Consider the following 72,089-nt stretch of genomic DNA (forward strand, 5'->3'; position numbering starts at 1 on the left):
GGTCAACATAATTTAACATATTGCATGTGTTTTTAAGTTATAGCCATTACTATGTACATATCTAATTCTACAATTAGTTTTTAAAAAAAATTAAGCTCGGCAAAAGAAAACCATAATATAATTTGCAAGTGCTTATCAACCTGCATGCCGTAGAACGTGTCATCACATGTTCTAGATTTGTTTTTTAAATCACGGTTGGCATTTGATTTATAAATGAAATTGTGAATTTATTCTAAACAAATAATAATTTAGGTATATTGGTTTTTAATAGTTTCAACTAGTGTCTTTTTGGTCACTGCTAGTCTCAATTAATAAATTGGCTACTGATGGTCCCAGCTTTTAAAGTATTTGTTCCTAATCGTCCGCGACTAACAGAATCCTAACGCCGTTAGTTTCAGGTCGTCGGGAAAACGTTTTTGCTGGAAAATTCAAATTTGTTGCCGGAAAACACCACCTGAACACCGCAACCACCGCCAATTGACTTACCGCTAACTAACTACCATCACTTGAGCACCATCAATCGATTCCGACGATGGTTCTAAGGTTTCTGACGACCTCAATAATTGGGGTTTTTACTAGAAAAGAAGGTTCCTAAAGGTCCGATACGAAGTTACCAAGATGCTTGGAACGAAAATGTTGAGTTTTTGGGGAAAAAATTGAGTCTTTTTCGGCCAAAAACCGTTTTTTCCGGTGACCTGAAACTAACGACGTTAGGATTCTGTTAGTCGCGGATCATTAGTAACAAATACTTTTAAAACTTGAGACCATTAGTAGCTAATTTATTAGTTGGGACCAGCAGTGACCAAAACGCAATAGTTGGGATCATTAAAAAACCCAATATATCCTATAATTTATTGCACTTTTTAGTTTAAAAGTATTGGTCAAATAGCCTCCTAAATTTGTTCATCTGTATCTAACAACTTTGGGTTTTTTGGTTGTAGATCAAGGCTTTTGTAGCAAATCTTGGGTGTTTGCTTATAGATCTAAGATTGTATAATATAGAATCTAGTCATCTACGGTGGTAGTGGTGGGTAGTGCATGGTGATCGATGATGACAAACAGTTTGCAGGGGGCGACCTATGACTTGGGTTTGGGGCAATGGCGAAACTTAGACGAAAATGTGGGGTCCAAAATTTTTGGACGAAAGCGAGTTATTTACATTATGTACAAAATTTTTCGGGCGTGAAATCAGCGCACATCACAAGGGGCATGTGTGTAATAACTCAAAAAGAAAAGTTCTATTTAAAAAAAATAAAAAAATATTAGTGTGGGCTTTGGTGAGTAAGGGGGCTTTCCGGGCTTCTGGTTTTCAATTATTCTTTTTTCTCTCTCTTTTTTTTAAAGAAAAACATTCTATTAATGACTAGATAATAAACATCATAAAAAATTAATTTTCTTAGATAACGGTTTGGTGTACTCTCTTCTTTCTGTCATTTCTGGTTTTTGATGAGATTTTGGGCATTTTTCTGCTTTCTATTGCTTTATTGAAAATCATTATCATTTGGAATTTCTCATATATTAAATTTACAAATAAATTAGGTTTTTGAATTTCAAAATGGATAATTGTAATTGACAGTTCTTCTAACACTATTCCTGGCTATATGATCATCGTTTTTTTGTTCTATTCTATGTTTCAAAAATTTGCTAAAAAAAACACCATACGGAGTTCTTGTTGTACAGTACTAAGCTTTATTCCGATTGAGTATTTTGAAGAACCACCCAGTAATTTCAATTCTGAAAGTGCTATACGACTCTTAATTTATTATCCAAGTGTTGTAAATTCAAATCCCCAACATATTATTTTATAGCAAAGAGGGGCCAACGAGGAGTTGGAAATCACAAACATCCAAAGTTAAAACGATTACATCTCTTAACATTAAAATCACAACATTAACACAATTTAAAGCATGAAACTTTTATCTATTCTGCATGTGTTTATATACCTCTAAAGAAATTACTTGTTTTGATGGTATTTTACTAAGTATTAAGAAGTTTGACATTTGACTCCATATTCAAATATTTATATTTTTTACCCGACCTTAACATTTTTATGGTATTCTTTGTCCAACCAATTTATTAGTAACCAACTGAATTTAAGTCAACACAATATAAATAAGAATTCCTCACACTAGACCAATAGGGCCGGATCCAGTCAATTATATTGTTAAGGTTGGGTAAAAATAAGTGATTAAATGTAAAACCTAATTCCATAAATGTGATATAACTATTATTGCATTCTTTTCTTTTGGTAGAACTATGTATTAGGCTCAAGTTTTTAACACTATAACAAAGTATCTGATTAGGCATATTTCTCTCTCTCGCATAACCCGTTTTTAAATGTGTTTACACATTAATTGCTCGTCCTTCCTCTCTCCTCCACTTCCGCTGTGTTCCCGAGTTCATTTATGAAAAGAAAGAAAAGAAAAAGAAAATTTTCTCTTCTTATCTTTTTTTTAGCATTATCTTTTTCATTTTAATTTTCTTTCCTTCATAATCTTTCCAATTGAAAATATACAATTTTTCTTATTTTCTCTTCCCTCTCTTTCTTTTCTTTCCTTTAATGAAACTCGGGAACATCCTTTTTTATATTTTCCTTTCCTTTCTTTTCTTAAATGAAACTCGAGAACACAACAAACTTTTTCTATTCCTTATTTTTCTTTCTTTTCCACCCTTAAATGAAACTCAGGAACACAGTGGTCATGCTCCGTCTAAAAAGAGCTCCAGTTTTGATATATATATATATATATTTGAATATATTAATCCCACTTTTAGTGAAATTTCCAAGAAATTGTTGAAATGGAAAAAAACGACCCCTTTCATGCATTTTAATTTTTATTATGTGGAAAATAGATACTTAACATAACACACACATGATAGTCAAGTCGTTGCTGCATCCCAAATTTGACGCACCCTATCTCCACCGCACAACCACACGACGAAGCACCAAACCATGGCTGTCGGAAAGGACACGGCGGAGGAGGTGGTGGTGGTGGTGGAGATGATCAAGCCTCGCAACGATACCAGACACTACAAACGAATTATCCTTCCTAACTCTCTCCAAGTCCTTCTCATCAGTGATCCTGATACAGATAAGGTATTCACTCACGCCGATTACCGATCCTAGGGTTTATTATTTATTTATTATCGCCTTTATCATCAGCAGTTTACTTGTTTTAATAAATCGCGTATTCATTTCGGTTTTTGTGTGATTGTCAGTCTGCAGCGTCGATGAATGTTGGCGTTGGTGCGTTTAGCGATCCGGAAGGTCTCGAAGGCCTTGCGCATTTCCTCGGTGAGGCTTACTCGTCTTCTCGTTTTAATTAACCGTCACTTCTGTTGATTATTATTGTTGTTGTTGCAGATAAATAGATAATGTTTGCATGTGATTGAAAATGAATTAATATTAAGCAGTTGCATACTTGCACATTGTAGCTTTAGGTTTAATTGATTGATGTATAACTTCTGAACTGATTGTTGAAATTGTTAACAAGTTATTGTAATCAATTAAAGGCTTATAAGCTAGTTTTTATTTTGTTTACTTTTAATTGCAGAGCATATGCTGTTCTATGCAAGTGAGAAGTATCCTTTGGAGGATAGTTATTCTACATACATATCAGAGGTACTATTTGCAGAACACATGTTTATTTGTTATTTTAGATGCTTTACAGCTATGTGTCAAGTATATGGTCTGATATTTGTTGCTGTCTTTTCATATTTTGTTATTTTATTAGCATGGAGGTCGTACGAACGCCTACACATCATCTGAGCACACTAACTATTACTTTGATGTTAATGCTGACTGTTTTGATGAGGCTTTGGATAGGTACATATTATTCTTTTATGGCAATTGCATAATTACTTTGTGGCGGTTAAATATGGGCCTATGCTAATTTAACACGCCTTTTTATTAATTTCTTGTATAGATTTGCACAGTTCTTTATCAAACCACTGATGTCATCTGATGCAACTACGAGGGAAATAAAAGCTGTTGACTCAGGTTAGCATCAATTTAATGGGTTACGTGTTCCGTCACTGAATATTTTAGTTGATAGTTTTAGTCACACATTCCTTCCACTTGTTTTATACAGAGAATCAGAAGAATTTACTTTCTGATGCATGGAGAATAAACCAGGTAATGTTGTTTCCGCATATCAATGTTATGTCATAAGTTATATGTGAAGAGAAATCTGAAACTTTAACTCTTTGGCTTAACCATATTTTGCAGCTGCAAAAACATCTTAGTGCAGAAGGTCACCCATACCACAAGTTCAGTACAGGTTGGCATTTCAAGTTCCTTATGCATGAATCTGTAGAAAATTATTATCAGTATATCTTTTGTGCCACCTTAAGCCACATTGTATAATGAAAACTTTAACACAATCACAATCCTTCCATACTGCTTTCTGCATTTGATATGTGTGTGGAATTGAGCTTTCCTGTCAAATTTTGTGGTATTTGAATTTGCTTCTTTACCTATTTAAACTACTAAGAGTGTTTTTCTAATTCATAAAGATTTTTATCTAGTTTTTTCTCTCTTATTTTCCTAGAAAACCCGGGGTGGTTTTTATCTCTCAAAAACTACTGAAAATTTGGAAAAAGCGTTCAAATGGTCTTGCATTTTTCAAATTAAAAAGTTGGAAAACATGCTCAGATGCAGCTGTTTTCCAGATAACTATATGCACGATATATGGAAGTGTTAACCCACTTATTATTATAGAATATACAAGTACACCTGATATGGGATATGGCTATTTAAAACGGCTACCAATACACTTGATACATAGCTAAAATTACATCTCAATGATCACATGAGTATTTGAAAGTTGAAATTACAGTTAGTACAGGCAGGACATTAAAATTTCAGTTGGCTGAAACTTTAACTTCATTGAAACTAACACTACTTCAACAAAACAAGTGAAATGAGTTGAATTTACAACTAATATGACCATAAAAGAATAAACAATAAAAAAAAAACCCAATAAATAGGGTTGTAAACAAATTGAACATTTATCGAACAGTTTGCTAACCGTTTTTTAACACCCCCCTAGATAACAGTTATATTGTATTTCATGTCATGAATAGGGAACTGGGATACACTTGAGGTAAAACCAAAGGCACAGGGGGTAGATACAAGGGATGAACTCCTCAAGTTCTACAAAGAAAATTACTCAGCCAACATCATGAATCTAGTTGTGTATGCAAAAGGTATGCGTACATCAAAATTTAATGTCTTATTGCAGTAATTCATGAGCTCATGCCATTAACCTGTTGTTTTTTATATTAATATCTTCAGAAAGCCTGGATAAAATTGAAAGCAGTGTACTTAGCAAATTCCAAGAAATAAGAAATATTAACCGCAATCAGCTTAGTTTCCCTGGTCAACCCTGCTCTGAACATCTTCAGGTATTTAGAAAAAGATGCTTGTTTTTTAGCTTGTATGACAATTTTTCTTATAACGTCTAATTTGTGGTGGTTCTTCTCTTATTTTATTTGTTTCTTAGGTTATTGTTAAAACTGTCCCTATAAAACGTGGTCACAAGCTGAGAGTTACATGGCCGATTACACCTGGTATTCATCATTACATGGAAGGACCAAGCAGGTATCTTGGTCACTTGATTGGTCACGAAGCAGAAGGATCCCTCTTCTATATCTTGAAAAAGTTGGGTGAGTTTTCACTTACTTTCAAAGTATCTAACGTCTCTTTTCATCTTGTGTATGCCTATACATACATACATACATGTGCAATACAGTTATCAACAAGTTTTTTTGGTTAAAACGAGTCTTTTTTGGTTAATCAGAACTTAATGAAGTCTTATTTAAGTGGTATCTGCATAAATATTATTATTATTATTGTTGTTGTTGTTGTTGTTGTTATTATAATCATCATTTAGCTCCCAGGTGAGTAATGACATGAAATTGATTGCAGGTTGGGCAAATAGTTTATCTGCTGGTGAATCTGACTGGACTAAGGATTTCTCTTTCTTTAAAGTGGTTATTGATTTAACTGATGCTGGCCATGGTCAGTGTTTGTTTCTAGTCCCTTCTGTGTCTGTGTGTGGATGCTTATTCTTTCATTTATGTTATATAAGTTATCTGTTGAGACATCGTTTATGCTTTATTGCATGTTTGTTGGATTCTAACATCAATTACTACGTATCCTAACATCTGTTGTTTTTTTTTCTATTGAAAACACCAGAAAATGTTCAACACATCATTGGACTTCTATTCAAATACATTTCGCTCTTGCAACAGTCCGGTGTTTGTAAGTGGATCTTTGATGAGGTACACTGCTATTTATCCTTGTCTTCAATAATCATTTATCTGATGTAAACCACAGCCTAATTGTTCTTATGCTGGTTTGATTGTTAAATACTTTTAAGGCTGTCATATTTAGCATGTTTCTTCAGTTTTAGGTGTTTTATTTTGTATTGGCTCCTATTTGATTATAATGTTATGTGGCATACCTTTTTGACGTCCTAACAATGCTGCTTAATATGTTTTGTAAAGCTTTCAGCAATCTGCGAGATGACTTTCCATTATCAGGACAAAACTCCTCCAATTGATTATGTGGTTAAATGTTCATCAAATATGCAGGTATATATTTGCCACTATATGTGAGTTATTGCTGACTTTAATATCATAAGAAAGTATTCTGCTGTTTGCTTATTTAAATACTAATTTTGAGTGTGATAGTTATATCCCTATAAAGATTGGCTAGTTGGGTCATCTTTACCTTCAAACTTCAACCCAGACGTTATTCAATCTATGCTAAATGAGCTCACACCAAACAATGTCAGGTAACTTATCAATGAGTTTGTATGCATATCAGTTTTCTTATATAACTCGATATCAAAACCACCAATAAATTGAATTTATATGCTTTCTTAGAATTTTTTGGGAGTCGACAAACTTTGAAGGACATACTGACCGGACCGAGCCATGGTATGGAACTGCGTATTCTGTTGAAAAAATCAACAGTTCCATCGTTCAGGTTTGAATCTATGCACATTTATGATGTTATTTGAAATTTAATTAATCACACTATTTAATATTATATGGGGTTATTACAGGAATGGATGGATAAAGCTCCTGAAGAACACCTACATTTGCCAAGCCCTAATGTGTTTATACCTACTGATTTGTCAATTAAGAATGTTCAAGAGAAGGTGTGATTGGTGTTATAATTAAATTCAAATCTTGAATTTGAATTTTGACTCATGGTTTTTGAATTTCTAAACAGGTGAATCTACCAGTTATGTTGAGGAAATCATTATATTCAAGGTTATGGTATAAGCCCGATACAACATTTTCCACACCTAAAGCTTATGTAAAGCTAGACTTCTACTGTCCATTTAGTGGCAGCTCCCCTGAAGCAAATGTTCTTACTGACATTTCAACACGGTTATTAATGGATTACTTAAATGAATATGGTTAGTCACAAAGCTTAATTTAATTTTGATCTCGTATATAACACATCTATTTTAGTTTATTTTATTTGTGCATTTCAGCTTATGATGCTCAGGTTGCTGGTCTTTATTATGCGATTTCTCATACAGATACTGGTTTTCAGGTAAATAATTTCTCATTTTGTTTTTATATCACTGATTGTTGCTTTCTGTTTAATAATGGTTATTTCTTTTCAGTTTTAATTTGTAATAACATCTTTTCACTCAACACTTACCCTTTATTTGTAAGCTTATTGTTTCTTTTAACACTTTCAGGTGACTTTGACTGGATATAGTCACAAGTTGAAGATCTTACTTGAGACAGTTATTGAGAAAATTACAACTTTTGAAGTAAAACCTGACAGGTTCTATGTGATCAAGGTATCTTTGACTTGATTACTTTTGTAGTTGACTATCCATGTTCTCATATCCCATTTGTAAATTGTGATTTTACCTCTATTTGCAGGAATCGGTCGCAAAACAATATGAAAATTTCAAGTTTCAACAACCATATCAACAGGCGATGTATTATTGCTCGTTACTTCTAAAAGATCATTCATGGCCTTGGAATGATGAGCTGGAAGTTCTTTCTGTTCTCCAACCCGAAGATTTATCAAGACTTTATCCTCAAATTTTGTCTAGGACTTTCATAGAGGGCTATGCAGCAGGGAATATTGAACCAAATGAAGCCGAATTAATGATTCAACATGTTGAAAATGTACTTTTTAAAGGTTCCAAGCCTTTATCTCAAGCTCTCTTCCCATCACAACACCTGGCAAATCGAATCGTTAATCTTGAAAAGGGCGTCAAGTATTGTTATACCAAAGAAGGTCTAAATCCAAGCGATGATAATTCAGCTCTTCTTCACTACATTCAGGTACAGTTTAGAGATCATAAAGTATAGGCTTATATACTGTGTTCGTTTGTTTAATATTTTTAACCGGACAAACGAAGGAACACTTGACACTTAAACAAAGGATTTTCATGTTCATGTTGGTTTCTTAAGAAATTGAACGTGTTCGTGTTCATTTATGTTTGTTTGGTAATATTTTAAACGAATGGCTCACGAACAGACCTATTAATGAGGTGTATGTATGCATGTACAGGTACATCAAGATGATTTTAAGTTGAATATTAAACTTCAGCTTGTGGCTCTTATTGCTAAGCAGCCAGCTTTCCACCAACTTAGATCAGTTGAGCAACTTGGTTACATCACCGTGCTTATGCAGAGGTATATGAAGTGCTTATATATTTATATATGAGCCTAATTTCATTTTTTATTTAAAAAATATTATTATGTATAAAAAATGTTAATATATAATGAATTGGATACTGTAGGAACGACTCTGGCATCCGTGGAGTACAGTTTATCATACAATCAACAGTGAAGGTACCCACTTTTTATTTTTATGTTTTGAACTTTTTTATGATTACAATGTATGAGCATATGACTTAACTAACTAATCTTGTTTCTTGGACTTAACAGGGACCTAAACACATCGAGTCAAGGGTTCAAGCGTTTCTTAAGATGTTTGAGAGTAAACTATATGAGATGCCTGATGATGAATTCAAGGTTGGACTTTTCTTTTTCTTTCTTTTTAACTTTTATATTTTTTGCCTTAGTGGATATGAAAAGATGTATAGCTTTATTGATTTATACATTTATGATCTGAATGTGCAGAGTAATGTTAATGCATTGATCGAGATGAAGCTCGAGAAACACAAGAACTTGAGAGAAGAATCTGGATACTTTTGGCGGGAAATCCAGGATGGCACCCTCAAGTTTGATAGGAAAGATCATGAGGTATGTAACTTATAAAAAGAAAGGTTATTTTAATTTTAAACGGGTCAGAAATTGCCACCGGTGTTAATGTGTTATTAACCCGGTTAATTGCTGTGCTGAAACAGGTTGCTGCATTAAAGCAGCTGACAAAGGCAGAATTGATAGAATTTTTTGATGAACATGTAAAAGCGGGGGCCCCACAGAAGAAGGCATTAAGCGTGCAAGTATATGCAACTGCACATTCTAGTGAGAATGCATCAGGCGAGGGTGATGGCAACATGGTTAATATTGAAGATGTTTTCAGTTTCAGGAGATCGAGACCTCTCTACGGGTCGTTTAAAGGAGGAATTGGCCCTGTGAAGCTGTGAGGTATTTACAAAAGAACTTGCTGTTTAAACCGTCCTTTTTAACTTTTTTGGATTATTTATTTTTGCTGGTCGTCTGTGTTAAATTATTTATGTACATTTGTATTTGACATGGAAGAAAACTATAGTTGTTGGGGTGTATCCGCATACATGGAACTTTGCAACTTGTTAGACCATTGCGCCGGTTCATTCATGATGTGTTTGTGGATGTTGCGTACTTTGGTTCGCAGCACTGAATCACTGATGCCCCTTTTAAATTTTCGTTTCCTTTTTCTTGGTTTTTTTTTCCTATATAATGAGTTATGTTTATTTTCTTAATTGTCAACTTTTTTAAAGTTTTGCAAAAATGTAATGATTTTTATAAGAATTTTTATGACATAAATTTGTGAACACAGAAGTATACAAAATTACCTGCAAAACCATGCTGTTTTCACAATATTAGTGTTTATTTTATTATGCTATAATCAAACAAATACACAACTCGTATACCTTACACCCGCTACTCGAAAACAGTTGATGCCTGGTGTACATTTTCCACCAAAATTTCAAAAAAGAATTGGCATCAAGCCAATGCCTTAAGGCTCCTAACATCTTGTATTAGCAATGTCAAGTTATTATAAGAAGAACCACCTTCAACCGCTTTCTTTGCCACTATCCCGAGTGCTTTCACTTTCTTCCTCCTCTCATTTCCTTCGGGCCCCACATCCATCACTCTTTCGATACCCATCTTCACCTGCCCGCTCTTCACAGTAACCCCAAACTTATCCTCCTCACCCCAATGCACGACAACCGGGGCACCAACACTCACACCAATTCCCAAAACTTCAACTATTAACTTCTCATTCAAAAACTGTTCAGCAAACTGAGGCCAAGTAATCATTGGAACACCAGCAGCCACTCCTTCCAAGATCGAGTTCCAACTGCAGTGTGTCAAAAACCCGCCAACCGAAGGGTGTGATAAGATCAGAACGTGTGGGGCCCAGTCTCTTATTATTAGCCCTCTATTGTTTATTCTGTTTTCAAACCCGGTTTCTGATAACCAATCTTCAACTTCTTTAGCTCTGTTACCGGCTCTAATCAACCACATGAATGGAGATTTGGATGCTTCTAGGGCTAACCCGAGCTCGATGAGCTGTGGAGGGGTAATCCGACTACTGCTACCGAAGCAGGCGTACACAACCGATCCAGGTTCCTTCGAATCAAGCCATTTCAATAACGCTGATCATCGATACCACTCGGATTATCATTATTAGATAGCGATAACGGTCCTAGACACCAAACTTTACCCCCTTTTAGTTTCTTAAACTCCTTAGCATATTCTTGTTCCAACTCTTCAAAACTATTGATCACCATGCCATAAGCTCGTGACTCGGATTCTCTCACTCGATCAAGCTGCTCACGCGTTGCTAACTGAGTATAAACTCGGGTGGAAGCTGAGCTCGGGTTATCTCAATCCGATCAGGTAACCCTGGGAGAACAAACGGTTCCGACTCAGACATTTCATATTCTAACACCTTGGATGCATACAAATGATAAGTAGCCAACTGCTTAAAACAACTCATTCCATCAAATACAATCCTGGAAAATTTAAACTTAGCAGCCGTATCATCACTCCATAGCATGTACTTATCAGATAATATACAGCTTGGCCTAGGGTTCTGTTAGGATTAAACGCACACACGAAACTGAACACACACACGAAAGCAGTAAACGAACACGAGGATTTAACGTGGTTCGGTCTAAACTGACCTACGTCCACGGGTGGCAACTAGGTATATCTTTATTGAGTGACAAATATTACAAGTACATAATGTTGTTTATATAGAGACTGAACTTGGGTTAGTAAATTATTATGCAAGAAATCTAAACCGGGCCGGGCTTGGGCCCGACCGCCCACACCCGTCTCCTCTTTTGACTTCATATAATAAACCGGGCCAACAAGGCCTACGAACCCAACAATCTCCCACTCGGAGGCCTTGAGTACTCTCGTCTGCACTCCTGATTGTACTTCTGTAATCTGAACATTAAACTTCTTCTAGTTGCCACCGCCTTCTCATCAATTAACCTGAAGGCCCGTTGAAGCTCCCCGGAGCTCCAACACGTCAGTCATGGCTGAAACTGCCCCTGACCCGTTCTCTGTCCCTACCGGCTCCCACTGTAACGAACTACCGGATCCTGAGATAACCTGAGAACAAACACTCTCCATATTCAGCAAGTAATTCATTGGAGAGACTTTTACAGCTGGAATACTGGTTTTCTTAATCCACTGTCGACCTGGAACTGTAACTGAAACACGACCTGTGCTCCCACTGTCACGATGTCCCCCAACTGATTTAACCTTCCTAGCTCGTTCATCCTGAATCTTCACTTTGGCTCTGGGTTTGTTACTTGCAAAACGAACCTTCTTCTGCCCACGAGATTCTGTGAACCGGATTTTGTCTTTCACCAAAACTGGATCCACTCCTTTCGATGACATGCCGACCATATACAATGAACCAATTTTATTTCCACGAGCAACAACGAGATTCCCTTTGACTACTTTCCACTGCCCATTCCCGAACTTAACATCGTGCCCTTGGTCATCCAACTGCCCAATTGAAATCAAACGTTTCTTCAAACTTGGAATAACCCTCACGTCTTTCAAAGTCCAAGAACTACCGGCTGAAGTTATCAAATCAACGTCTCCCATACCTGTAACCTCTAAAATATCATCATTCGCTAGTCGAACCTTTCCAAAATCCCCAAATTTAAGATTCTTCATCGTTTCACTACAGTGAGTGGCATGAAACGATGCACCAGAATCCATCACCCAAGCATCAACGCTACTCTCAACACTACAAACCAAAGCCTCATCACTACTGACCCCGTCATCTGTGTCGTCTTCTGTAACGTTCACCTCTTTCTTACCATTCGGACACTGATTCCTGAAGTGTCATTTCTCTTTACAACCCCAACATTCAATATCCTTACGAGTCTTAGACTGACTCCTCTTCCTGCTCCCACTGCCTCGCTGTTTTCCCCTACATCTACCTTCTGTGACTAGCATATTGCCTGATGATTCACCTGAACTTCTGCTTCTTGAATCTTCTCCCAGAATCAGATCTCGAATCCCATCGAAAGTAATATTTGTAGACGAACTACAAACTGCAGTCACTGTTTGCGACCAACTGTCGGGCAAAGAGGATAATAACAAGAGGCCTTGAACTTCATCATCAAACTTAATGTCAACTGACACTAAGCGGGACAAGATCGAATTAAGATTATTGATATGAGTTGTAACTGACCCACCCTCTTTCATTCGAGTTGTCACTAGCTCTCTGATAAGATAGACCTTATTCGTTGCCGAAGGCTTCTCATACATGTTGGATAGCGCCTCCATCATACCACGTGCTGTGGTTTCTTTCATGATGTTAAACGCCACATCTTCCGACAACGACAAAGTAATACAAGCCCTAGCTTTCTTGTCTAACTTCTTCCAATCTGCTTCTGACAACTTTTCTGGTTTTTCATCCTCAAGCACTACATCTAAGTCTTTCTGACAAAGTAGTGCCTCAATCTGCATCTTCCACCAACCGAACTTCTGTCCGTCAAACTTCTGTATCGAAACCTTTCCGTCTTCTGCCATAACAATGACTAAAACGAAAAACTGGATAAAAACAGAGATAGACACAGCAATGGCACGGGCCTGAACTTAACGACTGTTCTACTGAACTCTGTTAAACAATCAACCTATTTAACGTGCAGCGGAATAACGAACTGTAAATCAGAAACCGAAACTTTAAACTGAAACGATAAACCTGACAAACGCGGTTGGCACTGGTTCTAAGTTTCTTTAAATTTCTTCTGACTTGAAACTGTTCTTCAACGAAAATAGGATCTTGATTCGCTGTTATTGACTCGTACTTTGCAAAGTAGGATCTCGACTCGCAAAACTTCTGCCTTCTTTTCAACCTTCCGGTCGATCGCTGGATACGTCGGCTAGCTGCCAACACCGAAAACCTAGATCGACAACCTGAATCTGACCTGTGGCAACTGGTGGCAGCGAAACCCTAGCAGCAGTTAGCGGTAACGCGGCGGAACCCTAGCCCCGATCACTAGTGCGGCGGCGACACGCGGAACTGGTTCACCGTGTTCTTCGTGTGATCCGAACCTAAGCTCTGATACCACTTGTTAGGATTAAACGCACACACGAAACTGAACACACACACGAAAGCAGTAAACGAACACGAGGATTTAACGTGGTTCGGTCTAAACTGACCTACGTCCACGGGTGGCAACTAGGTATATCTTTATTGAGTGACAAATATTACAAGTATGTTTATATAGAGACTGAACTAGGGTTAGTAAATTATTATGCAAGAAATCTAAACCGGGCCGGGCTTGGGCCCGACCGCCCACACCCGTCTCCTCTTTTGACTTCATATAATAAACCGGGCCAACAAGGCCTACGAACCCAACAGGTTCAACAACTCAAACCGTTGTTCGAGTTGTTCTTGCAACATGTCAATTGCTTTCGAAAAATTTGGAAGTAATTGCAAACCAGGTAGAGTGTCTGCGCTTTCGCAGCCCTCTGGTAGTCCGTTTTCGACCCCTGGAAACGGGAGTTGGAGGAAACGGACGGGGAGGCCGGAGGTGATGTGGTGTTGGAGTTTAGGGGCGTATCGAATGGCGTTTTTGGGTGTAGTGACGATGGTGGTTGTGGTGTTTGGTTGGTGTGTGAGTAGTATGGCTATGTCGATCATGGGGATGGTGTGGCCGGGAGCGAGTAAGGGGATCAAGAGGAAGTGAAGCTGGTTGGGTGGTTCTGGAGCTATTGGTGATGAGTGAATTAAGGTTATGAAGTTGAATTCGTTGTATTTATAGAGAAGAAATGAAGAATCATGATTGCAACAATATTAGTGTTGGAAGAAATTTCAGGTGTTTGAAAAGTAAGTGCATGCATGCATGCATGAGGAAGTTGGTCTCACACGGAAGTGTAAATTCTAGATAGATTTGTTTTTATTTGAAAAAGTGTACCTGAATAAGCGAGGTAATTATACGACAATTCAATGTTTTAAAAACTGAATCAAAACCGAACCGATTATTTCCCAAGTGCTGCAGACCTATGTTGTAGAGGAGGTTCATGGGCAATGTTTTCATAACCGGATCGGACACTGAACCGGTCGGGTTACTGGTTCAACGGTCGGACCAGCCGAACTAAAAACTATGAAAAAAATGTTAAATCAAAAAATATATGAAAATTCCATAATAAACCGGTTGAACCGGTCTGGTTCACTGGTCCGACCGGTTGAACCGGTCAGGTTTTACGGTAGGACAGGCCGGTTTTCCCACGGTTAAGATTGTGTATGTTGTGTTGGAAGCACAGTACCAGTCGTCGCTGTCGGCTGCGGTTAGGACCTTGAACAAGACCAATAAGTTTGCTTCCTATGAAGTTGTGGGGTATCTGGTTGAAGAGCTCAGAGATGAGAACAACTACAAGAGCTTCTGTATGGACCTTGAAGACGCCAATATCTTCATCGGGTCGTTGATATTCGTGGAGGAACTGGCGTTGAAAGTGAAGGCGGCCGTTGAGAAGCAAAGGGACAGAATGGATGCAGTGTTGGTGTTCCCTTCAATGCCTGAGGTTATGAGGCTCAACAAATTGGGGTCATTTAGTATGTCTCAGCTTGGCCAGTCCAAAAGCCCGTTCTTCCAGCTCTTCAAGAATAAGAAGAAGTCGTCTGCGGGTTTTTCTGATCAGATGTTGAAGCTGGTCAGGACCTTACCAAAGGTGCTGAAGTATCTGCCGAGTGATAAGGCGCAGGATGCTCGCCTTTACATTCTCAGTTTGCAGTTTTGGCTCGGTGGGTCTCCGGATAATCTGGTGAATTTTGTGAAGAAGATTTCCGGGTCGTACGTTCCGGCTTTGAAAGGGGTGGATATCACGTATTCGGATCCGGTTGTGTTCTTGGATAATGGAATATGGCACCCGTTGGCTCCGTGTATGTATGATGATGTGAAGGAGTATTTGAATTGGTATGATACCAGAAGAGACACCAATGAGCAGTTAAAGAGTCCAAATGCTCCAGTTGTTGGCTTGGTTTTGCAAAGGAGTCATATTGTGACAGGTGATGACGGTCATTACGTGGCTGTGATTATGGAACTGGAGGCGAGAGGCGCTAAAGTGATACCGATTTTCGCGGGTGGGCTTGACTTTTCGGGTCCGATTGAGAAGTATTTGACCGACCCGATCACGAAGAGGCCGTTTGTGAACTCTGTGGTGTCGCTGACAGTCTTATTGGAAACATCCCGAATGTTTATTATTACGCAGCTAACAACCCTTCAGAAGCCACCATTGCCAAGAGAAGAAGTTATGCCAACACCATCAGTTACCTGACTCCACCTGCTGAAAATGCTGGTCTTTACAAGGGTTTGAAGCAGTTGAGTGAGTTGATTTCATCTTACCAGTCTCTCAAAGACACGGGCCATGGTCAACAGATTGTGAGCTCAATCATTAGTACAGCAAGACAATGCAATCTTGACAAAGATGTAGACCTGCCTGATGAAGGTGAAGAGATTTCAAGCGAGGAACGTGATCTCGTTGTGGGAAAGGTCTACTCCAAGATCATGGAGATTGAGTCCAGACTGCTGCCTTGTGGACTTCATGTTATCGGTGAGCCACCGTCAGCCATGGAGGCTGTGGCCACCTTGGTCAACATTGCCGCCTTGGACCGCCCGGAAGATGGCATCTGGTCTCTTCCATCAATACTGGCTGAGACAGTTGGCAGACAGATTGAAGATGTTTACAGAGGCAGTGATAAGGGTATCTTGAAGGACGTGGAGCTATTGAAGCAAATCACGGATGCATCCCGTGGAGCTGTTTCAGCTTTTGTGCAGAGAAGCACCAACAGCAAGGGTCAAGTGGTTGATGTGTCTGGTAAACTGACTTCAATCCTCGGGTTCGGTATAAACGAGCCATGGGTTCAGTATTTGGCTGACACCAAGTTCTACAGAGCGGATAGGGAGAAGCTTAGGGTTTTGTTCCAGTTCTTGAGTGAATGCTTGAAGCTCGTTGTAATGGACAACGAGTTGGGCAGTTTGAAACAAGCTTTGGAAGGAAAGTATGTAGAGCCCGGTCCAGGAGGTGACCCAATCAGGAACCCAAAAGTTTTACCAACCGGAAAGAACATTCACGCGTTGGACCCACAAGCAATCCCTACCACAGCAGCGATGCAAAGTGCAATGGTGGTGGTGGACCGGCTGCTCGAGAGACAGAAGGCTGATAATGGAGGGAAGTACCCGGAGACGGTTGCATTGGTCTTGTGGGGAACTGATAACATCAAGACATATGGTGAGTCCCTTGGACAGGTTCTATGGATGATCGGTTGTAGACCGGTTGCAGACTCGCTGGGACGAGTCAACCGGGTCGAGCCCGTCAGTCTCGAAGAGCTCGGAAGGCCTAGAATTGATGTGGTTGTCAACTGCTCTGGAGTCTTCAGGGATCTCTTCATCAATCAGGTACCATTTTTAATGCACTTCGAATCCATTTTCAAGTTTTCATTTTCCAGATGTCTCTAATGCTATGTATATTTATTATATGTAATATGTTCTCACAGATGAACCTACTAGACAGGGCAGTGAAGATGGTGGATGAGCTGGACGAGCCATTGGAGCAAAACTACGTGAGAAAGCACGCACTTGAGCAGGCCGAGACTCTCGGTGTTGATGTTAGAGAAGCTGCAACCCGTATCTTCTCCAATGCATCCGGCTCCTACTCATCAAACGTAAACCTTGCAGTCGAAAACTCAACATGGAACGATGAGAAGCAGCTTCAAGACATGTATTTAAGCAGAAAGTCATTTGCATTCGACAGCAACACTCCTGGTGCCGGAATGAGCGAGAAACGAAAAGTGTTCGAGATGGCTTTAAGCACAGCCGAAGCCACATTCCAAAACCTCGACTCGTCAGAAATTTCGTTAACCGACGTGAGCCATTACTTCGATTCCGACCCGACTAACCTTGTCGGAAGCCTAAGGAAGGACGGGAAGAAGCGAAACCGTACATAGCCGACACAACCACCGCTAACGCCCAGGTCCGTACCCTCTCAGAAACAGTCCGTCTAGACGCGCACACAAAGTTACTAAACCCGAAATGGTACGAAGGGATGTTGTCAAGCGGTTACGAGGGTGTTCGTGAGATTGAGAAGCGGTTAACCAACACCGTCGGGTGGAGTGCGACTTCCAAGCAAGTCGACAACTGGGCGTATGAAGAGGCTAACACAACATTCATTAAAGATTAGGAGATGTTAAACCGGCTCATGAAAACGAACCCGAACTCCTTCCGGAAGCTGGTGCAGACGTTCTTGGAGGCCAATGGGCGAGGGTATTGGGATACAACCGAAGATAAGATCGAAAAGTTAAGGCAGCTGTATTCTGAAGTTGAAGACAAGATCGAGGTCATCGATCGATAAACGATAATCATGTTACATGATGTATAACCTACTCATTTTGTAATCTTTTTTGTTCATAATGAGGATTCTCATTGTATTCTGCAATCTTGCAAGACTGATTGAATAAAACTCAAATGTAAAGGTGATAAACTGTAAAACAAGAATTTTACTTAGCTTGTATTGATTGATTGATACCAATGTACAATCTGTACTACATTCACCAAATAAATGAAAAGCAAGAATTTTCACTTCTGTTTTCTCCTTAAACCCTATAAATTTTACACAAAAACAAAAACGAACCCAAACCCGCGTTTAAACTAACTCCATCAACAAAGGGTCACCTGCAGCCATGATTCTGATAAGCTTTATAAACTCCTGCTCACTCGACACACTCCAAGGATGAACCGCGGGTGCTTCGGGAGAATATAAACTCAAACTACTGTTTGAAGGCGGTTTTTTCTTGTACACCATCGTGTTAAACACGGAGTCGAAGTTGTCAGTTGAATCCATTGCTAAAAAGAACATGGGAATGGCTACCTTTTGATGGATATCAAGATTTCCCACGAGGTAAACGAGGTCTTTGAAGTCGTCTACGAGCCTTCTGGGAATATAGAACACCTCTGAGCTGCAAATTGTGAGGATTGAATCTTGGGTAGTTATGTGTTTCTTGTAACTGACTTGGAAATCAACCGGCATAGAGCTCACTACTTGCTTCACCATTTCTCCTTGTTTTCCATACCAATCGTTGTTCCCGGTTAACGAGACGGTGGTCCAAGATTTTGACACCTACAATGTTGAGGTAAAAATCACAAATTTTATTTCATATGTAACGGGTCAAAATGTCTAATGGTCGGTTGTTAGATTAAGAGTGTCGTGTGAATTGTGAAACAAGCACTTGTTAGATTTCGTTTTCGAAAAAATAAGATATTTTATAAATGTACCTTGTTTGGTATCCAGAGCTTAGTTTTATCCGCTTGGACCAGGTTCCAGTAATTAAGAACCGTATCGTCCTGAAGAAACAAAAATCCTTCTGCACTTGAAAACCTATTGAACAATTTCGGAAGATGCCTGCAATCAAAAATAATAATTTATAACCATCGAACCGATTTTGGGTGATTCAAAACCGAACCAAATTCAGGTAGACCAAAAACCAAATTTGAATTTGGTGTGGTTTCGACTGAATAAATATTCGATATTTTTGTTACTGTGATTGAGTTAGGCTAAATAAGTTTGAGCTAAAATTGTAATTAGATTTGACCAAATGACAAACTTAAGTAACCATTATTTGCTATTCGGTTTGAACTGTATTCTGTTTTTGGAACAAAAACTCAACTTGATTTTGGTTTCAAACAGTTTCGTTTCGCTTTTCGGTTTAATTTAAACCACATGGGTATTTCAAGTTTTCAACTGTTGTATGTCAAAAGTGGATCGGGTTGTTGTGTTTTGTAGCTAACGGGTCAAATGAGTGAATTAACATTTTAGCTTTAGAAGGAAAAGGATCAAAGTGATCAAATGATTAAAGAAATCCTCAAAAGCATTATTCAAAAGAATCTAATAATAGTTTTTGTATTCAAATACTAAAAAACAAATATTTATAGAAGTAAAAGGAGAACAGTGGTTGGCAGGTCAACCCAACCCGCCCAAACCCATACCGACCCGTTACCCACCTGCCGATTTCGCCACATGTTAATTATTTTTATTAAGAACAAGAATATTAACTGTCTGATTAATAATTTGGGAAACAGATGGTTCAACAAATTTTTTGATTTAGCTACAGATACACCATCACAATCACTTTAAACTGGATACTGATATCACACCTACCAATAATATATCACCAACAACTGATTACTTCAAGTCAAAGGAACTAAACCTCTGTTTGTTTTAATCATTCATTTTTCGTTCACAATTTTGTAATGTAAAACAATGTTGAAATTTTATTTTTTAAAAAAACTTACAAAAGAAGCAGAGTGCTAGTTCTTTTTCTGTTAACCAAATATCATAAAAAGCAAAAACATTCAAATGACGTTTACGATTATAATGGTTTTTAAACTGGTTTTCTTCCTTTATGATAAACTAAACGTTTGTCAAACACATTTTTATCTAATTTGAACTTTTTAAAAGGCACTTTCAAAACAAAGAGTACCCAAATGAGGCTAAATGTTTTAATTGATGTATTAACTGTTGGTACATGCATCGGGAACTAAAATGAGCCAGGATTCAAATTTTGAAGATCAAAAGGACCATTTTCCAGATCATAATTTCTGTGTGGAGTATACCGTTCTTAAATTGATATAATAAACTCATTCCAGTCCTGCATGACACCCATATATGATAATGAAACATAATGGCCCATTCCATTATTTCATTAAGACATCAATGCCATTCAACCAAAATCACATAAAAATAGTTACTATGCAAGAAAAACACACAAAGTAATAAAATCAATTATAAAGGTATAAAAAAAATAAAATTTGAGTCAAAGAATCACGTACTTGTATAGATGATCCAAATGGCCTTCTTCAACAGCAAGCTCACCATTCTTCTTTTCAGACAAAATAACAACCGCCTTAAATATCCGTCCATACAACAACCTCCATTCAAGAGCCGTACGTTCAACGGGCCCGTTACAAAACATAATAAGCACAACATTCCCAAAATTCTTTCTCCATTTAATTAAATTCCCAATTTCATAATTAACTGTTCCCGTTTCCTCAACTCCAAGATGAACAGACGGTAACTTTTGAGGCACAAAATCCTTTCTATCCCCGTGACCAATAGTAGCTCTCGGTCTATGAAGTTCTAATGTCATCAACCGAGGCTGCAAATAACCGACCCCAATCAAATCTTGGACCCACGCAGCGGTAAATTTCAAATCTTTTTCAGTCCAAAACCCTTCTTCCGCCATCGCATAACTCAATTCCATTAATATTTCGAATAATCTATGTTTATCAGATTTCCAAGAAACCAAGAACTTAATCAAACGACCCACATTAACATGAAGATCCTTCTCTTCTGCAAATGGGTACGCTTCGATTCGATCATATCTATGTACAGTAGGCGGGTAAACCACAACATACCCGCCAATTTCCCATAATAACCTTTGAGCCCAATAGCCTCTAATCACATCAGAAGCCATCGAACTTACAGAAACCGGAAGCATTAGCCCCCAAAATGCAGAATAATGATGCAACGCATTAATAGAATTAGTGGGTACCATCGTTCCTTGAGGAAACGCAACTTTAGGCGCATGATCATCAAACCGAATATCAAAAGGTTCAAGATTTGGCTTTCTCGTAAAGTAAAAAACCGAATCCACATCCGGTAACCCGTTAGAAATCCCCTGTTGGATAAACTGCTTCCCACCAAACACTTCCGTGTAATACTCTTCATGCTCAATCTGACCCACATTTTCCAACGGCAGCCCCCTCGGCCAAACCGACCGTTGACCAAAATGAATATACAGGTTGACCACAGTCCGATTCGGATTCTCATGAGTGTACTGCAAGATAACTTCTTGCCTAGCACTCTCACCTACCAACTCAACATCAAAATGCTTACCAATATTATTATCAATCACCTCCCCCCTATCATCAGCATCGAATATCTTCTTGGCACCGTGCTGGATCGCGAACAAATACCCGACATTCTTTCTAACATACGAATCATAAGGCAACAAATCAACAACCCTAAACCCTAACTTAGCCTGATCTTCAAGTGACAAAAAGATAGCACCTTTCACATTCCAATCACTCGGGGTCTTCGAGTTCCCGACCGCAAGAACCTGCCAGCCCTTAATCTTGACCAGCTTCTTAAACGAATCGGTCGGGTAATCTGACACCGAAACCACGATCCATTGCTCTGATCTGAAACTGGCAAAAGGGGTGGTCTTGTCAACAATAGGTGGGATCAAATTGAAATGAATTTGGGGGAAATGGATGGTTTCGAGTTCTCGGGTCTGCGATTGGAAGCACAGCAAGGCTGCCGAGTCGCCGACGTTGCGGAGGAAGAATACGGCGGCGACGGTGGCGATTAAGACGGCGATTGTGACGATTTTGTAAAGATTATCGGAAACCCATGTGGAGAAATCAAGGGATTTGGATGGGGAGAAGCGATTTGGTCGAAGGGTGGTTGTGGGTAAAGATAAAGAAGATGATTTGGGGTTTGGGTTTTGGGGTTTTGAATTGGAATCACGTTCTTGCTGGACCAACATTGGATTGAATTCGACACCCATACAATACAAATCTTGAATCTTGAATCCTGAATCGATCAAGATTTGAGCTTGAAGGGGGTATTGTAAGCTACCGACAGTTGATTGGTTTATTGTTGTTTAATGTAACTTGAAGTTAACGGGTGGTGGATGCTGGTGGATTTGGTGGCGGTGGGGTCACTCTATACTCTATATACTACCCCCGGAGATCGCTAATGCTGTCTATAAATAAATTGTTTTGGATTATTATTAAATAATTATAAAGTGTGTGATTACACTAAATTTTATGTGATTTAAAATTATTTGAAGCATATGTTCGAACATCCGTACAACCTATATTGATAATGATTGACGGTGGGAAATGCTATAGTGGTTTACTAGGTTAAATTCCGTGTTACACACAGACAGAAAATATATAAAACTTCATCATAATCGTACTCAGTAAATCTCACCAATAGCAATGCTATTGTAGGGTTTGAGAAGGGTAGGATGTAGAATTGTAGACAGTCTTACCTCTACCCAATAGAAATAGAGAGGCTACTTCCAGTGAGACCATATATATGCGTGTGTGTGCGTGCTCGTTTTATATACATTTTTTATGAATTGTTATAAGGTAGCATATTGTTATTTTAATTAAAAGAAAACCAACATACAAAGACAAATAGAAAAAAAATTACAATTTAAAACATTATTTCAAGTTATGTCACATATTTCTAACTTATACTATGAAACAAAAAAGACATATTAGTTAAAACTTCATCATTTACTGAAGTCATATGTTCCGAACTATGAAGCGTAAATATGTAGATATTGTAACATAAGCTCTGTGTTACAAAAACTATTTTTATTGAAATTATAAAGTATTTAAGTACACAACATAAGAAATGCTAAATATATGAATATAACAATAAGATGTAATTATAATTTTTAATAAAGCAACAATATAATCCAAGCCTCGTGACTTAAACCACCATTTCAATCCAAACATTCATACATCCAGTCCAAACATTCATAAATAATTTTTCAAAATCCAAAATAAAATAAACTAACGAAGTCTCAAAATTAGAAAAAATATAACAATGAAAACAATTAATTGTCTTTATTACTCAATAAATGATAATTAACAACAATTTATTTTGAAACTTTCTTCAACTTATAAGTTAATGTTTAAAATTAATGTTCAAATTAGCATGTGAAAATTATATAAATGGAAAATTAATGAGTTGAAAGCCTATGTGGACATGCTAGTTGAAATACCATGTGAAAACATTGTATTCCTTTAATAGTATAGTAAGATAAGGTAGCACGCTGTTATTTTAATTAAAAGAACCCAACATAAAAAGACTAATAGAGAAAAATTAAAATTTAAAACATTATTCTAAGTTATGCAACATATTTCTAACTTACCATGAAATAAAAAAAAACATATTAGTTAAAACTTCATCATTTACTAAAGTCATATGTTCTAAACTATGAAGCATAAACATGTAGATGTTGTAACATAAATTATGTATTACAAAAACTATTTTTATTGAATTTATAAAGTATTTAAGTACACAACATAAAAAATGCTAAAAATATGAATATAACAATAAGATGTAATTATAATTTTTATTAAACCGCGCGTTTAATAAAGCAACAATATAATCCAAACCTCGTGACTTAAACCACCATTTCAATCCAAACATTCATACATCCAGTCCAAACATTCATCAATAATTTTTCAAAATCCAAAATAAAATAAAATAACGAAGTCTCAAAATTAGAAAAAAATATAATAATGAAAACAATTAATTGTCTTGATTACTCAATAAATGATAATTAATAACAATTTATTTTGAAACTTTCTTCAACTTTGACGTTTAAAAATAATGTTCAAATTAACATTTGAAAATTATATAAATGGAAAATTGATGAGTTAGAAGCCTATGTGAACATGCTAGTTGAATGTCATGTGAAAATCTTGTATTGTTTTAATAGTATAGTAAGATTATGAAGGGGTTTGATACGGATTCATTTCATGATTCACGAAACCTATAAGATCTAGTTTAATCTAAAAACTGGATCAGATCCGTTTGCTATTTTGGTATGTCTACGTGGTGAAATAGTACAACTTGATAAAAGGAATGTTTTGTTCAGGAAAATAGAATTAAAGAAGTCACTGTTAAATCGATTACACCTGAATAGGAAACTATACCATGTATTAATGATGTAAAAGTTTAAGTCTCTTTACGTAGAAGTATGTCACTATGAGCTAATTCATTCATTCACTCATAGTCTTATTTAACAATTATTTTCTATCAAATAAATAATACTTATCCTTACGCCTAAGAGTGGTCATATGGAGAATTTTGATAGACATAAATCAAACCTGGTTATAGTGTTTAAACTATCCAAAATAGTTTTCAAAGGTTTTGATAAAGTTATAAACTAACATTTCTTCATGTTTAAGAAACTTCTTCAAAAAAGAGAGGTATATTAAGACAATTGAACAAATTGTTCAACCGTTCTATGGCTCATGTAAAGGAGGAATTGAATAGTTTCTTAAAAAGGTTTCGAACCCATTAAATAAACTCAATGTTTTAAGCAAGGTTTGAACTTTCATTCAGGCTCTTATTTTGGGGGCGTATATGATACTTGGGCTCCGGGAGGAGGAGATGTAAGAAAAATCACCAACTTGACGCTTAGCCCAAGTATCATATTTGGTTATGTAAAGGTTATGAAGTTGGATCCTACGATGATCTGATAATTTATACAAACCTATGACGTAGCTAGGTAAAGAGCATATTTAGTTTCCAACCAAGATTTCATCTTTCAAGATATTTACGAAGTGAACACATTAAAACCCTTTTAACAGTGAATATGTTTGTTCACTTTCAAAAGTCTAAAAAGGTCCATATTTCAAAAGGGTTTTAATAATGCTAAAATCATTTGATACATAAGATAACTGATTTGCACAACACTCGGCTACAATTATACATATAATTGTATCTAATCGTACATGTGTTACAGATGATACTGTAACCATGTTAGAAATAACGCAATTATAGGCATACGTAAAACCCGTGTTGGATGGTCTAACGTGTGCAAATTGCTATACATTTAGGGTCATGTAGTCCTATCGAGATGTTGAACCATTAGGAAAATATTTGATTATTTATTCCCAGCCATAAAACTAATTTGACTTCGTTAGCATCATTTACCAACACGCACTAATGTATTTTCAAAAATATTTTTCTAGTAATCAAGAGTTGATGGTTGACAAGGATAGTATGTCGAATAATTGGGAACTCTCTAGGATGTAAAGAGAATCTGTTAGCTCTGTATTTTGGAAAATTAAGTGTTTTAACGGAATACTGTAATACTTAAACGATGTTTTGTAACCAACAAAGGGTGTTTTTTGTAACACCCACAAAATTTTTTGTTCAAATTTGACAAGTTTATAAAGATAAAAGACCAAAAATATTTATGGGATAAGTAATGGGAAAAGTAAGATAAAGAAAAGAAAGAATTTTTATGTTAATGAAATAAGTAAGGAAACTTCATCCCACATGGAAAGTGGGAAAGAAATGGAAACACTTTATAAGGAATGAGTTCTCCATGGTAATGTTCGTGTATGGCTAACCACTCCCACTAGTCCTAGCGGAGGGTGCGAAGCACCCGACGCGCATGGACTCGGACTCGGGCGATGGGCGTAATGTGACGTTTTTGGTGGCGTACTTCGCCGCGAGCCGCATAAGGGCCGCTTTAGCATTTTTGAACTGACGTGACAAGTTAACAAAGTCCAAAGACTGAAAATTAAATTTTGGTTTTCTAGACCCATCGCACTACGCGACGGGTAGAACATATTGATCATCGCGCTACGCGATGGTGTTTCCCAGGAATTTAGAAAAAGGGGCGTCGCGCTACGCGATGGTCCAGGCGGAAGGGGGTATCGCGCTACGCGATGACCCGGTTAAGTAACCGGATCAACCACGTGTCAACACGTAGCAAGATCTTGTGAATTGCGGCGTCACGCTACTCGATGGCCTATGGAGAAGCCCATCGCGCTACGCGACAGTAGGCAAAACTTTGCCTATAAAAGGGGGCTATAGGTTTGATGCATTTTCATCCCAAATTCACACTCACTTTCACACACATAACCTTGGGAGGCGTGCCCGACCATTGTGAGATTCCGAGGCTCTGATTTTTCGTAATTCGTGCAAGAACTGGAGTTTTAACGATCCGTAGATGTGTTAAGCGAGCTGGAAGCGAGGTCCTGATGATTTAAGTTTCAATAAGTGATAAGGGAGTAGAAGTGTTGCCGGTGCAAAGCTTAGGCAATTAAAATACCCGCATGAGGTAGGGCAACTGCTTAAGTTATTATTTTATTATTATTATTATAATGATTTAGACTATAGTCGGGAGTATAGCCCGAACCTTGATTACTAATAAGCATAACATACCTTTTCATAAGTAAAGGTCATAGTAAAGTATTGTTTCTTAATGATTAAGAAACGTAAGGAATAAAATAATATTTCTTTGTGATTAAGAAATGTATGCAAAGGTTATAATTAGATTAAAGTTTCTTCTTGAAGAAGAAACCCAATATAGACGTTTCTTCCTGAAGAAGAAGCATAGTATATGATTAAAGAATAGACAAATGGACTAAAGATCCAAATGTTTTATAGAAAGAAATGAATTGTCAAGGTTAAGCTATACAAAACAGACTATAGGTCTGAAGCTAGATTGTTGAGCTAAGATACTTATACAAAGGTTGTTCTCGTACTATAGGTCCGAGATAGAAAGAATGCATAAATCAGAAAGATACACTGATTAAGGATAAAGGTGAATACGTCCAACCTTTTTATATGTTTTATGACGTGAATACGTCTATGTGCTGTTAAAAGATTTACTATGGAAGGTTATCCTTAGATAAAGAGTCAGAAAAGATTTTTATGAGGATTGGTACGAATCCTCTATGTTTATGAAATGTTTACTCTTATAAACTATGGACTGTTATCCATATGTAAAGAGTTATGAAAGTATTTGCATGAGGGTTGGTTTAAATCCTCTAAAAACGTTTTGATACAAGGTAGTAGTAAACACTCAGGCTAAAATACATGTGTCTGGATCCATTCATATATGATATGTAGTAGGCCACTACAATCATACTGACCATGAGGCAAATGACTGTCTCTAGGGCGAGTGAAGTCCGATTATGTGGTCTATTGGTATTTTTAGTTCTGATGAGATGGGATGAGGCCCACTGAGTCGTTGAACACTATTGGTGTTGTATCATAACGAAGGTGATTTTGTATATGATTATATTATGATGAATTATGAAAATCTTTTATTGAGTCAGCGTTATTCACCAGCACATAGCTGACGTATTTTTCCCCCACATTTAAGGGAAACAGTAAAGGTAGAACAGACAAGCAAGCCAGATTAGAAGATTGGGGACATAGTCATTAGAGGTGATCTGATGGCTCATATGTTTTAATTAAAATATTGTGAAAAATCATATTTTAAAGTGGCAGGTATTTGAAATATCAAAACGGGTATTAAATTCCCGAGATTTCATTATAATAATATTTTATGACTTCCGCTAAAAGAACGTAACTCTGATATATTTGCAAAACAGGTACCAACTATTGGTCATACGCCTAGGCCCTAGGCTGGGGTGTGACATTTTTTTTGTCCATTATGATACAAAAGTAATATTTTAATCAAATATTAAATTGTTTTATAAAGAAATAATTTCCATTGCGTAATAACTCAAAACATGTACTGCTGATGGTCATACCTCCATGCCCCCAAACATCGGGTGTGACAGTTTGTTATCACAGCCACGCGTTTTAGTGAATTAGGTTGATAAGTATGAAGGCTTTAACCGAAAAAAATTTTAGACATCTACTGATAAGATAGGAGATTACAAGTTTACAACTATTTGTATTAAATAATCCTATGTAGGATGTCTAGCGATGACAGTTGCTTCATTGATTCTTTAGACGAGGCCAACTGATGGTCAGCCGTTCAAGCCAAGTGAAGTATATGCTAGGATCCCAAAATATGCCAATAGAATTACCATAATTTGACAAAATATGTCATAGAAACAAACGATGACAACTTTGTAAAATATGTACCAAGTTTCAAGTTTGTTCCAATTAAGTCACTAATATTTTATTATGTCTCAATAATGTCAAACAACTTTTAATTTTGTCTCAATTTGATTACTCAACTTTCAGTGTGTCTCAATTAGGTCACTCAACTTTCAATTTTAGCTCAATCACCCAACTTTCAATAAATGTTCGAAAACTATCTTTTTAACATTCACACTATATGTTCATAAATAATTGAACATCATTAAAACCAACATTTTTTTATCGGTAAATATATCACTTACGATAATTAGTTGTCTCTCTCGTTTTAGAATACAAATTAAAAGTTAAGTGACCTAATTGAGACAAATTGAAAGTTGAGTGACTTAATTGAGACAAAACAAAATATGAGTGACTTAATTGGAACAAACTTGAAACTTGGTTACTATTCTATAGTGTTTTCCCGAACAAATAAAATAAAAATAACTAAGCTACCTCCTCCCCTGAGTCCGGAGCCAACTCATGAGAATTATAGCGCCAAACATGCTCCACCAAATCCGCACAACAGGCGTCATGATGGACTAGAGAACATATTTTTGACCGATTTCGAAGCATCTGCCCCGTTGCTTATCGTACAAGGAGGCAGTGGAACGTCACCTTCATAACTTTGTCATATCACCTTATCTTCATCCTCCAAAATCATATTATGTAGAATCAAACATGCATACATGACATCGCTTATTTTTTTCTTTTGCTCACATACGTGTTGGATTGAAAATGATTGCCCAAGGCTTTTTTAGAACCCCAAATGCATGTTCGCTATCTTTTATTGCGGACTCTTGTTTTTTTGTGAAAAGTTTTCTTTTTTTGTCGTGTGGGTATGAATAAGCTTTGACAATAGTGTCACACTCTGGATAAATACTATCAGGCAAAGAATATCCATACTTGTACTTTTGATCGTTAACAATGAAGACTTGCCCAAGGGCAATTTCATCAACGATATCGTTGAAATCGGGTCCAAAATATTGTTTTTGTTTGGTTGTTCCCTACATAACGAAACTTAAATATAAGTTATTCTTTTAAATGATTAGTCACCCAAGCTCATGCTGATGTGCATTCTTCCTCTATTGTCCAACGCTTAGCCCTTCGTTGTGGGGATACCGATGACTCGTCGATTTGTTTATTTCTTGTGTGAGAATTTTTTTGGTTGTGGATTGGGTTCGTCTTGAGGTTGGGTAAATGGAAACAACGATTGTAGCGGGGATTATGTATTGGGTACCCATGTCATTTGTGAATCGGGGAAATCGCAGCCGCCTACCCTGTATTGTTCGTATGTGTTGAACTCAAACACAGGTTGGTAATCATCACATTAATCCATATTTTTTTTATAAAGTATGAAGATGAATATACAAAATTTTGAGAGAAGAATAGTATTTTGAAGTGACGAGGTTTGAATTATAAAATGTGGAGTTTGGAATATTGTTTATTATTATTATTATTATTATTATTATTATTATTATTATTATCGTTGTTTTTGTTGTTATTTGGTTTTTTTTACACCATGCAATCGTTCGAATTAATTATTTTTTTCCTTTCAACTCAATCGAATGACTCGCATTTAAAGATATTCATTAAAGGACTCAGATGGCCCACCCTCAAAGGACTCACATTTATTTGCCCCGCGCCACTTTCGGTGCCGTGTGTAATGGTGTGGTTGGGCGCTGCTTGCTGATGTGGATGCCTTTCCACACCTGAGGCGTGATGATACCATGTGGTCTTAAGGTTGTCTGTTGCTGGCATTAAACCCACATCGTCGCCGATTAAGTGAGCGGGTGCTAAACCGATAAGGGGCGTTAAGGGTGCAGGCTAACAATCGAGGGGGCGACCAAAACAACCTAACTATAGTACTAATATACTAATCTAATCTAACTATACTATTAAAACAACATAGGTTATCCACATGGCATTTAACTAGGCACTCCACATAGGATGCCAAGTAAATGTCATGTCACTATTTCCTATTATATTATGACCCATGACCCGTTTTTCTATTGTAACCCATGACCAGTAAGGCTTTATAAAATTTAGAAAAATATATTATTGTGTGATACGAGTTTCAAACCAATAGATCATGTTTCAAACCAAATGTGCTTACCAACTCCACTAAAATGGTAATTGTGTTTGATTTCTTGACTTAACATATATAAATGTGATTTCGTTCCAAGTATAAAATCAAAATTATATTTAATTGTTAACATTTTCATAATTCACAATATGACATTGTCTTCTCATATCTCTTTAACACAACAATTTAAGATTGTTCATCGTTTCTCTTTTTATTTTACAACAAGACCTTAGTTTTGTAAAATAAGTTTTTAAATTTGTGACAACATTTTGTTATAAATATTAATTTTTTACACACGATATTTAATATAACAATATCGGAATGAATAATTTATTTGAAATAAATCAAAAATCAAGATTTGGGTTCTAACTTAAAATTAGAGTGCATAATATATCAAAAACTTAATAAAAAAATTCATAAATAAAAAATTATTATATGAAACGTATTACATATAATAGTTATATATTTTTATTATATTTTTCATTTCATCCGTGGGCTATAACATAACCTAGTAGTCTAGTATGAATTTAAAAGTTACAAGGCAAATAGTAATCCCGCTTGAACAATGCCAATCGCTACACTCCGAGATTGACTGACAAACCCTAATTGACGGATGCAGTGATAAGAATGCCTCCGGAGAATACGTATCGTAACCCTTCACTTTCATGGTAATCATCTGATATGATCTTCTACTATCAACACTAGCATGCTATGAGATTAATAATTCATTTCTGTGCATTTAGAATTCAATTACAATTCCTGCCTGCTAACATCAATTAATTACTACTTCTAGGGTTTTAATGCATAACAAAGGATTACGTGACTAACAAAATATGTATAAGCTAGCTCAATAATTAATCAAATCCATCCAATCCCCAAATCTTAAGATTCTTCTGATTGTAGGATTATTATTGTATGTATAACCTAAATAAATAAATAAATACCAGATGCTAATTATCAATGCTGAATACTTTTCTTTTGCTATGTTATGTTGGAATGAATTCTAGCTGCATAGACTACATTGCTAACAAAGCTCTAAATGACCTACAAGCCAAATACTGTTACTAAGATTAAGCATGAATTTCTTGAACCTCATGATATCACAAGTGCTTACACCCTTAATTAATCTTAAGTTTATTGAATTTACATTAAATCAGAGTCTTCTTGCAAACTTACACAATACAATGACAATTCCCATCTATTAACAAAAAAAGAATACAGTTTGGGAATTGGGAAACAAATCATAAGGTTATTACATCGCATCACATTATTATTAATTCACCGATCGATGCCTTCGATCTTGTCTTCAACCTCAGAATACAGCTGCCTTAACTTCTCAATGTTATCTTCAGTTGTATCCCAGTACCCTCGCCCGTTGGCTTCCAAGAACGTCTGCACCAACTTCCTGAACGAGTTCGGGTTTGTGTTCATGAGCCGCTTTAACATCTCCTCATCTTTAATGAATGTTGTGTTAGCCTCTTCATAAACCCAGTTGTCAACTTGCCCTGAGGTTGCACTCCACCCGACCGTGTTGGTTAACCGCTTCTCAATCTCACGAACACCCTCGTAACCGCTTGACAACATCCCTTCGTACCATTTCGGGTTTAGTAACTTTGTGCGTGCGTCTAGACGGACAGTTTCCGAGAGGGTACGGACCTGGGCGTTAGCGGTGGTTGTGTCGGCTATGTACGCGTTTGGCTTCTTCCCGTCCTTCCTTAGGCTTCTGACAAGGTTAGTTGGGTCGGAATCGAAGTAATGACTCACGTCGGTTAATGAAATTTCTGACGAGTCGAGGTTTTGGAATGTGGCTTCGGCTGTGCTTAAAGCCATCTCGAACACTTTTCGTTTCTCGCTCATTCCGGCACCGGGAGTGTCGCTGTCGAATGCAAATGACTTTCTGCTTAAATACATGTCTTGAAGCTGCTTCTCATCGTTCCATGTTGAGTTTTCAACTGCAAGGTTTACATTTGATGAGTAGGATCCGGATGCATTGGAGAAGATACGGGTCGCAGCTTCTCTAACATCGACACCAAGAGTCTCGGCCTGCTCAAGTGCGTGCTTTCTCACGTAGTTTTGCTCCAATGGTTCGTCCAGCTCAGCCACCATCTTCACTGCCCGGTCTAGTAGGTTCATCTGTGAGAACATATAATAAATATACATAGCATTAGAGAAATCTGAAAAATGAAAACTTTAAAATGGATTTGAAGTGCATTAAAAGTGGATTGAACCTGATTGATGAAGAGATCCCTGAAGACTCCAGAGCAGTTGACAACCACATCAATTCTAGGCCTTCCGAGCTCTTCGAGACTGACGGGCTCGACCCGGTTGACTCGTCCCAGCGAGTCTGCAACCGGTCTACAACCGATCATCCATAGAACCTGTCCAAGGGACTCACCATATGTCTTGATGTTATCAGTTCCCCACAAGACCAATGCAACCGTCTCCGGGTACTTCCCTCCATTATCAGCCTTCTGTCTCTCGAGCAGCCGGTCCACCACCACCATTGCACTTTGCATCGCTGCTGTGGTAGGGATTGCTTGTGGGTCCAACGCGTGAATGTTCTTTCCGGTTGGTAAAACTTTTGGGTTCCTGATTGGGTCACCTCCTGGACCGGGCTCTACATACTTTCCTTCCAAAGCTTGTTTCAAACTGCCCAACTCGTTGTCCATTACAACGAGCTTCAAGCATTCACTCAAGAACTGGAACAAAACCCTAAGCTTCTCCCTATCCGCTCTGTAGAACTTGGTGTCAGCCAAATACTGAACCCATGGCTCGTTTATACCGAACCCGAGGATTGAAGTCAGTTTACCAGACACATCAACCACTTGACCCTTGCTGTTGGTGCTTCTCTGCACAAAAGCTGAAACAGCTCCACGGGATGCATCCGTGATTTGCTTCAATAGCTCCACGTCCTTCAAGATACCCTTATCACTGCCTCTGTAAACATCTTCAATCTGTCTGCCAACTGTCTCAGCCAGTATTGATGGAAGAGACCAGATGCCATCTTCCGGGCGGTCCAAGGCGGCAATGTTGACCAAGGTGGCCACAGCCTCCATGGCTGACGGTGGCTCACCGATAACATGAAGTCCACAAGGCAGCAGTCTGGACTCAATCTCCATGATCTTGGAGTAGACCTTTCCCACAACGAGATCACGTTCCTTGCTTGAAATCTCTTCACCTTCATCAGGCAGGTCTACATCTTTGTCAAGATTGCATTTTCTTGCTGTACTAATGATTGAGCTCACAATCTGTTGACCACGGCCCGTGTCTTTGAGAGACTGGTAAGATGAAATCAACTCACTCAACTGCTTCAAACCCTTGTAAAGACCAGCATTTTCAGCAGGTGGAGTCAGGTAACTGATGGTGTTGGCATAACTTCTTCTCTTGGCAATGGTGGCTTCTGAAGGGTTGTTAGCTGCGTAATAATAAACATTCGGGATGTTTCCAATAAGACTGTCGGGAAAACAAGCGTCACTCATCCCGACCTGTTTCCCAGGCATGAACTCTAACGACCCGTGGGTCCCGAAGTGAAGAACCGCATCGGCTTTGAAGATTTTTTCAACGTAGGAGTAGTAAGCTGCAAAGCCGTGATGTGGACTGGCAGATTTAGAGAAAAGCAGCCTCATGGGATCACCCTCGTACCCAAAAGTGGGCTGGACACCAATGAACACGTTTCCATATTGTTTCCCGTAGACCAAAAGGTTCTCACCATCCGAGTTCAGGTTCCCTGGTGGCTTTCCCCAGTTCTCTTCGAGTGCTGTGGCGTATGGGGTTAACTGTTGGTACTCTCTCACTCCCATCTTGTAAGCAATGTTGAGATTCGGACTGCTGAATTGAGCTTCTTTGTCGTGAAGAACGTCTTCAATCAACTCTGCAGAAGTTGCTGGAAGTCCTTCCACGTTGTAACCGTCTCTTTTGAGGTCTTGTAAGACAGAGAAAATGGATGCAAACACGTTCAGATAAGCAGCCGTTCCAACATTGCCTTTGTCTGGTGGGAAACTGAACACGGTAATTGCCACCCTCTTCTCAGTCTGCAAGTTTTCATCACATTAAATCATTACTTTCATAGAAGTTGAGAACTTGATGATTTGAAAGTGAATATTATATGCAATATAATAGGTAAAGTACCTTTGTTTTCCTCTTCAATTCTGCCCATTTAATTGCTCTAGTACACAACTGCTCTACTCTCTTGTGAAGAGCATGTGATTTTCCTGCAAAATTGAATGTAATAAGCTACTTGTCCTACAACATGTACTTTCTGAAATGCTTTTTACATAACCACAGGTAGTTAATTACAGTAGCATAGCTTTAAATCATCGTGATCTTTGAATATTAAGAGTTACATAAAAGTGTAAAACATGTAGCTATTTACCTGTTCTTGGATCACGCCCTGCAAACACGATAGGCTCCATGCCTCCATCAAGCTCTGGAAGTGCAACCTGTAAAGCAACCTGAATAGGGTGAAGCCCCAAAGTGCTGTTGAGCCACTCTTCGGTTGTCTGGAACACCAAAGGCAGTGCCACAATATAAGGTACATCAAGCTTCATCAGCGCCTCAACCGCCCTCGGGTGATCTTGCTTTGCGGGCCCTCCCACCAGTGCAAACCCAGTCAGCGACACCACAGAGTTCACAAACGGCCTCTTCATGATCGGGTCGGTCAAATACTTCTCAATCGGACCCGAAAAGTCAAGCCCACCCGCGAAAATCGGTATCACTTTAGCGCCTCTCGCCTCCAGTTCCATAATCACAGCCACGTAATGACCGTCATCACCTGTCACAATATGACTCCTTTGCAAAACCAAGCCAACAACTGGAGCATTTGGACTCTTTAACTGCTCATTGGTGTCTCTTCTGGTATCATACCAATTCAAATACTCCTTCACATCATCATACATACACGGAGCCAACGGGTGCCATATTCCATTATCCAAGAACACAACCGGATCCGAATACGTGATATCCACCCCTTTCAAAGCCGGAACGTACGACCCGGAAATCATCTTCACAAAATTCACCAGATTATCCGGAGACCCACCGAGCCAAAACTGCAAACTGAGAATGTAAAGGCGAGCATCCTGCGCCTTATCACTCGGCAGATACTTCAGCACCTTTGGTAAGGTCCTGACCAGCTTCAACATCTGATCAGAAAAACCCGCAGACGACTTCTTCTTATTCTTGAAGAGCTGGAAGAACGGGCTTTTGGACTGGCCAAGCTGAGACATACTAAATGACCCCAATTTGTTGAGCCTCATAACCTCAGGCATTGAAGGGAACACCAACACTGCATCCATTCTGTCCCTTTGCTTCTCAACGGCCGCCTTCACTTTCAACGCCAGTTCCTCCACGAATATCAACGACCCGATGAAGATATTGGCGTCTTCAAGGTCCATACAGAAGCTCTTGTAGTTGTTCTCATCTCTGAGCTCTTCAACCAGATACCCCACAACTTCATAGGAAGCAAACTTATTGGTCTTGTTCAAGGTCCTAACCGCAGCCGACAGCGACGACTGGTACTGTGCTTCCAACACAACATACACAATCTTAACCGTGGGAAGACCTTGGTTGTTTTCAGGAACAATCCTTCTGACTTCTTGTGTTGTTTGGGTGAAAAGACCGTTGCCCACAACGGCGCATTTGACACCGAACCCGGGTGTTGGGTTATTGGGGGCTTTCTTTGGTAGGAATGAGTGGAGGAAGTAGTGTTTTTGAGAGAGTGAAGATAATTGATCAACTTTGGTTGTGGTTAATCTAAAGGGTGTTGACACCAAGGATGCCATTGGTATACTAAAAATCTACACTTTGAAAATAAAACAGACAATAAAGAGGGTTGTTTGTGTAATTTCACCTCAGCAACAATGGCGGAAACTTTAAGGCCTAAGTGATAGATAGAAATGTTGTATGAAGTTTAGTTGATGTTCTTGTGGCCTTCACTCTGTTATTAGTTGAAGGTTTTAGAAAGATATATAAGAAAGGAGAGTTGCAGAGATGAATGGTGTGAGAGATGGATGGTTTTTGGAGAGTTTTGATTGGTGGGTTTGGATTTTCAAAGCCAAGGTTACGAGGAGGATGTGGGTGTCTGGGGAGTGTGGATGATAATGGGTGAAAGTGTGGCGACAGGAGGATTTTACGTCATTTTTCTTTGTGGTTGAAAGCTATTAATTAAATTATATTATAATTAAATACGGATTCTTAAAACAAAAGAATTTTACATAATTTAACAATTGCTTGTTAAAATTAAAGCTGGTAAACCTTGTCTTGCTATTCTTTTAAACATTAATACGCCCATGTTTAATAAGCGGGTTACACGTTTAACATGATTAAAAGTAACAAGTTCGAAAAAGTGAATGACAGTATACCATCTTTTAACAAAGTTAAATATTGGTAGCTTTAATAACATGAATGACACATCACATTTAAAACATTTAATATGATATTGATATGATCACTAAAGATGATTAATAAATAATAAGACGCCTTTAATGTGATGGAATAAGAAAACAAATACGATCAACATTTAATTTTAATTTATTTAAATGCTATAAAACTATGTCGTTATGATTATATGGGCCATAAATGTGTGAGAACAATCTATTAACATTTTTAGCACAATAAGTTACATGTGTTATTTGTGTCATAACCATGAACGTGTTTAGGCGCTTTTTTAATCGTGTCATTAACGTGATGACCCGATTACTAGTACGCTAACACATTTAGTTTCGTGTTAGGTTATGTCGTGAATGTTTGATGTCATAAATTTTTGCACAAGCTAAAATGCATTTTTTACACATTTAAGATAAAAACTCTCATTTTTATATATGCCCTGAATTCTTGAAAGGCTGATAGTAGTTTGTGGCCTTTAAAATATTTAAAAAAAAATTATTTAACACTTTAAAAATATCTTTTTTATTGTGTGTTTCTCATGGGGCCATGTAAGGCCTATTTGAACCATCGGTTTCGATACTGAAGAATGAAGATTCAAGTACATAAAAAAAATCGAACCACAACTTAATTGCTGGACCCAAAATAGGAAGAAAAAAAAACGTGGTATTTTTCTTGTTTGTTTGATATTGTAAGTTTAATGAGTTAATTAGTATTAACTGAAAATAATACTGATACATCATGATATGTTAAATTGTTATAATACATTTCTTGATGATATTGATAATGAAAATATAAACATTTTATGTATGTAAATGATAAATAGAATTATTCACATCTTACATTCTTAGACGACCAAGACCAACTAAAATGTTTAAAAGAATAGACAAGAAAGGAAAAACAAATAAATCAAAGAACTGAACACAATGTCCACAATCTTTTGTAAAGACTAGTCATCGCAAACAGATCTATGAAAAACACAAGAATAGAAGTGATGTGGTTGATGCATGGTCACACTAAGGTCTAACCAAAGTTGAAGAACCGATCATAGAATCATGATGGATACATGTCATGCATAGGGAAATCAAACTAAATAACTATTTTCTAAAAAGGCTGGTTAAAGAAAATTATTTCAAGAAACATTATGTTTATGGATTCACAAAAGAAGTCTTTTAACACCTGGATTTGAGAGAGTGAGGTCTTGGGTTCAAATCCCACAGATGACAAGGATTAAAAAGAAGTTCGCCATTCAAAAAAAGAATGTTAATAGAGAAGACGACGGTCAAAATGTAGGGTGCAACTATAGATCGATCTATCATGCATTGTTAAAATTTTGTAAAAATATTTCTCTCTCGTCTATTTAAACAATCTTCTAGCCAATAGTTAGAACTAACCTCTTACGTGTTGAAACTCCTGAATTCTAAGTCATCTTTAAATAATTATATGATCCTAAACACTAGTCATTTTTTAAGAGATGGACCATTAGTAAAAGAAAAAATATTTGAGTGATTTTATTGTGGTAATCTTTTAAAACACTTAAGTGTATATGTGAGTGATAATCCCTACAAATATTAGAAAGAACTTATAAGGCGGTCTCTATCTTGACTAGAGAAAGGTACTTGATGATCTCTACCAAGAGTAATTAGAGATAAGCCACTGGTGATTATCACAAAGCTTAGTAACACGAGAAGAGATTGATCAGTACTTTGATTTTGAGATGTTGTAAGTTATCTCTACCAATTTTGGGAGACAGTTTTTGTGAAGACAAACTCTCGATTTGATATAGACGTAAGGTGGATTACTTAATATTTACCATCGCCATTATAAATCGTGTTTATGTGGTGATGCCACCAGCTCACTAAACTTTTTACTTGCTGTTCGTCATCTTTACACCTGCTTCAGAAAAAAAAAAAAAAAGGTTTGAAACAATCTATTCATCACCTCAACTTTCTTACAACAATGTATGTTTACATGATAAGTCATAACATCTATATAATAACCCTTAACGTTACAAGACATTATTGTAGGCCATGTAAATACATAGAACATCTTGCGATTGTCTCTCATGATATTCTGATTTGATATTCCGTTAATAATGAATTGTGAATTTAATAACTTATTATCAACTTTTAGAATATAAGCTAATCCAAACACTTAAAAAGAGCTTATTAGATAATAGAAAATAAGCTATAAGATACTTTGAAATATAAGCATAAACCAAAAAATAAAAGCTAGGCCAAACACCCCCTTAACCTTGATTAGCATGGGCGACTCAACCATTTTGGAAACCAAAATGAACAAAAAAATCAAAGCCTTTAAAAAAATAGATTCGTACTTTTAATTTCTAAAGAAAATCTTTTCACATTTCTTGTTTCATCGACACCGCTCCATAAAACCCCATAGTGAAACTTTCTTAAATGAGCCGTTGAAAATGATAGCGTCTTCTGTCTTAAATGAGTTGCCAGCTATGTTTTCAAATGATCACGTTTTGGTTAAACTTGTAACTAATGCTTTTAACCCTAAAACTCAAATGTTACGACATTCTAGTCTCATTTAATAGTGTAATGTTTGAAAACACAGTTGATAGCGTCTTCTAGCCGCCGCCACCCGAGGTTCGAAATAATAGTGTAATTAGTTTCGAAATACAAGTGCGCCAATCTATGTTGGCGGCGATAATGGTTGAGATCATGGATTGGCGGCGATTCAGCCCTCAGTTTCATATTGGCCGATAGTGGAAGGAATGCTGAATCGGGTATAGCAAAGTAGCAAACCTCCAATGGATGGCCCAAGGTTTGTCAGCCCAAATAACTCAGGCCCAAGAATAAACACAAAGTTGTATTTGAATTTGATGTCAATAATAAATAACTAGGCGGGTGCCCGCGCGATGCGACGGGTGTCCGAACGTAAACCCTGCGAATCACATAACAATTAAGAGTGTTCATGGTTCGGTTTAAAGCCTTTAAACCTTTTAAACCAGTCATTAGTTTGGTTTCACGGTCGGTTTTTTTTTTTTTTACTTTCACTTGGTTGGTTGGTTTCAAAATATTTGTAAAACTCATAAAATCAAGTGTCTTAATATACCCTTTTCTTATGTATTATATGTAGTATAGTTATAGATAGTTAGGATATAATTGAACAAAGAATTTTTTAATACAAGTAAACATGACTACTAAAACTTTAAATTAACTTAATTCCAGTATGATTTTTATACTCTTCGTTCTTGTTATAATTTCGCATCCTAGGTGTTCCATTAATCTTTACCATTTATGTAACTAAAATTATCATTTTTCCTATTTTGTTATATATAAGAGAGTTGGTAACGATTCGGTTTCAATTTTCAATGATTCAATTTTGGTTTAGAGGAAGAAAAATCGATACTAATGGTTGGGCTCATAAGTTTAACTTACAAACCATAAAAAACCGACATCGAGCACCCCTAAGTAACTTATTAATTTTTTAAAATTGAAAGAATTATAACAATATCATACTCAAATTAAAAAAAATAAAATGCCCGATTTTATGGTGCATTTTTTTTACAAAAATATTAGCGTACGAAAAATTATGGTCGTTTAAAAATCGTGGTGGGAAGTTAGTTTAAGATTAAAATTAAAAACATAATATGGTTAAAGATGAGTGTGCAAACTTGTAAGTTAGGTGAATTGTGTTTAAAAGACAAGTTTACCCCTTCTTACACATGTACTTTATGCATTAGCATTTGTAAAACTTTTAAAATCAAGTGTCTTAATTTACTCTTGTCTCATGTATTATATATAATATAGATATAGATATAGATAGTTAGGATATAATTAAACAAAGTCTTTTTTAATAGAAGTATGTATAAGACATTTGTTTTCTTTGTTTTTATCTGTTTAAAATTTAATAGTTAGTCATCATTTATCAGCATTAGACTATAACACATTTGTTTTCTTTGTTTAAGAAAATCTAACTTAATATGCCCAAGCACTCTTCTAAGTTGTTCTTGTCCAACCACCTTTTTTGAATATCATAGTGAAATAACTATTAAATATGTCATTACTTTTATTGTACTTACATGGGCCAGCATCACATATAACCAAAATATCATCTTCAATTTATTAACTTTAGTTAAAAAGTTGTATATAAAGACTAAGGAGAAGGTATATCATCTGAACTTGCTAAACAAAATCATTAAATAATTTTTTCCATATTATTTCTTACATTCAGACTTGTATATATTTTTGAAAATTCAAACTTAAATTAATGGCATGTAAGTAATTCGACCATATAGATGTCTTTATGAGTTGCGACAAGCGTGACACAATGTAGTCATGCAACACATCGTCTCTAGACCTCTCCTTCACACTCGACTGTGTCGCGTTTTTCACCAGACAATTCAGGAGCTTTACAGTCCAAAAGCTTTTGAGTTTTGAGTGGTGTTTTTCACCAGGCAATTCATGAGCTTTATAGTCTAAAAGCTTTTGAATGCTTGTTTCCAGACAAGCCTAAAATGACATTAGTGGATGTACATGATATTTTTAGAAAGAGACACATTTCATTTATTTTATACCGGCGGGTGCCCGCGCGATGCAGCGGGAAACACATACCTTGGTAATCATGTAACAAGTTTATGGGTGTTCGTTGTTTGATTTAAAACCATAAAACCGTTCAAGCTGGTCAATAGCTTGATTTCACGGTTAATTTTTTCTATTAACTTCTGGCCGGTCGTTTTTGGTTTCGACGAAAACCCGTTGCTAACGGTTATGCCCACGGTTTAAGTTTGGCCTTCATACTTTTGTGAATAAATTTTAAATGTGCTAACGGTTATGCCCACGGTTATGCCGTTGCTAACGGTTATGCCCACGATTTAATTTTAGAATTGATATGTGCCGCAAATATCAAAAATTTCTTGGACATAAAACCGGTTTGCTGGTAAAAACCGGTATTTTAGAAAAAACCGCCGGTACGATGTTCTAGCAAACCAGTCAAAAATACCGGACTCAAAATACCGGCCTGCTATGCGAAATCCGGTTTAACCGGTTCAACCGGCCGGTTTGAACTGGTTTTTAAAACACTGTATTTATGTGTTTAAACATCTTATTGATTTATAGTTACATATTTGAATTGTACAATAATGCTTTAGTGACTTGTACATTATAAACCATACCTCATTATAGAATAAATTTTATATGGAAATGTTGACAAAAATAAGTACGATGCATCGATAAGCTCTGTTTTTTCCTTAAACGTAATATATTTAGAGATATAGAAGAAAAATAAGAAAATATATAAACCTGTCAAATACATGAGTAAAGATGAGGGGTAAAAGTTGTAACAATTTCTTAAATTTACAAAATGTTAATAAAGTTTAAGGGCCAATTTTGTAACTATTTTTTAACAAATTGAATTTAAAAACATATTTTGTAGTGGACAACTTTGCCCCTATGCTACATGCTTTATAGGGTGTACATAAAGCTTTGAATATTGTAAATTACTTAAAAACCTAGTGTCTTAATTTGCCCATGAGTGCTACATTATATATATAGTATAGACAGATGGTTGTGCGATGCGGCGGGGAACGAAAATTCTAGTATCATGTAAAAATTACGGATGTTCAAGGTTCGTTTGAAACCTTAAAAACGTTTAAACCGATCATCACTTTTGGCCAGTTGGTTTCAGAATGTTCGAATCATAACAAACGGTTTGGTTTATGCTTTATACTGAAAATTGGCCATATAAAACCGGCCCGGTCGGTAAACTTATTATTGAAGCTTAATGTGTGAAATCAAACAATTAGTAACGATTCAGTTTGAATTTTCAACGATTCAGTTTCGGTTTTCAATGAAAAAATATGAACCGACGGTTTGACTTATTGCTTAACTTAGAAGCTGTTAAAACCGAATTGTGAACACCTATACGTAACATCCTAATTTTAATTGGAATAAACTATAGTAATATCATACCCAAATTAAAGACAGTAACATGCTCATTTTTATGGTGTAATTTTCTTAAAAGAATATTAACATATGAAAAGGTTACGGCCGTTGGAAAATCGTTGGTAGGAAGTTGGTTAACAATTAAATTTAAAAGAAATACATTGGTAAAGATGAAGGTCCAAAGTTATAATTATTTCTTAAATTTACAAAAGCTGAGTAAAGTTGAGATATTGTAACTATTTATAGACATATTTTTTAATGGATAAGTTTGTCCTTATCTTAATGTGTGCATTATGCATTATAAGTTGTAAAATACTTAAAAATGATGTTTCTTGGTTTGTCATGACTTATGTATTATATATAGTATAGATAATAATATTATGGAATAGAATTACCGAATCATGTTGCCACCCCCATTTTAATTATTATTATTCCACCTTGATCAAATCTCCATTTTCCTTCCTCCCAAACCTCAAATTTTCAGAGATGCATACAAGAAACCCCATCCAGACAAGATTGGGAGGAAACAACCCATAAAACACACACACAAATTATTATCATTTTGATGTGACAAATTAGCACCCAGGTATGATCCCATTTTCATTACCTCCATTCGCATTCAAAATTGTTGGGAATTTTTATTCTTCCAATTTAATATAAGAAATCATGTGTTTGTGTTGATCCTGACAGGGCAATGTGATTAATTTAGACAACAGCAATGAATTTCAATAATAAAACTTATAAATTTTGCAACATATAGAAACAAGATTATATATAAAAATTTAACAAGACATGCATTTTAAAGTTATGATTATTATCTCCCATGATTTTCAGAAACAAACAAACACATTTACATAGAAATGCTAATATTAGATTGCCTTATGATTGATTGAAACCGCAGGGCAGGAAATATTTTATGATCTTGTTCTCGTTATAATCAAGATTTTGACACCATGTCAGTTAAAGTTTCGGAGCCTGCATTTCAAGGAGTTGGTCAAAAAGTGTATCCTTTCCAACTTTCTTACTTTTATTTTATAAATAAATGTTCGTAGAGCGATGTAATTAGCGAACTTATGTATGCATGATTGCATGCATGCTTTTATCTTGACTCGTTTTAGTGGGATTGAAATATGGAGACTTGAGAACCTTCAACCCGTACCTTTGCCAACGTCCGATTATGGTAGATTCTATTATGGTGATTCATACATCGTCTTAAAGGTGCTCATAACCGTCAAAATATTATTTTTCTTTCTTCATTTGATATCTCAACCGGATGATTATTATATATTTATATTTGAATGATTTGTGTATTTGCAGACTGGTGGCAAAGCAGGCGCGTATACGTATGATATACACTTCTGGCTAGGCAAAGACACTAGCCAGGTACTGCATCCTTTTATGATATGTTTGCATGTCCATATGTATATGTGTGTGTATTTGTATAAATGATCTGAATTTATTATGTGAACTAGGATGAATCTGGAACAGCAGCTGTGAAAGCGGTTGAGCTCGATGCAGTTCTTGGAACCCGTGCAATACAATATCGAGAGCCTCAAAGTCATGAATCTAAGAGATTGTTGTCATATTTTAAACCATGTTTAATGCCACTAGATGGAGGTTTTTCAGCTGGAATAAAGACACCTGAAGATGAAAACTTTGAAACAAAGTTGTACACATGTGAAGGAAAACGAGCTGTCAGATTGAAGCAGGTCCCGTTTACTCGATCAACACTTAATCATGATGAGATCTTCATATTGGAAACCAAAGAGAAAATATATCAGTTTAATGGTGCAAACACAAATATGCAAGAAAGAACCAAAGCTTTGGAAGTTGTTCAGCTTATAAAGGACAAATATCATGAGGGAACCTGCAGTGTTGCAATTATTGGTAAAGCTTACTTTTTATTTAATAATTTCTGTTGCTGTTATTATTATTATTACATGATTTTTTTTTGTTTCAGAGGATGGAAAGCTACAATCCGAAGGGCAATCGGGTGAATTCTGGAACCTATTTGGAGGGTTTGCTCCTATTGGCAAGAAGGTAGCAAGTGAAGACGATATAATGCCAGAGAAAATGCCTCCCAAACTTTATTGGTATAGTTTTGACCCGGCCCGTTTTGACAGCTGGCCCAATCGCCCATTCTAACCTTTGATTTTGCAGCATTGCTGGAGGTCAGATACAGGATGTAATTGGGGAACTTTCTAAATCATTATTACGCACCGATAAAAGCTATGTATTATATTGTGGTACACATTTGTTTATTTGGGTCGGTCGAGCAACACGATTGGAAGATAGAAAAACCGCCACGCAGACTGCTGAGGTAGACTTGTTATAGAATAAGTTAAGATTCATTTATACCTTCCTTATGTGAACTGGTTATTAATTTTTTTCCTTGTATGCAGGAGTTCATTGTGAACCATAATGTGTCAAAGTTGACTACTGTGACCCGAGTTATTCAAGGTCACGAGACAAATTTGTTTAAATCCAACTTCGGGTCGTGGACATCGGCTTCATCAGCTCCTCCTTTCGAGGAGGGTAGGGGAAAAGTAGCAGGTAGATTCATTCCGACCCTTTTACTTATTAACGGGCTGAACGGGCTTAGAATAGCCTAAAGTCTATTTTGAACTCACACAACCTCTTAAATTAGATTATTTTTATCATAATGGTTTGTTTTGACCCAAAACCATTTTAAGATAGGCTTGTAAACGAACTGAACACGAATGGAGTATGTTCGTGTTCGTTTGTTTTAACTTTAACCGAACAAACGATTGAACACGACCAATTAAACAAACAAGGTTTTCTTGTTCGTATTCACTCGCTTAGAAAATGGACTTGTCCGTGTCTGTTGATGTTCATTCATGAACCGTATAAACAAACAGTTCGCAAACGTTAACGAGCGGACATAATTGAACATAGATGAACGAACATACTGAGCTAAAACTAGTTAAAAGTAATGAGATGAACAATGTGTTGGGCCTGAAAATTTTAAATGCATATATTAACGAACGTAAACTAACGAATTTAAATGAATGAACGTTCACGAACACAAATGAACGAATGAGACATGTGTTCATGTTTGTTCCTTTAAGTAAATAAACAAACTCTTTGTCCATGTTCGCTCACGAACATACCGCCAAACATTTCACTAGCTGTTCACTGGACGTTCTATTCGTTCAAAGACCCACTGAATCCACACCCGTTTTGAATCTGTCGACCCATTACTCAGCGTCTTTCCACGTCTAATATTCATGTATAAAAACTAGCTATGCTGAAGCAACAAGGTGCAATTCTCAAAGGGCAGGCAAAAACTTCTCTCATGGAGGAGGAAGTTCCACCTTTGCTTCCCGAAAATGGAGAACTCGAGGTTTAATTATTAACTTTCCACATCATAACTTTTGGAACAAAAACATTTAACATAGCTTAGCATTTTTAGGTATGGCATATTGATGGAGAATCAAAGACACCGGTACCAAAGGAAGATATTGGAAAGTTTTACGGTGGAGATTGTTATATTATTCAATACTCTTATGATTCTAATGATAAAAAAGATCATTATCTCTGTTGTTGGATTGGGAAGGATAGCATGCAGGTAACATAAATTAAATATACCTATGCAAATGGTGCATTTTACGCTTTATGTTTATTAACATCTTACGCCTCAGGAGGACCAAACATCGGCTTGCCAGCAGACTACATCAATGTTCAAATCTCTCAAGTGCAAAGTAGTGCAGGTACCATAATTTCAAAATAAAGTTTTTTGCAGTGTTGAATACAAATAATTAATTAAAAAAAAAACATTATCGTTCTTTCTGCAGGGTCGGGTGCATCAAGGAAAAGAGCCACCACAATTTATTGCCATCTTTCAGCCTATGATTGTTCTCAAGGTATAGTATTTATAAAATTGCACTAGTGATTAAATATATCTTATAATTTTAATTATTTTTCTTTTACTAGGGTGGATTGAGCCCGGGTTACAAAAGCTACATTGCAGAAAAAGGATTGAAGGATGTGACTTATAGTCCAGATACTTCTGCTCTAATTGAAATAGCGGGAACTTCAGTGCATAATAATAAAGCTCTTCAAATAGACTTGGTATGCTTTTGCACTAGTGACTTAAGGATTTTGTTTACTTGGGACCTGACAACGTGCATATGATCTCGTTCAGTCTGCAACAAATTTAAATTCATACGGTTGCTTTATCCTACAATCTGCTACATCAGTTCTTACATGGTATGGAAACCAGAGTACAGTTGAGCAGCAGCAGTTAGCGACGAAAGTTGTTGAATTTTTGAAAGTATGCTTAACAATGATCTTAACTTATCTAATTTCCTATTCTTGATAATTTGTTTACTTTCCTTTTTATTAAATATTTAGCCCGGTGCACCCTCAAAATTCTCTAGAGAAGGAAAAGAGAGCTTAGCTTTCTGGCTTGCATTGGGAGGCAAACAAAGCTACAACAGTAAAAAATTAGTGCAGGAAATTGTCCGAGAACCGCACTTGTTTGGAATATCATCCAATAAAGGTTTTTTTTTAAAAAAAGAGCATTAACTTTCTTTTAATAATTATACACACTAACTGTTTTTTGATCTTATTTTCTGGTTAATGGATCTTCAGGAAAGTTTGAGGTGAGTTCTTCATATCATCTTTTTTGGACAAATTAGACAATTTGTGTAGCATAATATAATATACACTTAAAATTCATGTTGGTTACATGACAGATTGAAGAAATTTACAGTTTCGAACAAGATGACTTGTTGGCAGAGGATATTATGATATTAGATACACATGCTGAGGTTATTGTTTGGGTCGGTCAATCAGTTGACCCGAAGGAAAAACAAAGTGCTTTTGAAACTGGCCAGGTACTATCATAATGCAGTTATGATCCGACCGACACTAACTACCAATATTGACCATTTTTGATCATTTCAGAAATACATAGACTTGGCTGCTTCTGTGGATGGATTGTCTCCATATGTACCGTTGTTTAGAGTACAAGAAGGAAGTGAACCTTGTTTTTTCACAACATATTTTTCGTGGGATCCTTCAAAAGCTAGTGTATGTTACTTTTATTAATCTTAATGATATAAATATTATTTAGCCACTTGACTTTGTATCTTCTTTCATCATTAGGCTCAAGGAAACTCGTTTAAAAAGAAGGCTATGTTACTCTTTGGGCCAGGTGTAATCGAGGTAAACGACTGCTACAAGTTCTTAATATATATATATATATATATAACATGGTCAGTTTATCTGTTATATTATCATTGCAGAGTCATGATAATAAGCCTGAAGTGAGCAGCAGAGGTGGCGGTGCAACCCAGAGAGCATCAGCAATGGCTGCTTTGACATCTGCTTTTAAATCATCTAATGTTCCTAAAACTACCAGTGCTCCTAGAATAGTATTAAACCGGGCCTCACAGAGAGCAGCTGCAGTTGCTGCTTTATCAAATGTTCTAACTGCTGAAAGGAAGGGGGGCCCACCTCCACCTGATTCTCCTCGTAAAAAAAGCCCAAAATCAGAATCTACCTCGCCTCTTGCCAACCCCGAGATCCTTGACCCGGGTAGGCACTATAACCGCAAAAAAATCAGCTTTATTTTTTTATATGTATACACTGCAAGTTAGATGTGGAAAAAAGGTGGGGCAGGCTTGGCAGTGGGTAGGGGTGTAGCCGAGCTGAGCCCGGTGTCGGCTTGTTAACTTATGAGAGCTGGAGCTCGTGTTCAGCTTGTTTCCAGCTAGAGCTCGGCTCATGAGTTGTTTTACAAACTCGAGCTCAATTATTAATTATTAATTTATATACATTTAAACTTTTTATAAATGCATGTATATCATTTAGTTCTTTTTTATAATTTTTATATATTTAACATAAGTTCTATATATAACATAATATAATATCTATTTAAAACATTATTTGAAAATTAAAAATAGTGGGATTGTTTAGCTTGCGAGCCTACTCGAGTTTGATAAGTGAAGGTTGGACTTGTTTATTTAACAAACTTATATTTAGGCTCAAGCTCATTTAAGCTTGACTTGATTCAAGTTATTAGCGAACCGATCTTGAGTAACTCACTAGCGGCTTGGCTTGTTTACACCCCTAGCAATGGGTAAAAACCGAGTAGATTTAAATGCGGATAAAAATGGGTCGGGATCGACCTGCAACACTTTATTACAAATTTTAGTTTTTCATAACGGAATCCAAAATGTTAATATTTATATCTGCAGTTCCAGCTTCAGCTCCAGCTCCAGCTCCAGCTCCAGCTCCGGTTCTAGCTCCAGATCCTGATCCAGTGAAGACCAAAGAACCACCCTCCGACACTACAGAAAATAACGAAGCTTCTGAAGCTCCAAGTGAGACAACTGAGCCGAATCAAGAGACCAATGAAGAAGACTCTTCAGTTAAAGAAACAGCTGAAGAGGAAAAGGGTTGTGAAGACACTCAAAGTACATATACCTATGACCAACTCATATCAAAATCAACAAACCCTGTTACCGGAATCGATCTCAAGAAAAGAGAGGTAATATATATGGTTATGGCGTCATGAATATCCATTTAACCATTTCATATAATCGTCGTGTTTGGTAAGAACCTTGTTCTTGTCAGAAAGGTCAAGTTTACGGCTTGCATGAGGCTTATATAATCGTCATGGCCTAAACTGACCCGTTTTATTACGGGCCATATGTAACTTGTTTTATAATGAAATTGCAGACTTATCTCTCCCCTGAAGAATTTGAAGAAATATTTAAGATGCCAAAGGAAAAGTTTTATGGGCTACCAAGATGGAAGCAGGATCATCTTAAGAAGAAAGTTGATCTCTTCTAAACATTCAAATCTTCCAAAATAAATGCTACTCTTTTTTCCCTCCTTTTAAACATTTATTCTTTTTATTTTTTGCCGGTTTATACCGACTTTAAACAAGGTATATAACACAATGTACACTCCTAAATATGATCAATTTGTCATTGTGTTATCTAGTGCTTACATGTTACAATATACTTGGTAATATTATTATTTGTCATTGTGTTACATGGGGCTTGCATGTTACAATATTTGCATACTAGGATATAGACCCGTGCGCTGCACGGGTGGAAAATATTTAAACGTGAATAAAAAAGATGTTTAAAAATTGAATGATCTTTGATTTTTAACCAGGTATCAGCAGAACAATATTGTTAATAATAGCTATTTATTATTTACCAATTGTCAACATATTAATAAGAAAAATAATTAGTGAATATATTATCTAGGCATCAGAGTTTATGTTTTATAAAACTAAGAATATAAAAAATTTATTATTCCTCATGCCTGCATCCAACAAAACATATACAAATTTATCAAAAGAGTTACGTTTGTACAAAATAGACCAAGTCAGTTTAAAACAGTTATGGTCCAAAATAACTAATGTTTATTTGAGTGATTAGTGTGTCATTTTGCCAATACCAAAATACAATTTGGACAATTTATACATGTTTCAAAATTTTACCTATTAATATAATACATCACATCACCAGATGGTCAAATTAATGCGACCAGCTAAAATTAAAGTGCACTTCCAGAATGAAATTCTTCAAAATCTATATAGTACGGTATTGTCTACTTTTTTAGTTTATAGTCATAAAGTAGAATTATGAAAAAAAGTAAGATATCCAGTGCATTGCCAAAAACCAAATAACTGGTTTTATTGGTTATAGTTGACAGACAATTTTTATTCACAGAAAATGTCCCGGGTCAAAGAAAAGTTACAAGTCTTGCGGGTCACATGTGTTTGGGTTTTTAATCAATATTTGCAAGATGGGAGATACGGTTTGACTTCTTACAGTCAACGTTGTAGTTTTAAGTTTGTTTGCTACAGGAGGTATTATGGGAAATATTGAATTAGTATTGTTTTGATTCAGATGTTCGGACAAAATTTGAAGCTCATGTAGTGAGATTAAATTTGACAAATAATCACAGTAAGAGAAAACCACTATAAATGTTCAAATAATATTATATACATCGTAAGAATTAACACACAAATTCCAGTTCTCCATTCATTTTAACGCAACAACCACCTTTTGTTTATGGCTTTCAAGAAAATCGTCATTTATCAAATGACTCGGGCTTCGTTTATACGTCATGCATTCTTTCCTCAAACTCTAAGTTAAAATAAAATAAATTTAAATCAATTCTACATTCTCTCATGGTAATGCAAGACATAATTAGCAAAAGATAATACTATCGATCGACCAACAATCATATTGAAAAAAGTATATATCGGACTTACCATTGAATGTAGTATTTGTTTCCAAATATTGTGGTTGAATCAACTTCCTTATTGTTAAGTGTTGGCTCACCAAATCCCACTTATTGAAGCTAACATGTATCCATTTGAAATCCTCTGCATTCATGAATGCAGAGATGTCATTTACTTTATAAAGAGCACATTCAACTGATAATATAAAATGCATTAAACATTTAATGCATTACAAAACTGAGGGTGCCAAACCACACCCCAAATCCAAACCGATGAACCATATACTCATTAAAAGTTTGATTTTAAAAGTGAAAGTAAAGCATACCAGTAAGTCAAAATACCAAAAAAAAAGTCAATGAATCAGACTGCAGTTGCAGCATCTTCATCATTTGTATAGTACTTTCACCAAAACTCCATGAATAGATGTTAAATCGGTTCTTAAACATGCTTCTATGAGTGTGGTTAAAGGCATGGCGGACCCATCTTTCGGGATACCCATTAATACATGAGATAACACCTAAATATACATTACGCATTTTAGTTCAAAATATGTTTTTATGATTTAGTGCTAAGAAAAAAAAAGTGATAAAATTATGTGAGAATATAATATACAATAAGATTACACATGATATTTTTGTCCTCCTTGGATTTATTGTATACTGTTATTCATAACAATAAGTAGGATTAAAAACAAAGACATCTTACAAGACAAAAAGAGATTTGACTGTATAGATCGCATTTCTTCTTAGTGGTACTTAAATGTGAATGTTTTACTTTTTCGTTTGTCAAATATGATGCACACCAACCCTTCTTCAATTGTTGATCCAACCTATAAACCAAAACTTATCATCATTATATAAGCATTTGTTTAAAAAAAACCGTGTCAAGCAACACGTATGGACATAAAAAAATTATCCTTTCACACACCTACACATATGAATACACTCACCTGCAACATACATATACTACACATACATACAGATTTTGATTTGCACATATATACAATGCATTTTCATAAATTAGCATTTTGGCCTTAACATAAACTACTAATTTAATCAACACTTAAATCAATGTTTTGCCCCTGCACAAAATTGATACTTTTATCCAAAATTACATGCTAATTATTAATTAAAATGTAAAAGGAGGCAAAATTAACACCGAATATTGATAAAAATTGAAATAAATTTTTAAAACATCATTATAACAATCTTTATGCTCACGCAAATAGGTTTTAGTCAACTTTATCTTAACAACAAAAAGAAATTTTACTCTTCACAAATTCTACATGCTAAATATGGTAACACCATATATACAGATGCAATAATAATAATAAAATTAAAATTAAAAAAAAAAACTAAAAGCTTCATACTCAGTTCTTTGAAGCATAAAAAGAACCACCTAAATCATATCATGAGTCTAAGGAAAACACATATATTAATTGAAAGGTGAAAACATAGTGTTTGGACCATAAATATACATAACAATGAGATGTAATTATATATTAGGTAAAGAAATTTTGAATGAATAACTTACATTGCTACTTGAGATGTAGATACTGAAAACAATGCGAAGAATTTGTCTTTGCATGTATCTTATATATTAAATAGTAAAGTTTGTAAAAATAGAAAGAGTTTAAATGTCATAATAATTTGAAGAATAATTATACGCAAAACTTAAGAAAATTTAAAAGTCAGCGCCTGTTATTTTTAGGAGAAATAGTATTTTCAAATTTCAAATCATTAAAATTAAATATATCCAAAGCTTGTTATTTTAAATAAATTTTCATATATTTAAATAGTATAAAGATAACCTTTACATACTATAATAAGATCTTTAACGAATTTGGATATATTGATCAACATTATTTTTATAACTTAATTTTTGGGATGTCCTAATATGAGATAATTAATTACAGATATAAGTTATAAACATAAAATATACAAATATAATAACAAAATAAAGTTTAACTTAAAGCACAAAAATGGCCTCTGTTTTAACTGGGAAAAAAAAAAAGAAAACCAAAAATCCATTGAATATACAATCTCTAAATTATGATAAACAGAGCGATGGATTTATTTGTTATAATCTTAAACAGCAATTGTATGGTGATTCCTCTAAAAACCTTAGTGTCAAATGAGTTAATAAGTAAAAAACCTATTTTTCTGAAGAAAAAAAAAACTCAAAACTTAAAAACCCTAAATTGATTCAATCTAAAAACTCTAAATTAACCTAAAAAGATTGATGGTAATACAGTAACGTTAACATACACGAAATCGTGTGTATAAATTGATACAAAACATAAACAACATAGCGACAATCACCCGTCTTGAATCAATATTCCTTCTATTTAAAGATTTAATCAACATAATCTACAAAACCTAAATAATCAGAAACATATTGATGGATTTTGACTTTTTGAGTAATCTTCACATAGAATTAAGATGTAGGTTCAGAACTACCGTGTTTACGATTGAGATGATCGGCGATTCAGAGCGTCAACGATGGAAATCAGAGTGCGTGAGATTAAGGTTGATGGAGATGGAATTAAAAATGGAAACAGGTCAGAATATATTCAATGACTAATCCGGGTTATAAAAAAAATATGGGTCTATGTTTCCTAGGATGTTTCAAGGAGTTTTGAATAAAATATAAAAGATAATAATTATGTGGAAATTGTATTTTAGGAAAATTGATGAGGTGGCAACCTAGGTGGATGGACTAGTTGAATGCCATGTGAATACTTTATCTTGCTTTAATATAATTGTTAGATGTTAGATTATTAGATGTTAGATGTTAGATTATTTCCAACTTGCATTTATGAATTGTGATATATTACCTTGCAAGGGTGTGTTCCATAGCATTGAGTAACATACAAGTTACTAGGTTATTAGCCCGTGTACGACACGGGTGAAAATATAGAGATCGTCAAGTAAACACATATATAATTTTAAACGACAAGTTATTTTTTAATATATTTTTTGAGACAGCAACATGATTTTTAATTGTAATTCATATTCATATGCAAACAAAGTACTGAAATACATAAACTTACAAAAAATGATTTTACATAGTAGAATGTTTACGAAGGAAATTTAAAACTTGTCATAAAATTTAAAAAATAATATTAATATAAAACAAACAAACTTCACTAACATTATTCTGAAAAGCACGCAAATCAGAAATAAGCATCTAGGAAAGATTCCCGATAGGCATCCAAGAATGATTCAGACTTCTTTTCTTCCTGGGCCGGGAACACAGTTGATGACATAAACATTCATACACCAATCTAACAAACATAGTGACTAACCGATTATGAAAACTGTTTTTACATTTCATATAAAAAGTATTGCATCATAATAAATTGAAGCATGTCGACCCAAAGCACACTTAAGAACCATAATTGAATCGAAACTTTTTAATATGACATGTTTTTTACCATAATCAAATCGATACGTTTTGAGAATGACCCATTTAACCCGAACCAAATCGATATCTTCTAAAATTGACCCGGTATGACCCGAACCAAATCGATACGATTTTAAAAAGACCCGTTGAAACCCGAACGGAATCAATACCTTTTTATATTGACTTGTTGACCAGAACTAAATTGATACTCTTTTAAAATGACCCGTTTTGGTCGAGCCAAAGCAAATCGAAACATTTCTAAATTGACCCATTTTCATAAATGAAAATTGAAATAACACACTTGAATATTAAAAAGAAAACTGAAGGGTAACAGATACAACGTTCTTAGCTTTTGAAATTCTTCCTACCAAATGCGAATTCATTATTACTGGTTGTGAAGATAAAAATATATATATATAAAGCCTCAATGACTTCAACCCACTTGAAGTTGAAACTCATGTGAACATTTCACTTAATTTGTGAACTCTTTATATTCTTTTATTTTTCAATAGACACTATAAACCAAACATCGAATAAACTAAATACAAATTGAAACGAAACTAAATTGAAAAAAAAACCAAAACCAAAACGTAAATAAAACTAAATACAATTAAAACTAAAACAAAAACCATAATGATATTGAAAAACTAAAACCGATAAATCTGAAACGGAACCAAAAACAAAAACTGTAAAAAACCGAAACAAAAAACTGAATAAAGTTAAACTCATCTAAAACGAAACTAAAACAAATCAAACTCAAACGAAACAAATTTATAAAAGCTAAAACCGAAATGAAATCAAAATAAAAAATAATTACCATGAAACTTTGAAGAAAAACCGAAATTATTAAGAAGCACATGTATTATTTTATTAAGTTGAATTATACAATTTAATTTGAATTTTAAATTATTTTATTAACAAAAAATTATGAGAATAAATGTTATTTTTGAAAATAGCTATTGCTTTAATAGTATTGTAGATTATTCTATTAAGAATGCTAAACTAAAATAAACTTTAAATATATAGTTGAATTTCCGTAATGTGTGTCACTACTCGTTTAAGTTCAATCATACGGTTGGCAACGTAGTAATCAAAATTGCATTAACCGCGTATATTTGAACCTTTTGTTTTTGTTTGTATATAATAAGACCGACGAAAGTATGTTTCAATAAATAAAAATGTCTTCTCGAGTCAAGTACAATAATTGTCAATAATAAACTTATTTATGCGTATTGTTAGACATGAAAAAAAAATATGTAAACTACTTATATTATATCTTTGAATAATTGATGGACAAATATTGTTTTTTTGCTAGATCTTATGCTAATGCTGTTGTCCGTATTCATGATGATTGGTCCATATGCCTACGTTTTTCTTCTCTTTTATATTATTCTATTCTATTAATGATGAACCCCTTTAATAATAGGTTCAATAATCATGTTTTATTGTGGTAGGACTTCTATTATTATGGACTTTTAAAGGAAAGTTAAAACCCTTTTCCGTTCAAAAAACCCTTTTATAAACTTAATAATAATTTGACACATCAACACCACATAATATAGAACTTTCTATAAACTTTTTCCGATCAATAGTTTCATCTCACAAATATCTTTATATTTCTCACATGATCGACCATCAATTTTTATATATATTTACTATAACTAATTTATTTGTTTCAGTAAACTATTTAGGTTTTAATATGGTATAACTAATTATAATATAAGAAAAATAAATACTATTACATGACAACATTTTAAAATTTATATAATTAAAGGAGATAGAAGCATAGTTGGTAATTTGTTGAAATTTTATGAAGAATATTAATAAGCTTACAATCTATATATTTAAAATATGCATATATTATATTTATTTTTTGACAAATTTATAATATTACATTTTCGGGAGAACTTGTGCTTTTAGGGTTGTACTGCGTGCTTTGTCAATTGTGTACTACTCTTTTGTGTGTTGTCATCTTTCATCAGATGATCTTGTTACTTTATAAAAGTTGAAAAATATGAATAGTTTACGAAATAGTTAAAAAGATAAAATGCTGTCGATCCATGAATTAGGGTTTTTAAAATAAGCCCGATTGTAAGCTTATTTTATGCATATGCTTGTATTTACCCATATTTGATTAGCCCGACCTAACCCAATTTTACATTCACCTTATTACCCAAACAAACTTGTAAACCGAATACCTGAAAACTAATTGTTATTAGGGTCAGGTTTCAGTTAAACCTTTTAACATCAATTACCTGAATAACTCGAAATGGATTAACGCAGACTACATATGTTCAGCATTTGAAGTGTTATTTAAAATTCGTGAATACACGTTAACTTTAATAGTATGATGACTATGTTTTTGTCTTCAATTATATTAACTTTTCAAACAACATGAAGGTTGAAATCTTTCGGACCAAAAGTGTAGCATGTGAACTTAAATATAAAATTTTTTTTAAATGTCCAAACTTGAACCACCCGGCCCAACGAACCCGATGATCGAACAACCTAAACACGACGAACCCAAACTCCAAAGGTGATACGATTAGTTTATTAGATACAATATCATGCACGGCAATCCCGAATAACTCAATTCGAACTACTCGAAGCTGAACAACATCCTTAAGTAGCAAGGACTATTCGTATAGTTTTCTAAACATAAAGTTGTAAAACTTATGATATCAGAAACACAAAAGAAAAAGAAAGAAGCTTTACATAATATATGTGAGATAATTCTAACAAATTTTCTTTATTTAAGTCAAGTTAGAAAGTCTAAACTGATACTTGCACGTTTATAACTTATCATTAACAAAACTTATGCAAATTTGACTTTTGAAAATAGATAATTTCTGATACTACCTAATTCGTTGTAACTCCATTAAAAGTTATAAAAGTTCACTAATTGGCAAACCAAAAAGGTCATTCCAGATCCAGAAGGCTAGAAGCAGTTGACCAAAAATTACATATTGCATTACCTTAGTATACATGGTGTGCAGCATGGCCGTCTCTAAAATTTTATAAGTCATATGTAACGCAACAAAAATCAGTTCTATCTGAAACTCACTCAAAAATCAACCCGAACCCTCTCAAAACATAATCCAATTTAAACACAATAAATATATGCGGAACCTATGTTTAATGAAATCAATCAAACGGTATTTTCAATTAAAGCTACGTTTTTTAACGGCAAGAATTATATTAAAAAGAAATAAACCTCCAATAGTAAGAAACTAGAGACGATGAAACATGACCCATCACAAGAAACTCAATTTAATCTAAGTTAATTTTACATCAAATGAAGAAACTACATTGCTTGAATAATCAAAATACAGAGTATGGTGAAATCTGAGATAAATAAATAATACAAGTTATTTATAACAATAGCTTGTTCAAAGTATGTTGTATATGTTTATTTGACCAAAGAAAAAAGATACTGTTACAATGATTTGAAAGGTAAAACACTCTTGAGAACTCATTTTATTATTGAGAGGTACAAACCTTACTATCACCAATTTATATGGGAGATATGAGGGATGACCCTGGCTTGCCGGGGTTCGAGTCCTGATCTCACCCGGTTTTACAGCTCCTCGCTGTCGTGTCGTTTGGCGGACGTGGGGGTCGGGTTTTATCCGAGGAATCCCTCAATAGGTGGACCGCTAGGGGCTCCGTCCGTCCGGACTCGTGGCCGACTCGGGCTACCTTTAGCCAATGGAGGCCGTGTACGGAGTACCCGGCGTTACTTAGTTGGTCGTTTCAAAAAAAAAAACAATGTTGAGAACTCTTTATTTATTAAAATATAATTTGTAAAATAAGAAAAAGGTCTATCATATATATTATTATAGTGCACCACCTAATGTGGAATCACTTTCTTCGTTTTGGGTCGACAGCCGACATTTGCTTCTTAGATTCTTCAGCAAAAGTCCACGCATATAATGCTTTGTTCAATGGGATGACCTTTTGCAATAAGTCTTTATAAAATTCTAGAAACAAGCATGTAAACAATAATAATGTTTTTTTAACGGTTGTTTGGATCACTGATCATTTCCATTCCATCCCGAGAAGGAATTAATCACAAGTGAGAAAACTTTTTGGAGAGCCTGAAACTCTCTAAATTTATGTCACATGTATGATTTGAACTCAAGACCTTTCATATATTTAAATAAAGTTTATGGGTGTCTCACCTCAACCAGTGGTGGAGACAGGAATTTTTTCCTGTGGGTTCGGAATTTTTCGGTACTTGATTATTTCCGCCGTCAAATTTTTCGGGCCTAATGGGCAGTCATTCGGCCAAATAAATAAAACACAATATCGCTATTATAACAAATTCCCACTATATCACAAAAACAACGACAAACTAGCTGAAGAAAACGACACTGTTGTCTCTCTCTAAAATTCAAGTCTGTTGTTTTTTCGAGGGGGAATGGTAAAATGTTTCCGGAGATTTCGTGTTATTGGGTTCGCTCATTGAAAAAGAATAGGTTCGCTCGTTAAATCATACCTATAAGTCATATACGAAACCGGAAAATGACCGGGTTCGGCCGAACCCGGTGTGGTCTATGTGGCTCCGTCACTGACCTCAACTCATTGGGCTGGGAATCATTGGCACAATAGCTCACGTGCTTAACAATGTATTGGCGAGGTCTCGTGAGTTTTTGGTAACTGCTTCTTATAGTTAAAAATCAAGTTGATAGCGAATAATGTATTTTTGAGATATAAATAGCTCTTATTTTCGCCAAGTGCATATACATTCGTTTTCCTTTCCTAATTGTCGATAAATTAAAACCTATTAAAACTGATGTAACTTGATATACCTAACTTTATGTGGGACAGAAGTAAGGTCACAGTGAGCTTAAATATGACTAATGTGAACATAAAATAATGTTATTGTTAGTGTTTACATTGGTTATAGAAACTCCTATACGTCAATTATGGAAAGATCACTTGCCGTTTTATCGGATGAGATAAGTTATATATTGCTATTTTTGAGAACTTATAATTCAGCTCACGTGTCAACATCCCACTATTGTGTCATTTAACTAGTAAAGACTAGTTAAAGCGTCAAATCAACGCTATGTCAATGCCATGTAGACAATGAGCTTTAACTAGCTCTCCCTTCAACAAACCTTGGTGGGTTAATCGTGAACTAGGTTTAACTAGATTGTTTTATTTGATTGGTTGTTAGTAGGGATGGACCCCACCTTTTAAGCCGTTTGGGTACTATCAGGTTAACGAGAAGAGGGACCATGTTGACGACCTTTGATTTGCACCGCGTGGTTTAACAAGGGGGGTCTATGAGCTATGGCGTCTCCCACAACGAACAACCTAATAAATTAATGAGCTTTCAACTCGTAAATTTAATACATATATGTCATGAACTGGTGTGTTAATTGTTTTCTTTGTGTGCTTAAACGGAAATGACAGCATAGTACTTAAGTTTGGCGTATATTTAAATGGGAAGTAGATACAAGCTTGTTACATATACTTATTTACACACATACAAAATCGTTATGCATTGTATAAACATAATACTTAAGCTTGCTAATTGCTATATAAGGTAAGTATACGATACTTGGCTTTGCTATTTAAGGTATTAAAATAATAAATTTATTTGTATATTAATTTGTTATAAAGGTTTTATTTATTTGTTGGGTAATTTCCTTTCCTAAACAATAAGTTTATGTTGCGTATGGATCTGCAATAATGAAATTGCTTAAGTCGGACTCGTAATTAAGCACACAACTAGAACTGAGATGCAAAGAATTGTGGAAAAAGCATGTTTCTTATCTTGATCTAAAATTTCATTTAAATCTATAATATTTTAATTAGTACTTACAGTTTACAAACTGATATTTATAATTAAATAGTTTAAGTTAATACTTGAACTTTTACTTATTAATATTTTTCTTCTTTTCATCTAATTCATTGTTTCTATATTTGAATGACCGATTGATAAAAGGTCACTTACGCTCTGAATTCTGATCACGAACAATACTCGAGATGGTTAAACTCCTTAGAGAAAGTCCCTGCTAAAGCATTATTCCTTTGGTCTACTAATTCGTTGTTGCAAATGTTCAAATAAACCATATTTAAGAGATTCAACAATATTATTTTTAACTTAACTTATCTAGCATTACACTTACAACGATTTGAATTCACAACTTTTGTATAGAGGAAATAAACACCAATACACCATACCAATAAATCACTCGGTCATCTGATTAAAACTGAATCCTTTTAAAGTTAGTCATTCTTAAAAACAACTATATGGGTCACGGTTGAAGTATTGATCGTGACAGTGAAAGTAAATAAGGAGAAAGGTGTACCTAAAATATGGGGGCTGTCTCCACGTGCTTTTAATTAATGATGCTCCCTACGCGGACTCATCACATTCCCTTCGTGACTGTTTACTATTTTAACCTTCATCGCCACATGATTTTAGGAGGTAATATCCTTAATCTTGGGGATATGATTAAAGTTTTAAATCTTTATTATACTCATATCAAATAATTAGTTATTAGAAATCAATTCATTTAATCATAGTTATTCACTTAAACATTTGGGACAGCTTATGGGATTAATTTTATGTAAAAAAAATTATAGGTATGAGATTTAATGATACACGACTTGACTACCTGAGAAGATATACTTGCTTATCCCAACCATGCACCCGACATAAATCCTGAAACATTTTAATTTTAGTTTTTTCATTAACTTAGTCTGGTTAATGGTTCATTTCAGTAGATTCATTGTGCATGTGGAATATGAACTTTTCTTTTAGAACTTATATCAAAATGAATATTTTTTTAAAACAAATAATGACTATGCATGATGCTCATCGAGTCGTCGGCATATAGAGTATTCGATGGGTAGTTATGCAATAGATATTGAGTCGGGTATAAAATTGGAATTACCTATACTCGTCCAAACCGTATCATCCTACTTTTGGAGTCCTATATCTTTAATTTCACTAGTTGAATGTGAGATTTAGTTAGTGGTAAAAAAATTGTAAATGCTATGAGACTACAAATGACTGAGATGGAAAACAAGTTGTGCGTTTATAACAAGAATTATCATTTTTATCTGTAACCCAAAACCCAATTCGAATAACTATTAATTCGAACCCGAAAGTACCTGCACTCATGAAATTCGAACCCGAATCTAACAAACTCGAGTACAACCTAAACTAATACGAGTCGAGTACCAAATATTTTTTAATGGGTTTCGAGTAAACCCAAAAAACTCGAATACCCGTTTGACTGGTCTTCTTTTCAATTATTACATATCTTACCTTAACATATTTAATGAAAATCACTGCCTATTCAAATGATAGGTAGTGTGATACCTCAAATGTAAATAAAAAAAACAATAAATTATGTTAGTTTTTAAATATCACGTAGTTTAAGGAGACAATTTTCAATTTTCATATTACATCATGCTAGTTTTATTATATAGCATGTTTTAGAAATATATATAATTTGCCTTACATATAAAAAGGAAAATACATGTTATCCTATAACTATATGTATCTTTAATAAGAAAATTCATCTTTGATTAGAGTTAAGGTGACACACCTTTGATCAGTTTAATGTGACTTGTTAAAGGATTGTGTATTTTGGATTATGTGATTTGTTATTTGCTTGGGTAGGTTAAAAATTAAAGATGATATACTTGCTTGAATTTTTGGTCAAATACTCGAAACCCGATTAACCCATACTCATAAAACCCGAATCCGAATAACTTGAACCCAAGTAACCATGGGTGATTAGAGTCGGGTATGAGTACTCAAAATTCAAACCCGATGAATCCAACCAGAGAAACTCAAAACCTGAAAATACAACCCGAATAACACCCCTAATTATAACGATATTTTTTAAACCTTCTTTAAGTTAGTTCCTTAAGAGAATCACTAAGAGACTCCTCTATGTATATAGCAATAACTTAGACCTTCCATATCAGAGTCATCCATGGCTTATGTGAAGGTGATTTGTGAGAATAATGGAAAATGCAAGTATTGTGTAAGTTGAGGTGGAGACCATCCATCCTTAAAGATCCTTTCTCATGGATGGTGAAGAATGATGGTTGGTGGGTCCTCTAAATTGGTGGCGTGGAAATTATACGGTTGTTTCTTGTAAGAACAAATATGTTATTGTTATAGGTAAAAAGTGTTTATGGAAAGAGTGAATGAAAAACTGATATAACATGTGTGTGTGAAAAAAATTGCTCTGAACTGATGCAGATAGTTTTATAGTTAATCATACTAAAATAATAAAAACTCATTTTCACTAAACCATCCATCATTTCACAAAAATTTCTCAAAGTCTTAAGGTATACAAGACATTTAACTTATATATTATGGATTCATTTACCTTATATGATAAATAAAGGTTTCTTAATGTCACATGGCATCACATAAAATAACTTCTTACCAAGTGTTCCCACCTCTCTCTCTTATTAAATACATTTTCTTTCTTATTAATAATTTATATTTAACTTATTTTTCTTTTTTATCTATTATTTTTTTAATACTTATTTTTTTGTTTAAAATTTTTAATACTAACATAAATATATTATTTAGTTTTATATAAATATACTGTATTAGTCATTAATATTAAGCTATTATAAGTAACGATTTTTCATTTAATTTAGAAAAAATAATTAATTTCAAATTTCAAATAAAGAAATTTTCACTTTATGATTGTTTTACAATAAAGATGAATAAACACTAAGGTCAATCATTATAGACTATAGATGGTTGATTTGTTTTTGAGACAACCTGTTTTAACGCAACATGGAGGTTAAAATTACAAATATTGTATACACAAAAATATTTAAAGACTTATGAATTTTCAACAACTTTTTATTTCTATATTGTGTAATGTGTAATTTATTCTACCATATATTATACTTTATATCTTTTGAACATATTTTTTTATTTCGCATTGTGTTATATTTAAATAAATTTATTTATTATAACTCGTGTTCTACACGGTCTTAATGGCATATGTTACTACACATGAGTGATCATTACAAAATTTTCCCACATCTCTCTCATTTATACTATATAATAAATAAAAGTTTCTTCATGTCACATGGAATCGTACAAGATAATTTTTTACAAAATTTTTCCACCTATCTCTTAATAAATACATTTCTTTTTCTTATTAATAGTTTATATATAACTTTATTTCTTTTTCTATTATTTTTTGATTTAAAAATTTTAATACTAACATAAATATATTATTTAGTTTTATATAAATATATTGTATTAGTTATTAATATTAAGCCATTACAAGTAACGATTTTTCATATTGATTTAGATAAAATAATTAAATTCAAATTTCAAAGAAAAAATTTTCACTTTATGTTTGTTTTGCAATAAAGATTAGTAAAAACTAAGGCAAATCATTATAGATGGTTGATTTGTTTTATAGACAAACTGTTTTAACGCATGGTAAGTTATGTTTTGCTATATAACGTTGAAAGTAAAAACAAAATAAAACTACTAATTTTGATATAGAGGTTAAAATTACAAATATTGCATACAAAAAAATATTTAAAGATTTATGAATTTTTAACAACTTTTTATTTTCATATTGTGTAATGTGTAATTTATTCTGCCATATATTATGTCCATATATCTTTTAAACATATTTTTTGTATTTGACAATAAGTTATTATTTAAATAAATTTATTTATTATAACCCGTGTTCTACACGGGTTTTATGTCATATATTATTACACAGGAGTGATTCTTACAAAATTTTTTCACATCCCTCTCATTAAATATATATTTCTTTTTCTTATTAATTGTTTCATATTTTATTTTTTTTCTATTTGATATGTTATTTTCTCTTTTAATAATTGTTTCTTGGTTTAAAAAATTTAAAACCAACATAAATATATTGTTTAGTCTTATATAATTATATTGTATTAGTTATTAATATTAAGCTTTTATAATTAATGAATTTTCACGTTAATTTACATAAAAATAATTAATTTCAAATTTCAAATGAAGAAATTTTCACTTAATGCTTGGTTTGTAATGAAGATTAATAAAACTAACGCCAATCGACTTTAGATGGTTTGTTTGTTTGTTTTGAGACAACAACACATGGTCAGTTATGTGTTCCATTATATAGAGTTGAAACAAATAACAAAATGAAACTACTAATTTTAATATGAATTATAAAATTACAAATTTTAACAAAGTGTAATCATTACCTTGCTTATTACAATTAAAGTTATATAATATTAATTACAAATATTATATACAAAGAAATATTTAGAAATCTATGAATTTTCAACTTTTTATTGCATATTGTGTATTGTATAATTTATTTTACCATATATTATATTTTTTATATGTTGAAAATATTTTTTTACATTTCGCATTATCTTAAGTTTAAATAAATTTATCTATTTTAACATGTGTTCTACACAATACCAAAGACCTTTTTAACATTTCAAAAGTTAATCAGTCATAAATTTTTTAAAATAAGCAATCACAAACACCCCCTAAATTTGTTTGCTCTTGTCCTCTGGTGTCATAACAGAGTTCTACAACAAAAGTTGGTGTTATGAGCTTTAACTCCTTAAGAATAAGGTCATTCTTCTTAAAATTATTTTCTATTTAATATTAAATCACATAATTTACAATGTAATGATATCAAAATAATGAACACTCTTCTACTACATGATCGTTATAGATAGGCTCGACTTTAGCTACAACGACCTTTTTACGCATCATAAAGCTTATACAAACAAATGAATAAAAGATAATACGATGATTTGGATATAGTTTTCAACGGGCACTTTTGTCTTTATTTAGGGAACAACAACCATTTTGTATCGTATAACACTGGATAACGATGTTAGCAAATCATAAGTGCAACCTATTTTATCTATTATTTTTTCTCCTAACTGAAATAGGTGGCTTCTATGCTAAAACGGATGTCACGTTGCTGCTGCCAATGAAATTGGAAGGTTCCTTTGTATAAGTGCAACTAAGTTTAATGCTTTGTTAGTGGCATTATATCTATTAGTAAAAAATATATATAATTGTAATGTACCTACCTTTTTAGTCGAAATTGGAAACAACAATTGAGATAATTTTTAGTCTTTGTCCATATTTTCAGTTTCTTTATTTGGTTTTAAAGATATAGTTACTATATTTCTTACACTACTGTATAAATACTTTTCTTGCCTAGGTTAGAATCCATAAGGAATTTATATAGTATTTCTACGGCCGAAATTGATGTTAATGGTATCAAAATTTCTACAGCCAAAGGTAAGTTCATTTACTTCACGTTGCAGTGAATCAGGTTGTCTTAGTTAACACCCAAATTTTACCCCGACTTTTTATTATTGATATTTAGAATGTTTTGAACTTATAAAATTATATTTGTTAAACCCGTGTATAAAATTATATTTGTTAAACCCGTCTTATACACGGGTACCTAACCTAGTTTAACTTATATATTATGGATTCATTTACCTTATTTAATTATTTATAGAATCAAATGTTATGCTGATGGGAGCCACCGAAAGGGGATTTTGCTGGCCTACGCCTACCCGTCACTTTGGTTTTTGTTATAAAAATATATCATTTCCAAAAATTATTATTTATAAAAACCAATATATTATATTGTATTATATCTATAACTATTTGCTTTTTATTCCCTTAGATTTTCCTAGGTGATTCTAATTAGCTGATCAGATTGTCCAAACTCCAATAATTTACGCATTAATAGTTACACTAATTAAAAATTCCAGTGTAAATCAATTCCTATGACTTAATAAAGTTTATCGTACCACGCATTAAATACTAACCAATTTTTATTCCATTGAAAGGTTCATGACTAATTGTTTATATTTATTCAAATATTTGAAATAACCTTAAATAATTATTCAAAATTTGATAGGGATTTGTGCTTCAGTTCAAATTTATTTTGAAATTAACAAGTGATGGTAGTATTTGAAGTATCTGTTAAATATTATAAAATTGTTGCGTAAAATATATCACCGGCACACGTTTGATTCAAAACTTATTTATAAGTAGAAAATGATATTTGTATACAGCGAGACTGAGAGGTAAAAAAAGTATGAATTATACGAGTTACGTAATCATTTTATATATGACAGTTACAATAACATGTATATGTCACTATTTAATCCTTACAGTAGCAACCTATACATTATATGTGATTTTCATTATATGCACTATAGTGACTTTTTTCTATTGTAAAATATATAAATGAAACTTGAGTAAATAAGTCAAGCTGTTAACAAAGTACTCACTAAAGGCGAAGAATCGAACCTCATGCTAAGCGAAAGTACATTGAATAAACAAACTCCAAATTAATTTAGTTTATTTGTTAAAACGACAGCTAACACACTCTTTAACATATGAGTACCACTAGATTAAAAGCCTTTTGGTTTAAAAGAGTTGGTTAGACACTAGGCTGCTAAACGCCTAAACCTAAACACAATTTTTACTTTTTATTATTTTTTCATAAACAACAAACTTTTCTACCTAAAATCTCTCTAATAGCATCTCACATTTTAAAGGGCAAATATTGTATATAAATATATTATGCTATATTATATTATTACAAAATAAATGTTACATAGTTATGTTAAAAAATAAATAAATTATACATATATGACTTGAAAGTAAGACTTGATATGCTCTTAAACAAATGAGTTGAATTGAGACCCCTATCATCTTTTACACCCTAAAAAAAGTGTCATTTTCAAGAATATATTCTTCTTTCAAGATTATTCATCTTTAATTATTTTTTACATAAACATCTGAAAACATTAATATCTTTATACAATGTTCCATTGTGTAATTGTCACCAAAATGGTTATTTTGGTAAAACAGTATACATTCTTTTTCTTGTTTTGGTTACTATATATTTTTGTCTCGTATTAGAAATTATACATTTTTGTCTCATTTTCATAATTGTACTTTTGTTGATGTGGTACGTTAATAATTAAACACGTTAAAACCCTTGAATTATTGGCATTCAGATTTAATATCACTAAATAGCAACCAATGCTCTATTCTGATAAATATACCTTCATTATCAATCAAATATTATTAATGCAAACATTATCTACAACAAAACAAACATATGAATCAACACATAGTTCAATATACGATCATATCCATTCCACAGCCCCACTTTTAGGGGTGTTCAAAAGATCGTGTTTTGACTTTTGAGGTTCAAGGGTGGGCATATTTTTTATTTTATAACTTGGCTTGTGTGTGAATTTACCAACCGCAATCCCCAAGTATAAAGCATGGTTAATATACAAACTGTAAATTTAGGGATCCACTATTGAATAAATTATATTATTATTATTATTATTATTATTATTATTATTGCAAATTTAGGGATGCAATGTCAAAAAGAAAGTAGGTTATTGCATTTACTTAAATAAATAGAATTAATTAAACAAAACTTGTAATCAATTGACCAAATAAAATGACTTAAAACTTCTTTAATAGAAATTTTTATTGATTTGTCATTATTCCAATTTAACCATAACCCTACCTATATCATCATGTCTATTAATTTTTTTAATAGCAAAGTCAAAACAACTATAACTTTATATCTCATACTGTTTATACTATTTTAATATTTTGTCTACAATATTACATGAATTCGCATCGTTTGGAAGTGACATTTTTCTCAACTAATTATGTTTCGAATTTCTTTAGATCTAAGATCATCATGAATAGGTTCGTGATGCTTATTTAGTAGTCATGGACAAGAAGGCTAAGTACCACTCATTGTGGTGTGGATCATGGGGTGTATTGATGTTAAGGTCTGTGGGGATGGCTTAAAAAATTCTAGAAGAGTGGTACTTAGTTTTATTATATGGTTGTGTAGTTTAATAGCCTTTAGTTGGTAGAAAATGGACCACAATGACTGCCATTAAGGCATTAACATTCCATAAACAAGTAATAAAACCTATCCGATTATTCATAATATATCTTCTCACGTCATCCCGATTGGTGTATAGCATTTGGATGTTAGTCACCTTACATTTTATTCAAAAACTAAATCACATTACCTTTAAATGTTTATAACATCAACAATATCGGAGAGCTCATTCATTAAATTTAAAGTTACTAATTTCAAACACTAGTTGTTTGATAAACAAAAAGGTGCATAGAACAAAAGACTTAAACACTAGGCAAATTTTATTTTCGTGACGGACTGAAGAGATTTGAGGCACGTAAGAAATGTCCAACCTTTGAATGTTTTTAACGATGTGTGATTGAAAATTTCACAATTTCACGTTTTTAAATAGTGGCAAACTCAAGATGTTAACTTTGTGGCAACTGAAAATAAATACGAGAACTTTTATACTAAGTTGACAATGTTCATCGACACAAAATTACTAATGTTACAATAGCTTTTATATACAATTGATGAACTACCACCACTCAATATAAAATGAATACAATACTTAGAATACGAGTCTTTCACAAAAAGGAGAATTAAAAAGTGATTTCGATAATATAAAATAATAAAGGGATGTTATACTTGGACGTGTCATGCAAATATTTGTTTATTTTATAAGCCTAATATTTTATTAAAACAAGGTCTGAAATAATGTTAACTGGTCAAAACTCAAAATGAAAGTCGAATGTAAAAATGACGTTAAAAGTTGAAATGAAAAGGTATACATATTCAACAAGGCATATATTATGCGTTTGCTCAAATTATTGTCTTTTTAATATAATATTTTTTTACCGTCCCAACTTAATTTAGTTAAAATTAGCGTACATAGTACAAGTAAAATCATATCATTACATAAATTATGCATAAAACATCCATCACGCTAAGAGCATCTCAAGCATGACTGCATCAGATGTCCGGATGACATAAAGGTGCGGAAGAGGACATGCTGGACTCTACTATTGTGGAGGTGAAGTCCATTCACAAGGTTTGTGGCTATAGGCACCAAGAAGACGAAAATGGATTGAGGACCTGCAATCACGTACACGTATATATATATTATATACATATACAAATTTAATAGTTTTTAATGAGGTATGTGAGGGTTTGATGTTACAACCATCGCTCACCACCGCCAACAACCATCGCCCCCACCTCTCACCACCACCAACCGTCGCCACCGCCGACCATCACTACCACAACCAACCACCACCACCCCCACCCCCACCACCCACCTCCAACCACTAGTATCTCTCGTCGCCCACCACCGCCAACCACCATCACCGCCCACCACTGCCAGTGCCACGACTGCCACCTACCTCCCACCACCACCACTCACTCACTACCATTTAATTTTTTTTTCTTGCCTATCAAACAACACCAAGTAATGATTCATTGCATTCTCATATGTTAACCAAACGTCTAACTGGAATGACAATAATTCATTCTATTCCTTTGTCCATTTTATCACCACGTTCATCAATTCATTCGTTCATTCTATTGCCTCATACCAAACAAGTCATTAAGTGTTTTCAAATGAAGTTTAGAATATAATACAATGGCTCATGTGCCGTTAGAGATGCTCTAAATGTTTCAAATCTTCACAAACCCTCATCTCAACTGACACATCATATTTTAACCGAAAAAAAAAGAAAAACACTCAATTCACCTACAGCCCTAAACCATTTATCCAATGGTCGCAAAATGACCTACTTCTACAAATTATTCATATAAATCAAAATTACTTTTATAAAAATATTCTAAATCGTCCTCGTCTAATCATCTTCATATGGATGATTATATATTATATATATACATATTATGCTACCAAGTTACCAACCATCTATATCAAGGACATCTGAATGCGTTATTCGCTTTGGCAACCGGATGATTTTCCCATTACATCCTGTAGAGGCATCGCAGAATCGAAAAAATGTTACCAAGTCAATTAGACGGTTATTCAGATTGTTTGTGGCCATTTTTATAAAGTATTTTTTTTTTTTTATTAAAGCTGGTTAATTTCAAACCACAAGACCAGACATCACCTCACAGAGATTTCACTGTGGCTGACACCCATTAATTGCTATAGAGGTGAAACAACATCGTCAGCCTCCAGGACGATCATCTACTTATTTCCATAACATAAAAACAATTATTATTATTATTAATTACAAAAATGGTACTGTATGAACTAAAATAAACCTTTGTAAAATATAATCTAAAACAAACAAAAACCAGTAAGTAAATACTATACGCTAGAAAAGTTGTACTTTCTACAATCCGTGTAAACCGAAGCTTCTGTTGCAAACGAACAAACCCGCTTCGTTAACTCGATATCCATATTACTATTTCCACGCCGAACAACTCCCTTATTTGCTATTACCACTCCACCGACTGAACTCGCTTCGGGTATCAACTCACCCGACACAACAAAATGAATGCTCTTTTGAACTAGCTCATTCGCCACGAGTCGACTCAGTAGAGCTGACTCGGTGGCCGGAGTCCTCTTCTTGTGGGTGGTTGATCGGACGATCTCCGTCAGCATTGCGGCGGACAGCCGCCGCACGCCACGTGCACCACCGGCGATGAGTGACGGGTTGATTATTATCTTGTCGGTGGGTTTACGGGTGTGTTTTGATAATAAAAAAACCGACTCCGGTTTACAGTTACGGAGTCCGGCTAATGGGTCCCCCATGATTAGAACGTCTTTGACGTCAACTAACGTCACGTGCTTGTAGTTCCTACGGAGCCGCCCTAAAAGCATGGGGTACGCCGCCCACCTTCTTTGACTAATTAAAACGTGGTCAACGAATCCGGATAACGCGTTCTCCGGGTCGAGTTCACCGACACCGAACCCAACTACTGACCCGTAACTCAACCGAGTCGACTCACTCGAGTTACCCGAGTTCGTATTATTCACACTGTTTTTAATTTTCCGGCCCCAAATTGGCTCCGACGACGACTTGCCGGGTTTTACAAACTGGGTTATATCAAAACTCGCCGGAAAATGAAACTCCGATACATTAACGTTGCTCCGGTGAGCCAATTCCGATTTGTAATTCCGAATTAGTCTTAAAAACAACTGATTCTCTTCGCGGATTACATTATCTAAAACCTCCGGCGTGGTGATCGCCGGGAATAAGAACAGAATATCCGATTTCGCCGGTAACCCAGACCGGTGAAATGCGCGTAAGAACGATTTGAGCTCCGGTGAGGTGGTGGACTCCGGCACGTGGCAGATCACGATGTCGTTCATCGATTTGGTTCCACGAGAATACAAAGTACCTAGCTTTTGTAACGCCGGTGAGTTTAATCGGATGTTTGGTGTACGGGATTGTGAAAGGTGTCGGCGGTAGTGGCCGGAGGTGGTAATAATATTATTATTGTTGGTTTCGAAGTTGGAGAGTGTGAAGAAGAGTAGAGTGAAGAAGATGACGGCAGCACAAACGGAGATGGTGGATTGAGCTTTGGATAATAAGTTAACGGAGTTTGAGCGTTTTAAGAGAGCGTTAACGGCGGGAGGTTTGAAGGCTGCTACTCCTCCTTGTTGGTGTTGTTGTTGTGGGAAGAAGACGAGTAAGAAACCCATTCCCCAGCCGTCACTGTTGCTGTTGACGGTGGTGGTTCGTTTGCTGAGTTTTGCTGCCGGTGAATGTGATGCCGATGCCATTAGTGGGGTTTACAGTTGTGTGAATGTACTTGTGTATGTGTTTAAATTGTCTATTTGTTGTTGAATAAATGTGGAGCCTTTT

General features: G+C 34.8%; 5 protein-coding genes and 2 pseudogenes across 6 annotated transcripts; 3 read left to right on the top strand and 4 right to left on the bottom strand.

The window, feature by feature from the left end:
* The first annotated feature begins 2,880 nt into the window (after nt 1-2,880).
* Nucleotides 2,881-9,726, top strand: LOC143613095 (insulin-degrading enzyme-like 1, peroxisomal). Its single transcript, XM_077086902.1, has 25 exons — nt 2,881-3,094; nt 3,217-3,292; nt 3,552-3,619; nt 3,732-3,823; nt 3,924-3,997; nt 4,089-4,132; nt 4,226-4,277; nt 5,083-5,205; nt 5,294-5,403; nt 5,502-5,664; nt 5,927-6,019; nt 6,197-6,282; nt 6,508-6,594; nt 6,694-6,797; nt 6,889-6,991; nt 7,071-7,166; nt 7,241-7,430; nt 7,509-7,570; nt 7,722-7,826; nt 7,912-8,322; nt 8,552-8,676; nt 8,784-8,835; nt 8,932-9,018; nt 9,127-9,249; nt 9,354-9,726. Exons 1-25 carry the CDS (start codon nt 2,951-2,953, stop codon nt 9,594-9,596), a joined length of 2,913 nt encoding a protein of 970 aa, XP_076943017.1. The 5' UTR covers nt 2,881-2,950; the 3' UTR covers nt 9,597-9,726.
* A 429-nt stretch (nt 9,727-10,155) lies between these two features.
* On the bottom strand, nt 10,156-14,717 carry LOC143613094 (UDP-glycosyltransferase 73C6-like; annotated as a pseudogene).
* LOC143613096 (magnesium-chelatase subunit ChlH, chloroplastic-like) lies at nt 14,716-18,042 on the top strand (annotated as a pseudogene). The gene is made up of 4 exons (XR_013150056.1): nt 14,716-14,766; nt 14,911-15,806; nt 15,866-17,090; nt 17,189-18,042. The product of XR_013150056.1 is annotated as a magnesium-chelatase subunit ChlH, chloroplastic-like (transcript).
* A 170-nt stretch (nt 18,043-18,212) lies between these two features.
* Nucleotides 18,213-22,255, bottom strand: LOC143613086 (putative glycosyltransferase STELLO2). The gene is made up of 3 exons (XM_077086899.1): nt 20,517-22,255; nt 18,963-19,089; nt 18,213-18,807 (listed from the first exon to the last, which is right to left on the bottom strand). The coding sequence occupies exons 1-3, from the start codon at nt 22,253-22,255 to the stop codon at nt 18,334-18,336; spliced, it is 2,340 nt and encodes a 779-aa protein (XP_076943014.1). The 3' UTR covers nt 18,213-18,333.
* A 9,353-nt stretch (nt 22,256-31,608) lies between these two features.
* LOC143613100 (magnesium-chelatase subunit ChlH, chloroplastic-like) lies at nt 31,609-36,240 on the bottom strand. The gene is made up of 4 exons (XM_077086906.1): nt 34,809-36,240; nt 34,565-34,647; nt 32,665-34,467; nt 31,609-32,569 (listed from the first exon to the last, which is right to left on the bottom strand). Exons 1-4 carry the CDS (start codon nt 36,211-36,213, stop codon nt 31,715-31,717), a joined length of 4,146 nt encoding a protein of 1,381 aa, XP_076943021.1. The 5' UTR covers nt 36,214-36,240; the 3' UTR covers nt 31,609-31,714.
* Nucleotides 36,241-43,679: 7,439 nt separating this feature from the next.
* On the top strand, nt 43,680-49,548 carry LOC143613097 (villin-2-like). The gene is made up of 21 exons (XM_077086903.1): nt 43,680-43,729; nt 43,845-43,956; nt 44,044-44,109; nt 44,199-44,613; nt 44,687-44,819; nt 44,887-45,046; nt 45,129-45,279; nt 45,990-46,090; nt 46,160-46,315; nt 46,389-46,457; nt 46,542-46,610; nt 46,681-46,818; nt 46,892-47,020; nt 47,101-47,248; nt 47,341-47,351; nt 47,445-47,585; nt 47,656-47,781; nt 47,857-47,916; nt 48,012-48,288; nt 48,951-49,243; nt 49,435-49,548. The coding sequence occupies exons 1-21, from the start codon at nt 43,680-43,682 to the stop codon at nt 49,546-49,548; spliced, it is 2,919 nt and encodes a 972-aa protein (XP_076943018.1).
* A 20,980-nt stretch (nt 49,549-70,528) lies between these two features.
* LOC143613092 (uncharacterized) lies at nt 70,529-71,942 on the bottom strand. Its single transcript, XM_077086900.1, has one exon. The coding sequence runs from the start codon at nt 71,924-71,926 to the stop codon at nt 70,586-70,588; it is 1,341 nt and encodes a 446-aa protein (XP_076943015.1). The 5' UTR covers nt 71,927-71,942; the 3' UTR covers nt 70,529-70,585.
* Between the last annotated feature and the right edge of the window lie 147 nt (nt 71,943-72,089).

Source organism: Bidens hawaiensis, unplaced genomic scaffold (genome assembly GCF_021521415.1).
Source record: "Bidens hawaiensis isolate Kalapana, Puna unplaced genomic scaffold, B.hawaiensis_p1.1 tig00036691_1, whole genome shotgun sequence".
In the NCBI taxonomy this organism is placed as follows: domain Eukaryota; kingdom Viridiplantae; phylum Streptophyta; class Magnoliopsida; order Asterales; family Asteraceae; genus Bidens; species Bidens hawaiensis.

Coding starts and splice junctions, on each gene's coding strand:
- LOC143613095 (XM_077086902.1), top strand. CDS start 2,951: ATGGCTGTCGGAAAGGACACGGCGGAGGAGGTGGTGGTGGTGGTGGAG. Junction 8,323..8,551: donor CTCTTCTTCACTACATTCAG/GTACAGTTTAGA, acceptor ATGCATGTACAG/GTACATCAAGATGATTTTAA. Junction 9,019..9,126: donor TGCCTGATGATGAATTCAAG/GTTGGACTTTTC, acceptor CTGAATGTGCAG/AGTAATGTTAATGCATTGAT.
- LOC143613086 (XM_077086899.1), bottom strand. CDS start 22,255: ATGGGTGTCGAATTCAATCCAATGTTGGTCCAGCAAGAACGTGATTCC. Junction 19,090..20,516: donor CATTTGGATCATCTATACAA/GTACGTGATTCT, acceptor TTTTGATTGCAG/GCATCTTCCGAAATTGTTCA. Junction 18,808..18,962: donor AGCTCTGGATACCAAACAAG/GTACATTTATAA, acceptor TCAACATTGTAG/GTGTCAAAATCTTGGACCAC.
- LOC143613100 (XM_077086906.1), bottom strand. CDS start 36,213: ATGGCATCCTTGGTGTCAACACCCTTTAGATTAACCACAACCAAAGTT. Junction 34,468..34,564: donor AATTGAAGAGGAAAACAAAG/GTACTTTACCTA, acceptor GAAAACTTGCAG/ACTGAGAAGAGGGTGGCAAT. Junction 32,570..32,664: donor GGGATCTCTTCATCAATCAG/GTTCAATCCACT, acceptor ATGTTCTCACAG/ATGAACCTACTAGACCGGGC.
- LOC143613097 (XM_077086903.1), top strand. CDS start 43,680: ATGTCAGTTAAAGTTTCGGAGCCTGCATTTCAAGGAGTTGGTCAAAAA. Junction 44,614..44,686: donor CTGCAGTGTTGCAATTATTG/GTAAAGCTTACT, acceptor TTTTTGTTTCAG/AGGATGGAAAGCTACAATCC. Junction 45,047..45,128: donor CCGCCACGCAGACTGCTGAG/GTAGACTTGTTA, acceptor CCTTGTATGCAG/GAGTTCATTGTGAACCATAA.
- LOC143613092 (XM_077086900.1), bottom strand. CDS start 71,926: ATGGGTTTCTTACTCGTCTTCTTCCCACAACAACAACACCAACAAGGA.